A 65,694-nucleotide genomic window follows, 5' to 3' on the forward strand; every position below is an offset into this window, starting at 1 on the left:
CCAATCAATCAAATAAATCTTCTATGCTTTTTTTCGGCTAATTTCAGCTAACATGATCAAAGGAATAAATTCCTCCATACTACATAAAATGGGGCAACAAATGTGGCAATGATCGAAGAGGGAAGCAAAGGAGATTGTCTCCATTTTATTTTGGTAACAAATTGGCGAGGAAATCTAATTGTGAGGAAAAGAGCATACAGAGAAGGATATTCTCTTTGGAACATAATGGGAAAGGTTAGTCAATAGGGGAGCAATAAAAGTAAAATATGAATAGTAAGAAAGAGGGCGAGAGATTCAAGCACTAATGAGAGTGAAGCAAATCAGTGAGACTGTTCACGTCGCTCTCTTCTTCTTAATTTTTTGAAGAAATAAATAAATAAAGATATATAGTCGGTCCGATCTAATCGGTCCAATTCCTCCGTGTAATTGGGAACTGGATCAACTGGACATTGGATTCACTTTTAGGAACCACGAACTAGACCAACACTTTCGAAAACTAGATCAACCGACCGGTTCGGTCTGGTTCAGGCGGTTCCTAGTCTAGTCGGTCTGCCTTGCGCATCCCTACATAAATTTGTATCGTGTACTAGCAATGGCCATCACCATTTTCCATTTTTCCAAAAAATGAAAAAAATTAAATTTGTACTTAAAATCTTGTCTATGAACAATATGAAAACCTGACAAAAAAATAATATGAAAAGTAGAATTTGTTAAGCAAAGAAGAATAAGGACTAAATCCGGACGCTCATAAAAGTATGAGGATGAAAAATGTAATTTTTATCAAGAGGCATGTACAAATACGTGTCAAGTGTTGATAGCTAACGGTGATTCGATATGTCTTGGCAAAATTTGGATGAATATATGCTAGGTTTTAAATTATCTCTAGGGAACAATAAAAGATTTTAGATTTATTCTTCCTATTTTCTAGAAATTTCGTGTCTTTTATGAGATTGCTCTTGAAAATTTATGCCAAATCGAAAGAAATATTGCTCAAAAAACTGGTCGGAGAGATGAGATACGCACACTAAAAGTTTTCTCTTCTCAAATTTCTTGAAATACGGCAAATAACATGAGACATGCAAAGTGTAGGGATAAAGGGAAAATCCTCTCGCATTAATATGGGTGATCAATTTTGGGGTGAGCAAATTTTAAGCCAAGAATTTGGAACCCACCCTCGAAGTTCCCAATTATTGAAACTAGAAATTGAACCGGTTAATTCTGAAACCAGACTAACCAGTTATAGTTTGGTTCTGGGGTCGACTTGGGAACCGACTTACTTTTTTTTCCATTCCATCTTTCTTACGGCGAAAACATGACATTTTGATGTCTTTCACATATCTTGGAGACCTTAATGGAAAATGAGAAATTTGGTTATCAAACCGACTCATAATCAATCATACACGAAAACCGATTTGGAAACGGGCTGAGAATCGGTTCTACCCGAAAAATAGGCCTTATAAGGTCGAATTCGGGGTAGATCCGATCGGTTCATAGCATAGAACCGGAACAACGAACCGGTCAAGATCGGTTTTCCGAATTTTTTACTCGGGAGAGAACCGGTTTCTGTGTGAACCCGGTCCGAAACCGGTCGGGTAAGGGCAGTACCGTTATCGGGCCGGACCGGCCGGATTGCTCACCCCTAAAGACTAAGGTTGGTGCGGGCGAAATTACGAGCTTCTCCCCGCGCCACCGATTGCCAGAAAAGCGCCACCGCACCGCACGGCGAGCTCTCTGAACTTCGCCGCCGCCCGCTCTCCGATGCGACGCTGAAGCTCGAACATGGCGCATTCTCCTGTAAGCTGCCCTTCTTCTTCTTCTTCTTCGAGAATTTCGGTTAACACTTTGTTGTCTCCGATGTTGTCGTTCTCCCGCGACAGATTGGTCACTTGGTCCCGCTCTCCAAAACCCTCGAAGAGAACACGTCGACGCTCAGAATTCCTCTGTCCGAAGGCCCCAACGTCGTCGGCCGCAACGCCGTCTCTCTTCCGGACAAGCGGCTCAGCCGCAAGCACGTCACACTGACCGCCTCCGCCGACGGCTCCGCTTCACTGCTCGTGGTAATTTTCACTCTCCTTTCAGCTTCCCTTTCGCGGCGCCTGAAACGAAAACGTGGGTTGCTTTTGGAAAGTCCCAAGTGGGGAAAGGGCGATTGGTGAATCGGAGGATTTGGTTTTTTTTGGAATGGAAATGCGGCTGATATTTGAATTGGATGAATTCGTTGTAGGAGGGGACGAATCCTGTCGTTGTTAATGCTGGGAATGAGAGGGTGAGGGTGGGAAGTGGAGAGAAGGTGGACATTGGTCCTGGTTGTGTCATAGAGTTGATTCCTGGACATCACTTTTTCAAGTATGAAGTCTTGAGTGGTGATCCAAGTGGGTCTTCAGATGGTGGAAAGAATAATGATGTGCGTGCAAGTGAGGATCGCGGTCGAAAGAGGACGCGAAAAGATGTTCAAGATCAGTCTTTTATGCGGGACTCTCAATCTCAGGTGCGCGTTGTTTATTTCTGTTTGTGAAGGCATAAAAATCAAGACTTTCTAGCTAGGTACCGTCTCTGTGATGTTATTTCTCCCAAGTGCATGCGATGTCTTGCGTGTCCTTCCACAAGGAGTGGTTTTTTCATCATCAAAATGTCGTAGACATAGTTGTTTCTGGTTCGTGAAGGAGACATTACTGGGTTTATAAGCTTGAAGTGTTCTATATGTTGGCAGGCAAACAGGGGACACAGTGATGTGGAGGCGATTCGTAACTTTCGTGTTCCGGAAGAACTGTCGCCGTGCACCTTTCGGCTTCTACGTGTGCAAGGTCTCCCGGCATGGGCAAATACATCCTGTGTTTCCATAGAAGATGTAATAGAGGTAAATATTTTGACTGTAAACTCTCATTGTGCATAACACTCTTATTCTTCTCATGGTCATGTAAAGAGCCCCAGTTTCTGTTTGCATATAGATAAACATAAATTCAGGAATTATGTATCATCCATCTGATAATAATTGTGGATCAAGCTATCTTTTGTGATGAGGACTGTTTCATCATCGATTAAGAGCAAATTGCTGCTATGGCGATTAAGCTGGCAGTCTTGTCAGCTTTCCTCAACTATTTTTTGCTCCCCATAGCTTCATAATTCCTACATGCTGGTGTTATGTAGCATTTTACATAGCAGTCTTAGCTGTTGGACATAGTCTGATACCTTGCTTGATTAACCTTTTTGTACACAGGGTGACATTGTTGTTGCTATCCTTTCAAATTACATGGTGGACATTGATTGGTTGATTCCTGGTCAGTTCATTTTTATTATGAAAAAATATCCATCTGCAGTTGATATTTCTGTGTTACCTCTTTTAGTCGTCCATTATCTATTATTCAAGTTTTCAACGCTTGCAATGCATGGGGAAGGTGTTTCTGATGCATAATGAGCTGTGAATTGCATTTAGGTATTTAGACACAAAAGAACTTTGATATTTGTGCTAGCTTGAAATGATGGCATCTCTAAATTTTCTCTCATTGTTCTTTTCTGGATGTAGCTTGTCCAATACTGGCAAAAGTTCCTCGTGTGTTGGTTATCCATGGGGAGGGTGACGGTACATTGGATCATATGAAGGTAAGTCGGCTGTAAATATAATTGCTTTATTTTGTGTTTCAGTTCTTCCAAACTGGCACTCTCTTGATCTCATCATTTTTCTAGAGAAAGAAACCAGCAAATTGGGTTCTACACAAACCTGCACTTCCCATTTCTTATGGCACGCACCATTCTAAGGCCATGCTTCTTGTCTATCCTACGGGAGTGAGGATCATTGTACATACCGCCAATTTGATCTTTGTTGACTGGAACAATAAAAGCCAAGCATTGTGGATGCAAGACTTTCCTTGGAAGGACCCAAGTAATGCTGGCAATGGGTGTGGATTCGAAGATGATTTGGTGGATTATCTCAGTGCACTAAAGGTATGACAAATCACAATGGCAATCCATCTGACTTGTTTTCTTTTGATGGTGTGCCGTTCTCAACCTAAAGATTGACTCCAATATTGCAATGGTCAATTGGATTAACTGTAGGGAAAATTAAGTACACAACCCTAAAAAGTATTGTAATTTCAACTTGCAGGCTTGATGCTAAAGAAAGTTTCTATGACGTTGCAACATGAAAAATTGTTAGTTTTATCCATTCAAACACACGCGCAATGGTTTAAGTTTCTAGTCTACTTGACGAAAGAAATCTAACTTTAGGATGTTATTGTAGTCTAATAAGGAAATTTAGGAACACTGAAGAACTTTGAATGTTACCTTCTGGCGGGCAATATTCACTCGTTTCTCCTCAAGTTCCTTTGACTTGATTTGGCCTTATTATCGTTATAAATCAATTTGGGAGTGCTTCTCGTGGAGCATGTAGGAGATCTCGCACTCACCTATTCATTTCGATGATTCAATTGATTTCTTGCCTATTGTATTAGAAGTTCTAGATCTCGATTCTGTCATTTAAATTTTAGGGTTTAGTCAATATGATCTTGTTTCCTCTCCAAACCCATTTTCTCGTTTCCTTCGATTACAGTTACTCTCATTGCGGAATGCTGCAGATATCCTCTGCTTTCATTGGTGCAGTGCTGTTACTGCATATAATATTTACTGACACTTGCCTTTATCTTATTGCTTCGTGGGACTGATCACAGTGGCCTGACTTCAACATAAATGTACCAGCTGTTGGCAATTTCACCATTAATCCTTCTTTCTTCAGGAAGTTCGACTATAGAGATTCAGTGGTATGTTCTCTATTGTTTGCAGGCAGCCTTTATGCCATAGTTGAGGTTGTTTTTTCTTTTCTGCTACGGGGTTTTTTTTTTTTTTTTTTGGGGGGGGGGGGGGGGGGGGGAGGATTTCTTGCCAACTTGTCATCCATTTACTAATGAATGGGAGAGATGGATTATGAGTTCCAGGTTAGATTAATTGCATCAGTACCTGGATACCACACGGGTTCCAACCTGAAAAAATGGGGTCACATGAAGCTGCGCAGCATCCTGCAAGAGTGTACTTTTGACAAGGATTTTCAGAAGTCTCCTCTCGTTTATCAGGTAAGGTTTGATTTGTAGTTCTTGACTTGTGGAAGGTTCAAAAGTTATCTGCATTCTGCTACACATGCATGAGCGCACATCTCAAACAAACATGCGTTCATGCATACAAGAAAGATGTACATGCCCAATTGCGGATTAAGTGAATGCTACTATTGCGCCCCTCTGTTTACGTATTCTGCATCATCACATATAATGCGTTTATTAAGCTTATCCCAAATACTGTCCCACTATTTTTCTTTTTGGCTTATTCAGTTTTCCTCCCTTGGGTCTTTAGACGAAAAGTGGATGGCTGAGCTGGCATCTTCAATGTCATCAGGCTTCTCAGAAGATAAAGTGCCTCTTGGCTTAGGTGATCCACTGATCATATGGCCCACAGTGGAAGATGTTCGATGCTCCTTAGAGGTACTATCAAGTAGTACATTTCCTTGCTTAAATTATTACACTCATCTATTCTATGTTTATGGCATGGTGTTTAAGATATTTACTTTGCTATTGCTTTAGAAGTTTCATGACCTTCTCCACACAGTTGGATATAGTTTTATTTTTCCTTGAGGTCACTTAATATTTAACTAGAGTCCTCTATATTTAATGTTGGGATGAGCCTTTTTTATTAAAAGCATCCTATGTAGGCTACTGTGTGTAGTTTGATTGACATCAGAGATGGTTCATCATCATGATTTAGTACTGGACATTTAATCCAGCTCATAGTTCAAATGGTAAGATTTTTTTTTCCTTTTGTTTTCCGGTGAGTGAGGTTGGAGCTTGCCCTTTTCCCATCGAGTATGCTAAAGGCAATTAGGACCTTCTGTCTTCATTATATTTCTCTACCTATTGCTGACTCCCTCTGAGATACTATCTTATTTTGATTACCTTGTTTATTTTGACCTAGGGTTATGCAGCTGGAAATGCCATACCAAGCCCACTAAAGAATGTGGAGAAGGAATTTTTGAAGAAGTATTGGGCAAAATGGAAGGCTAGCCATACTGGTCGCTGGTAAGAATAAGATTCATTTTGTTGATTTGGTTGATTATTACTTAGCTTTCTTGCAACACCCTGTGTGAGATTTGCTTACATTACTTGTTTTAATTTGATATCTGTAGCCTATGTTATACTGTAAAATTGGAATTATGTGAATGCTCAGGTAAAAAGTGCCACTAATACTCCTATCTACTGAACCGCGAAATGGACTGCAGCTAGTCTATGGAGAGAGGGAGTCTTGTTTTTCTGTTTATTCTAAGAAAGGACTATTCGTTTCCTGCTAATACAATCTCTCATTTTTTCAGTCGTGCAATGCCACACATAAAGACATTTGCACGCTATAAGGGGCAGAAACTCGCGTAAGCATCGTTTCCTTTGTGAATACTTTATGTTCTTAATGCTTCTTTCTAAGGATGCTGCCAATACTTGCAAACTGAATTTCTGAACATTCTTAACTTGAGCAGTTGGTTGCTGTTAACTTCAGCAAATCTCAGCAAAGCAGCCTGGGGAGCACTTCAGAAAAAAAATTCTCAATTGATGATTCGGTCTTATGAGGTATATGATGATAAACTTCATTTGATGATAAATAATCCCAACAGTATAACGACACTTCTGTTTTCAACCTAGTGACATAAGTCAGATACTGAAAATCTCCTCAGAATATCCAATGCTCTGGCAGTGTGACACCCCATTTTATTTCGCTATTTATAGGTTGTTGGAGTTCAGGTAGCCATAAGTGTTTCTTTCACATCCTAATAGAGCAAAAGTTTCGTGTCTTATTTACAGTTGGGAGTGCTATTTTTACCATCTTCCATCAAAAGACGAGGTAGAAAATTTTCTTGCACAAACAATGGGGTTTCTTCAGAGGTAAAAGCTAAATCCTTCTCTTGTTTGTATAGTCTTTTTCTTTACACCCCCCTTTTTAGGGATTGTATTATCATAAGGGAGGATGCAGCAGAATGTAGTTCTTTGTATTTCTGACTTTTACTGAAGGGAAATGGAAACAGCTCTTTCATATATTCTCTTTTTTTCCCCAGTTTAAGGATGTAGCTGCATCATCTAAAAATTCTGAAGTACGTAGAGCCAAGCTGGTGACCCTGGCATGGCAGAGATCCCAGGATAAAGATTCCTCACGCGATATAATTTCTTTGCCCGTGCCTTACGAGCTTCCTCCTCAATCATATTCTCAAGAAGGTAGCACAATGAACTTAAATAGTCTCTTGGTTTTTTCCCTCCCAAGGTTGCCATTGTCTAAGTTCTTTGAACATTGGATGCAGATGTGCCATGGTCATGGGATCGGAGGTACACAAAAAAAGATGTGTACGGTCAAGTGTGGCCACGGCAAGTTCAGTTGTATGCTTTTCAAGAGTCTTGACTTTCATGGACATTTCTCTCAAACCTTTCCAAGATGCTATGTCTATTTTATGTGTCGAGTATGATTCCACTGCACCGCTTTCTGATTCTAACAATTTGAAGTACCGGTTGGACAAGCGCAGTGGTTGGTTTCACTGTCTAGGAACTAACCTGTGGTAATGAACTTGGGTGGAACTGGCCATCTTAAGAAATCGAACTGTAAATTGGATGATTTCACTTTGGAACTGCTCTTGAGGTAAACGGTAACGGTTTGATTTATTCAAGTTGGTTTTCAAGTTGAACTGGTTCAGTAGCCTTCAGGAGAAATGTTTGCCTTGGAATGTGCAAGAAAAGGAAATCAATAGGAGTATGGTAACATGTTCATATCTTATTATACCATTTAGAAACAGATACCAGAAAATGCATAATTATGTGGTTAAATGCTCCACTTTCATATTTCTCGTTTTGTTAGTCTAGTGTAAATGAGATAAAGTCGGTTCGACCCCAAAAATTTACCCGACTTGCCTGCTGTTCCACCCCATTCGGCGAACCCATCCCTATCTGAATTTGATTTGATGAGAAGTCGGGTACTATAAATTTAAATTGACTAGATTTCAAATTGATCAATCTTGGGATGGGATGGACGTGGTTATTGCAAATTTACACCCGATCCGAATTTGAACAAAAGTGGGCCTCAACGAGGCTGGGGTTTAGATGACTGATAAGGAAGAGAAGTGATTCCAGATATAGTAATTTCAATGAGGTAATAAAACTTATACAGGAGGAACCGAGGGGGCTATAACATTCTAGTAAATGTACTTAAATGATAGCATTTGAGCAAATGATAATAAGAGTACGTAAGCTTAAAGAATGAAGGCAATGACCCATTACATGAAGCCGCATCAACATGTATCTTACGTACAGTCGATCAAATGCAGCCTATATTTTCAATTTTGATTATTACTATTAGCCAAAGAAAAGATAAAAAGAAAATAAAAGAAACAACTTATACAAAAAAAATATATTCCGTCATTAGCATTCTAAAATTAACTCATGAAATGTGTCACGCTGGGCCGTTGGACATTGAAGAGATCCTTCATGAGATGGAAACATCTTCAACTACACAAATGGTGGTGCCTCATGCAAATGGCTCGGAGACACTAAGATCATGACTCATAGTTATCGGAATTTCTTTCCATAAATGAGTTCATTCCACTTCTATCTCATTAACTCAATCTTGCGACTATAATAAGCATTGAGAGTGAGCTTCATCACAGAACATTTTCCCGCCTTTTCACTCGAAAATGTATGTTTTCTTTGAGCCCCAGGAAGGAAGTCCTTTCTGCATTCAAATTGGTTTCCATGATACAGTCCTCGAGATCAAAGTGAAGATCAAAAAACACCAAGGAATCCCCGTCCATAGACAAACTTTGGTTTTCAATGATGAGGCCCTTGATGATGAGCTCGATGTCGAGGGCTGCAACATCCACGATTGCTCCCGCATTAGGCTCGTTGTCGAGCCAAAGCCACCGCCATTCACTAAAATTGAATTACGGATAGGAACGCTGCCATCCAATATGCGGCTTCCCATAGAAGTTAATGTGAACGACCCTGTGAAACGCTTGAGAGAGGTTGTCCGGTCCCTGGAAGATGTCCCTCTTGAGCGGGTGACGCTGTATTCAAATGGAACTGAACTTGAAGATGATTGCCGGATATGCGACTACGAGCTTCAGGACAATTCCAGTGTTGATGTGCGGATCAAGCCTCTGAAGTTCATGGTGATGGTGTTGCCATGGAAAGCCAACCTTAAAGTTGCGGTGGAAGTGGAACAGTGGGACAAAGTAAAGGTTCTGAGGAAAGAGCTTGAGAAGCTGCAGCCGAGCCTGAAGTTCGATCTTCCATCGGAGGGGTATTTTTTCATACATAACCAGAGTGGGATGGATGAAGATGAGTCGTTCAAATGGCATGGCGTCGAGATGGGCGATACTATTGAGGTTTTCAGGGGGACGATTTCACGATGAGGCCTGGTTTTCGCATCCAATTAGCTGTTTCACTGGGAGATCTAGGGCATGATGACAATAAAGTTCTTAGTGTGAGTACAGGTTATAGGTCTAGTGACATGCAATCCCCTTTTACCTTTTATGTTGGCATTATCAGGTTTTCTAGATTCCATTGTTCTTTCTCCCTTTCCGTCTTTGTTGTCGTTATATCTCTCTTCTTATACAACTGTCTTAGAAAATCATATAATCTTGGGGCGTGATATTCTTATCTCATTTCAATTCTGTCTGCGATGATAAATGCGTGGTGACTCACATCCGCAGGTCAAGTCAATAAATTTGTGTTGAGAAATGGTGGAATTAAATAGTTTTTGGATTTGGATTTCCTAGTTTGTACACACGTTGCCTTCTTAAGTACGTGGCCTGATTGACAAGTTTTCAGTCGATCTTTCACTAGTTCTCCTCAGCTTCTAAATCCTTTTGGCCAAATTATTGCACCAGCCAAAGAAGCTTCAGTCGTAAAATTCACCCAAATGCAACATCTTCTCTGTGATTATCTACCAAATGAGGAATCTGACGGAAAAGCTTTGAAGCAAGAAAGATAGTTGCTATCTAGCATGTTATCTTCTCCGTAAAATTGGACAATCGTGTCCCAGGAGGCACTTCTTTCTAGCAAAAGATGATCAGTCCAATCTGAATCGAAATGATCCTTAGCTGATTGACTACGTTCTTTCCTTCTGCAAAATCTGGTCGGTGCTACTACTCTATATGCTCCTCCATGACCATCTATCCTAGAAAGCAAGCCATACCAAATCAACTGGCCGGGAATCAGTTTAAACATAGATCGATCCGGATCGAAGGGACTTATGTTTGACATATTTATTCTTGATCTTACTCAGCAAGAATGCTTTAGGTACTGTGAAACTTTGTTACATGATCTTATTTATAAGAACCATCTTTGGCAAATAAGTTTCTTCGATATTTCAAAGGAATTCCAGTCGTGTATTCTGTCATCACTTTGGAACAAACTCCAGGCAACTCGATCCCTGAAATTATTACTACTAAACCAAAAATAGGATTTCTCTGAGGAATAAATATGATGCTGTTGTTCAATGGCAGTAGGATTTCATTTAGTGCATAGTGAGAGCTGCGAGTGATGCAACCAAATACATTGCACAGTTAACTGGCGCGATATCCACGTGAATCATACCTAAGCAACCATTTACTATGGCAATCACCGGTCACTTGCAACAGATGCTATTAATCACTGGACTAGTTCAGAAGCTGTTCCTTCTCTCCAGGGCATTACACGGCTTAGTAGGAGGACCTCTCTCGATTCCTGCGTGATAGAGCAAAGCCCACAAGTGAGTCACAAACTCGCCTCCTCTAGTCAAATGCTCCGCATGGGCTTTCGCATTGTCCGAAGGTGCAACATATAACACCATTTCCGCCCAAAAGTCAGCCAGAATCCTCCAAATCATGTCCTTGTTATTTATATCATTTGCAAGCTGATTCCCGAGCCGAGCACCCTGGTTGATAACAGTTTCTCCACGCGCAGAAAGACCACTGCTGTTCTCCTTCATCGCCTTAACCCAGTCCTCCATTCTCTTGCAATTCAGAAAGAAGTCCCTGGCTTCGATGATTGCCCGATCGAACACGTACTCCACAACGTATGGGTGATCCGGCAGTAGCCATGGAGCAAAAGCAACCAAGTAAGCCACATACTTGGACAAGCTAGTTGCCACTAGGAAACTCCTCCTTGTTGCAGGCGAGTCTGATCTTCCAAGTGGCAGTTGGTGCTCACAGAAGCTAGTGGCGATGTGCCACACTATTATGACCTGAGTCTGTGTCTCAAGCCGACATGCCCACGACAGCTTCTTGGACTCATTGTTCATTCTCAGTGAGGCCTGTCCATTCTCCAATTTAGCACTGTAATTCGCCTTTAGAGTATGAAACACCGCTTGCTTGACTTCTTCAGGCAATTTGATCGGGGTGCTCTGTCTCTGGCCATCCCTAGTCTGATCAATGTAGACCGCCATCATCTTGTTGTTCAATAACCTGGAAGGCTTATAAGAGCATGACTCGAGGAATGAGTACTGATGAAGCTTTTGCTCCCAAGGCCTCATCAATTTGACCCGACATATTGCTCTGATTATCCTCTCAATCCACACATTTTCTTGCCATGACTTCTTCTGCACATACTTGCAGATCCATATCACTTTAGCCCATTCCGAGAAACCCACGAAGAAGAACTGCATAAGCTCCACCATGATGAACGAGATTATCATCACGCTGGTCACGACTACTTCGATGCTCAACCCATTCGGCATAGTGCCCAGTTGATAGTTATTGTCATGTCTCTTGTAATACGTCAAGATTGATGTCGTAGACCAAATGCTGAGAGTGACATAAATAAACTCCAGCAATTTGAAGAGCAACCGGCCAGGCTGGAATATGATACTGTACTTGGTGTAGAAGAAATCGAAAAGGAATGTGAGCTCGTCCTCGACAACTCGAAATGCTCGCTTGTAGCCGTCTTCTTTCGAGAGTAATCCATGGCGAATCAAGTTCCATGTCTTCTTGTGGGCCTCTTGGGGCAATGAGTAGCCAGCATATCTCAAACGGAGGAGCTTGAAGAGTGCAAAAGAGAGGCATTTGTCCTTGAGCTTCTTGTGGGGGTCTCCTTCTGAGCTTAAGAGCGTCCCTTCACACATCCACACCTGCGTGAATAGTTGAGTTTGAATATAAGTTTATTGCCAAGTTTACTGTCTAAATATGTGGTTATAATGTATATCATTCCTCTACCTACTGGTTTAAGCATTTTGATTGGACATATTAACGTGGCATCGGAGCACAGGTCAAGGGATCATATGTCGGTACTTTTTTTCTCAAACTCATTGATCGTAGTGGGTTCACAAGGTTCCCTTAAAACAAGAGCCATTTCTATTTCACAAATGACTAAGCCGAGTTGTACATGTGTAAGAGGTTGGGCAAGGATCATTAATTGTAATCCCACATCGCTTAAAATTCGTAGTTATAACGTGCCTCATTTGCATGTAGTTTCCCTCTATCTCGTGGCTTAAGTTTTGCATTGAACTTACTAACATGCCAAATGAAATCAAATGACCTAAGTATGATAAACGAACGATGCGTGCTGAGATAAAAAATCCAAAAATAATATGAGTTGAATGTAATCAGGATTGATAGGAGGAGATCCTCTCTCATTTGTGTTCTTATTCAGTGCGTCACCAAGCCCAACTATAGATCCAATTGAAGGGGGTTAGTTTTGAAATCTATCACTCAACACATAAATTATTGGTGCCTCAGTAATCCTAAACATAGATCCATGTGAAAAAGGCTAGTTTTCAAATTTATCACTCAATGCATGGTTAAGATTTGTTATGATATCGTGCATACTAGAAGACCGCATTAATATATTTCAACTTTGGGTTAATACCGCGAAAAACCCCAAACTGGTATGCCTGTGATAATTTTACCCCAAACTAATTTTTGACCATCAAAAACCCCAAACTGGTACACCTGTGATAAATTTACCCTCAGTTTATTTCCGTTAAATTTTACTATCAAATTGCTTTGTTAAATGATACATGGAAATTGACGGATGTATCAATTTTATGTTTTACCCTCCGTTTGTCACAGGCGTACCGGTTTATGATTTTTTGTGATATTAATTCAATTTAATGGAAATTAATGGATGGTAAATTTGTCACAAATGTACTAGTTCAAGATTTTTGGTGGTCAAAAAATTAGTTTGGGATAAATTTATCACAGGTGTACCAGTTTGAGGTTTTTCATGGTCAAAAAATTAATTTTGGATAAAATTATCATATATATATCAGTTTGAGATTTTTCGTGGTATTAACCCTTCAACTTTTAAATATCACAAGATGTCCAATCATGTTCTATCCCATCATCAATAATGCATACTATCATCATTTCCATTACTAGTCAAGATGATTTGTAGTTACTTTTTTTTTTTTCGCAAGAAGAAGATCATTATTAAATCAAAGGCTAGAAAAAAAATGAGAAAATGGCACAAATACTCCCTGAATTTTGGCCAAATGTGCAGTGGGATCCCTAAATTTTTAGTTTGTTCAATATGATCCCCGAACTTTAACCCAATGTGTAATATGGTCGCTGAACTTTTAATTTGTTTAATATCATTTTTGAACTTGTAGTACATGATCAAATTAGTCCTTAAACTATATGAAAATGTGCAGTGTGGTCCCTGAACTTTTAGTTTGTCCAATATGATCCATGAACTTTAATCCAATATCCAATGTGATCGCTAAACTTTTAATTTGCTCAATGTCATTTCCGAACTTTTTGTGCATGATCAAATTAGTCCTTAAACCAGTACATTGAATATTTTCATATAGTTCAGAGACTACATTAAAAATGTACCAAAAATTCAGAGACCAAATTAAACGAACTAAAAATTTATTAGACCACATTGAACATTAAGCTAAATTTCAGGAACTACATTAAATAAATTAAAAATTCAAAGATCAAATTATATATTGAGCCAATATTAATTGACTGTTTGTATTTTTTTTTTTTTTTTTGATAACCCAGGGAATCCCCCGCACGCCGATAGGGAGGTAAACCCCGGGGGCGAGTTAGCCACCACACACATACACCGGTTAAGTTACTCGCTATGTCCGGAATTCGAACACCCAATCCTCGATGGAGGAAAAGTGCACTTTCAGCCGCCACCTGCAAAGCGGGTGGTGACTGCTTGTATTATTATCTCCAAAAAAATCGAAAAACTCAAACCGTTAAAGATGTACCTTTTCAATGGTGATTAATTCATCTACGTTGTCCAATGGGGTCCGATGGTGCCGTGCCAGCGCACCCTCCTCCTTCCCTAGACACCTCTTGATAAATTGCTTAGCACGAACGAAGGTATTCACCGGTCTCTCCTCTTCACCCCTCACCAAATACGTATACCCTCTCATGCGAACCGGATCGACTTCACCACTTTCGTGCTCCACGCTCATATAATCAGCAACCACTTTTGTATACCTCTCCAAAGACTGGCGGCTCGCCGCCATCAAGGCCCGAGCCCTCTCGTCGGCCTTCAAGGTCAAGACGACGAGGAGGTACGGGGTCCCAAACCCCGTGTTGGACGTGTCGCGGAAGTACCAGTCTATCAAAAATAACAACCAAATCAATTTGATCATGATCTGCCAATTGTAGCTCTTCCACTGCTCGTTGTCCTCGAGACTGTATGCGGAGATAGAATCGGCGCTCCCGAGGATGATCATCAGGAACACTGCCCAGACAGGGAATAACTCGTTGCGGAACGGAGCTTCCTGCATGAGGCCTAGAGCGTAGGTGAGTACGTAGGTTGAGAGAGTGTAGGCCGTGAAAATGACGAGCCGGAACACGCCGCCGCTACAGCGGCGCCGGCATGAGCCGAAGGCGACGAGGAAGAGGAGCAAGAAGGCGGTGAAGATGACTAGGAGCTCGATCATCGCGAGCTTCCCCTTGGCAGTTTTCAGGAGCTGCCCGATGCCGTCCGTTGCTGGCGCCATCGCCATCTTTTGGGTCGTTTCCATCAAATTCCTCATGTTTGGTACTGATTAAGCTGCTTTTTCAGCTCCTAATTGGAGAAAGAAATGATGGAATTTCTCAGGGAGAGAGGGAGAGAGAGAGAGAGAGACAGAGAGTTACAAAGTTTTGATTGTGCTAGAGTACTGAAACCGTCTTCATGGACGTACATTATTAGAGAATCAGTGGCTTTTGGGAGGTTCAATATTTTCTAGGAAAGGAGAGAAGGGAAAAAACAAAAAAGAAAGGAAGTCGAAAATATCTCTGTCCTGTTCTTTGTGAACTTTTTGCAAGCACTAAAAAAATTCCGAACAGTGTGCCCTACCTATATACTAGTCAAATCAATCAATGGGGTCTAGTGCAGTCCACTTGGCACCCGTCGAGTATGCGGTGCGAGAAGATATTTTCTCAAGAAATGATTAAAGTCACTATAAAAATAACAGTATCTCCGTAATCATAAAAATTAAATAATAAATATTTATAAATTATTATAAAATTTATTTTTTTAAAAATTTGTGGCTCACACCTTACTTTCTTTTTACAGTGACCTAAAAATTATTATGCTAATAAAGGGTGACGCTATTTTTTTATCATATAGTATGCTCGAAAGTATATTTCAAAGTCGAAAATGAAAATTCAATTTAATTATCTAGCAAATCTTTATCAATATGGAAAAGAAAAATTAATCAAAATATGAAAAGGTTAATTTGTTAGAAGCATGATCAAAATTATATTTAGATCATATCTAAATACTAGCAAAAGATAAGCACATAAAGGGAAAAAAAAGGAAACTTCTTGCTGTTCTAATCCTACAATGAAGAAAGTAATTAATATCGATGGTAGATTCAATCTCATATCAAGTGGATTAAAATTTTAAAATATGCTTAAAACTTTCTTTTGAAAAAATCTTATATGAGTTTGAAAGTGAAGAAGGTGTAAATAAATTGTCAACCATCATCTTGAAATTCTTATTAAAACGTAACAAGCTCAAAAGAAAGCACAAATCAGCGATGTTTAACTTAAAATTGCCTAGAGAATTAGATTGAATTTTAATTTTCAACTTTGAAGTAAAGTTTCCCTCAAACTATTTGATAAAATAAGGAAAGTAATCGTATGTTTATAAGCCGTCAAAACTAGAAATTTCTAACATTCTATGTAAATTTTGTGATTAAAAATAAGAGATAATAAATTAAAATAAACATAATTTCGATAATAGGATGTAGGATAACATAATTTCTTGTTAGGTGAAATTTGATATTTATATTGTGAAGTTGATGAGATAAGAGAGAGAATAGAAATAAAACACAGCTTTGTGAGATAGCTCGATAAAAAGAGAAATGGATTAGCCTAATAAAAGAAGAAACAATAAATTGAAGAGAAAGGGACAGATGAGGGCATTTCGGTAAGTTCATAGGAGAAAAGGAGTGTCTTAGGGTGCGCATGAATACCATTCTCGCGTGCTAGGGAACTATTTCACGAACGAAATGACTTTTTTTTAGTGCTGCCGGAAACAATTTCGAGTGGACTAGTCGGGTATCGCTGGCATTGGTTTGGCCTAGCTCGCCGGCCGCGCGGACACTTCGGTTATCAAAAAAAAAAAAAAAAATTTATGAGTATTTGAAGGCGTTTGATAAACCGACCAAAATTTCTATTCCTAAAGTAGAAAAGAGCAATAAATGCGTTTGGTAACTACACAAAATTTCTGTTCCCAAATAATATTTTGAATTGTTTAATTTTTTTTTCTACCCATTTTCTTCTTTGGCCATGGCGGTCCACGGCGAGCCACGGCCCAGGAGTGGCGCGAGGGCGTCACGGCCCTCGGCCGCCGTAGGAGGCGAGGGTCGCCACTCGCCGCCGGGCGAGGCCGCCTCGCCGAGATGCGGGCGAGGCCGAGCCTCGCCGTCTCTAGGCGAGGCCGACCTTGCGTCGCGATCGACGGCGAGGCTCGGCCTCGCCGTCTGGGAGAGGCCGCCTCGCCCGGGCGAGGGTCCGGCCCTCGCCACTCGCCGCGAGGGCGACCTCGCTCGCGGGCGGCACCGGCGAGGGCCGTGGACGCCGGCCGCCTGGGCCGTGGGGCCGTCGCCGGCCCTGCCAGGAAGAACAACACAAAAATAAGAAAAAAAAAAAAGAAAAAAGAAAAAAACTGATTCTCAAAATTGTGCCGAGAAACAAGAAGCAACTTTTTTACTTCTTATTTCTCTTCCAAAGCATTTCTCGGCACAAATTTTGCAAAAATGTGCCCGGGAACAAAAAGTTTACTAAACGCATTTACGTTCCAAACTATTTCAGAACAAAAGAGCAGAATCTTCACTATTTTGGCACGCTACCAAATGGCCCTTAGTCAAAATTGGGGTGGAAATAGCGTCACCCGCTAATAAAACTCTATTTTCTCGTACATGCTATAATTTCTCTCAAGAATAAGTACAATGACCGAATTCTAGGGGTTTTTAGATATAGGAGGGGATGTACCAAGGAACCAACCTTGAAGCGCAGTGGTTGGTTTCACTATCTAGGAAGTAACCTGTGGTTGTGAACTTGAGTGGAGCCTCGGACATTTTAAGAAATCGTGCTGCAAATCGGGTGGTTTCACTTTGGAACTGGACTTGAACTAAATGATTTTGATTCATCAAGTTGGTTTTCAAGTTGAACAGGCTCAACAGCCTTATGGAGAAACGTGTGCCTTCGAATGTTGCAAGAAAATGAAATATATAGGAGTGTGGTAATGCATTCATAGCTTATTATACCACTCAGAAACAAGTACTATAAAATAGCGGTGTGCATCGGTCCCCGTCCAACCCGATAACCAGACCGGATCATATCGAACCGGCTTGTTCTTGGTAGGTTTCACTGGAATCGATTTGGTTCCTAATTCCCAATTTTTAGAATCGAGAATAACCGAACGTGTTCCTGATTTTTAGGAAGGAATCAGATCGATCAGATCGAACCGGACCAAATCTGTGGAACTTGTTAAAAGTGTGTCTCTCGAGTTTGAGCCATCCACAATACCCTATCTAAATTCACGGAGGTCATCTTGCTAATTTTGACGATTCGGCTGCACACGTTTTCATGTAAAAGAGATTTGTTTTCTTCTGTTGAAGACAAATGAGACCTCAATTTACTCTTTGACCAACGGGCATACGAGTCCTCAATTTCCTTAACGTGCAGGACTCTCGCAAGCGGCACATTTAACGAGGACGACTCCAAACGTTTGGCATCAAAAGATGCCTTCATTTGCAGTCCTGCACGCGCAGCGAGAACTACTGAGGAGGGGCCACGAGCTGCACAAGTTGGGGGAGACTTCTCTTCTCCATCACCGTGAAAGGGTGAGAAGCACCTGCAGACGAGGCAACGGTGAAAACCAAAAGAAACAAAGGAAGAAGAGAGTCCCATTTTTACAAGTATTTTAAAATAACTGACACAAGGTTAGAATTCTAGCTCTTCGAGAGTGATATCTCACTTCATACCGAAAAAAGAAAAAGAAAAGAGTGATATCTCACTTATGGCTCACCCCCCCGGAAGAAGGCCTTCGCCTTCCACCTACGCTAAGGCCCAAAGCCAATCCCGGGGAAAATCGAAATTCTTAATCAACGGAGGAATAATATAACCATTTTTTTTCAATAAGATAAAACTCTATTTATTTCGCGAAAAATAGATAATTTGGAAAAATATTTTCATAAAAATAATTATTTATGTTGTTTGAAATAATTAGCCAATGAAAGATGTTTTCGTTATTAACAACAATTTATCACTAAATATTTTTGTAAACTATAAAATATTTTTCGTTCATTCATTTTTATAAGCGATATAATGGACTATTTTTAGGAAAATATTTTTTAAATTATTCATTTTTCGTGAAACAAATATAGCTGAAGTGGAGGGGTCCCTTTGTTTGTTTTCTTTAGAAAGTCTCTCTAAGTTTGGTCATAAAGGAGAGACCCGTAAACACGTGAGATTTGTGCAAAAATTATTAGGTGTTTACGTGAGACTAAACACGGTGGGTATTGGATTTAATTCTAGGGCTAGGAAAAGCTCGAGTGTGTAAGCGATTGAAATACTGTAATTCTCTGATTATTTAGTGAATTATTTGTTGGATCTATTCGTAGATATAGGTGTCGATATTTGGACCAAACCATGTAAATTTCTGGTATCCATTATTGTTCTTCGTTTTATTGTATCTGGTAATTTTTCGTGCCCAATATAATTCCAAAGATCCAATCCGGTTTCCCAGCAAATCGGCGTAGAGTGTATTATTATTTTTATTCATTAAGGGAAAAAAGTACATATTATTTGTGGGTGTAATCTCTTCTTTTATTAGTAAGATCCTTTTGATTATTAATTTCATCCTACACTAAAGAAACTTTCAATATATTTAGAAATTTTTGAGAAAGAAAATAAAACATTTAAGAAAAAATAGCACCGTTGGTCCGGTCTAGTAATGTTCCAGGATGGATAGGGATGGTTTCCAGTTCCACATACTAGGAATTGACCCTGTCTAGTTCGATTTTTCAATTGTAGGATGGGAACTAACCCACCTAAAAATCGATTACCCCTACCAAATAATGCATTGTTTTGATATTATAAAATTTATTGTTGGATTTGAGCACGTTGGCTGTTGAGCTCTAGATTTGGCTGGAAGTCTTGAATTATGGCGGATGTCGGAAGAAGATTGAAGACAAAAGGAAATCAGCATGATTTATGGTGGGCTATCTTTGGGTATACCCTCCATCATTAAATGCTTTAAGGAAAAGAGGAGCTCTTGTTTGGGATTTTGTCGGAGAGCGTGAAGTTCTAACATTGTTAGAACGAGCAAAGACTTCATGGTCTTTGGCTTATTTAATGTTTGTGTTGGTTTTGTTGTTAATATTTTGTCCTTGGATAATAAGAGTGCGTTTGATAATCATTACGTTATCGAAAATAATTTTTGCTCAGAAATAATTTTTTTTATTATGTTCCCGGAAACAATTTCTAAGCATTTGAAGGCGTCTGATGACGGTCCAAAATTTCTATTCCTAAAATAGAAAAAGAACAAAAATGCGTTTGGTAACTACATAAATTTTTTTTATTAATAATATTTTTAAATATTTTAATATTTCTTTTTTCTTTTTTTCTTCTTCTCCTTCTTGGCCATGGCCGGTGAGGGCGAGGGCGGCCACCGCCTAGGCCAAGGTCGGCGAGGGCGTCGCGGCCCTCATCGGCGAGGGCGGCCCTCGCCCAAGCTGCGAACCTCGAGGGCGGCCCTCGTCGGCTCGGGCGAGGGTTGGAAATGGCCGGAGAGGGTCTAGCCCTCGCCCTCGTCGGCCCTGGCCTGTGGCTAGCCGCCGATCGCTGGCAACCCGGCCATGGCCAAGAAGAAGAATAGGAAAGAAGAAAAAGAAAAAAAAAATCTTTTTTATTTCTCATTCTTGTTTCCAGAATTAAAAACCAACTTTTTTTTGTTTCTTGATTCTATTCCAAAATTGATTTTGGGAACAAATTTGTGCAAATTTGTGCCCGAGAACAAAATATTTACTAAACGGATTTCTGTTCCAAAACTGATTCTGGAACAAAAGAATACAATTAGTTACTATTTGACCAGTTACCAAATGCACCCTAAGCGTGCGGGATGTTTTTCTTCATCGTGAGGTGAGTGTTGTATAGCAATTGAACCCATCAGAAAGCATTCAAAGAACAATTTGTCCCTCCAAATTGCGCACTCGTTTTAAATTTCCAAAAGTTGTCATTATCCTTTTTGGTTCCAACATGCATACTTTTGCGGTTAAATGCTCCACTTTCATATCTCTCATTTTGTTAGTCCAATGTAAGTGAGATAAGGTTGATTCGACTCAAAAAATTTGCTTGACTTGCCTATCGTTCCACCCCATTCGACAAATGCATCCCTGTTTGAATTTTATTCGATGAGGAGTCGGACACTATAAATTTGAACTAATTATGTCACATCCCGAAACCTACGAGGATGGGGGATGACACGGCTGTCATTCCACCCAAAGGACGCAGTTTCAAACCATTCAAAAGTCCCCACGACATCGCTCTCACTCTCATGGCTACTAACCAAAGAACCTGAAAAGATTGGAGAAAGAGAGGGGTGAGCAACTATAGCTTAGTAAGTAATGCGTATCTCTTCTAAGTAAATCAAGCAACCACTATGCATGTATACATAAAACCATACCAAAATTCCAAAAGTCAAACTCAAGATATAAAATACATATTGAGTCACATAAGAGTTGTTTCATTTTTGGACTGAAAAAATGTTTTTAGTAAATAACATATACAAACTATATATTATATTATTTTTTATATTTTTATCCGAAAATATAATCAATTTGTGGACCTAGGGGGTGAGGCCACCCCTAGTCCCCTTTTAGGTTTGTCACCATGTACGCAACCATCTTATCTAAAAGCCTAAACTATCACGTGGGAGGCGACTTCATGCATATTAGGCCAATTGAAAACCTGTAAATTAGTAACGTGGGATATTTTAATACCACATCTAGCATGAAAATCAGATAAAAAACGACACGTGAGATTGATGAAATGGGGGATACGATTAACGAAATGCACAAGAAACATGAATTTTTAAATCTGATCAAAACTTGACTCTGATATTATGTTGAAAATTCCAACTAATAAGCTTAATTTATCAGAGTATGATAGGAACTATATTTTAAATCTTAACTTATCGCGTCTCATTTAATGTATAGATGATGTGCATAAATGTCGTGATGGTCTAGAGTTCTTTTTTTATATCGAATTGCTTCTCACATTGGGATTTCTTTCTGTCTATGTTTTGAATCTATATTTTGTGTACTTTTGCCGTTTGCCATATGGAAAAAAGAGTAAGATTTGACCAAATGTTTCTATATTCGGACTGGTCGAAGAACTGGCTTAGCCTCCGGCTTTTGGGTCAGCCAACTCAACCGATACGACCGCCAAGTCAATAAATTGAACATTTAACAAACAAAATGTGTAACCTATGTTAAGTATGCTTATTTATTCAGTTAGATAGGAATGACCACTAAGCTGATTGGATAAATCTCTCTTCTACCTCAAAGAGATCATGGGGTAAATCTTCCTGTGCCTCACTCCTTAAATTTTTTACACATAAGTCTGAGCCATAGTCAAAGATCCGGTCAAATCGGTGACGGGTCCACCGGGGTGACTGGTTTCACCGGATTTGATCGGTTCTTGACCATCCAGGCCATTGACAAAACCGGACTAGACCACGGTCTAGTTCCTAGTCCATTCAATTAAACCGACTAGTTCGGTTCGGATTTGACTACACTAGATTTAACTAAAGCTGGGTGAAAGCATTACTACGGATGCCAATTCAGTCATAAACCTTTTAATTTGATCAATTTAGTTTTAAATTTAATAATTTGCCAATTTAGTCTTTTCGATCAATTTTGACCAGAAACCACTAACGTGGACACTGGTCGTCTTTCATGGCACAGCCGGCACTGACGTAGATGATAGTCGTCCTACGTGGCACGGATGCAGATGTGCCATGGTCATGGGCCGGAGGTACACAAAGAAAGATGTGTATGGTCAAGTGTGGCCGCAGCAAGTTCAATTGTATGCTTGTCAATAGTGCTGACTTTCATGTACATGTCTCTTGACCTTTCTTTTAACTTTTTATTTTTCCAATATAGGATACCGTGTCTATTTTATGTGCCGATTATGATTCCACCTCACTGCATTCTGATTCGAATGATTTGAAGTGCCGGTTAGGCAAGCGCAGTGGTTGGTTTCACTGTTTAGGAACTAACCTGTGGCTATGAACTTGAGTTGAGCCGGCTGTCTTAAGCAATTGTACTGTAAATCGAAATGTTTCACTTTGGAACTGATCTTGGAACTTTCACGGTTTGATTCGTTCAAGTTGGTTTTCAAGGTGAACTGGTTCAGTAGCCTACAGGAGAAATGGGTGCCTTCGTATGTGCAAGAAAAGGAAATCAACAAAGAGTAAGCTAACTTGTTCATAGCTTATTATACCATTTAGAAGCAGATACAAGAAAATGCATAATTATGTGGTCAAATGCTCCACTTTCATATTTCTCATTTTGTTAGTTCAGTGTAAATGAGGTATAGTTGATTCAACCCGAAAAATTTACTCGACTTGCCTACCGTTCCACCCTATTTGACGAACCCATCCCTATCCGAATTTGATTTGATGAGAAGTTGGCTACCATAAACTTGAATTGACTAGGTTTCAAATTGATCAATCTTAGGATGGACATTGTTATTGCAAATTTACACCCGATCCGAATTTGAAGAAAGTTGAGCCTCAACGAGGCTGGGTTTACTGTGACCGATAAGGAGGTGACGCGATTCCAGATATAGTAATTTCAATCATGTAATAAAACTTACATAGGATGGAACCGAAAGAAAAGGTCAAATCATTTGAGTAAATTATAATAAGATTTCGTATCTTAATTCCAAACAGATCTCAAGCTTAAAGAATGAAGGCACTGACCCATTACATGAAGTCGCATCAACATGTATCTTATATCCGGTCATTCAAATGCAGCCTATATTTTCAATTTTGATTATTACTATTAGCCAAAGAAAAGATAAAAAGAAAATAAAAGAAACAATTTATACAAAAAAAATATATTCCATCGTTAGCATTCTATGTTTAACTCATGAAATGTATCACACTGGGCCGTTGGACAATGAAGAGATCCTTCATGAGATGGAAACATCTTCAACTACACAAATGGTGGTGCCTCATGCAAATGGCTCGGAGACACTAAGATCATGACTCATAGTTATCGGATTTTCTTTCCATATATGAGTTCATTCCACTTCTATCTCATTAACTCAATCTTGCGACCATAATAAGCATTGAGAGTGAGCTTTCATCACAGAACATTTTCCCGCCTTTACTCTCGAAAATGGATGTTTTCTTTGAGCCCCTGGAAGGAAGTCCTTTCTGCATTCAAATTGGTTTCCATGATACAGTCCTGGAGATCAAAGTGAAGATCGAAAAACACCAAGGAATCCCCGTCTATAGACAAACTTTGGTTTTCAACGATGAGACCCTTGATGATGAGCTCGATGTCGAGGGCTGCAACATCCACGATCACTCCCGCATTAGGCTCGTTGTCGAGCCAGAGCCACTGCCGTTCACTAAAATTGAATTATGCATAGGAATGCTGCCATCCAATATGCGGCTCCCCATAGAAGTTAATGTGAACGACCCTGTGAAACGCTTGAGAGAGGTTGTCCGGTCCCTGGAAGATGTCCCTCTTGAGCGGGTGACGCTGTATGCAAATGGAACTGAACTTGAAGATGATTGCCGGATATGTGACTATGAGCTTCCCGACAATTCCAGTGTTGATGTGCGGATCAAGCCTCTGAAGTTCATGGTGATGGTGTTGCCATGGAAAGCCAACCTTAAAGTTGCGGTGGAAGTGGAACAGTGGGACAAAGTAAAGGTTCTGAGGAAAGAGCTTGAGAAGCTGCAGCCGAGCCTGAAGTTCGATCTTCCATCGGAGGGGTATTTTTGCATACATAACCAGAGTGGGATGGATGAAGATGAGTCGTTCAAATGGCACGGCGTCGAGATGGGCGATACTATTGAGGTTTTCAGGGGGACGATTTCACGATGAGGCCTTGTTTTCTCATCCAATTAGCTGTTTCACTGGGAGATCTAGGGCATGATGACAATAAAGTTCTTAGTGTGAGTACAGGTTATAGGTCGAGTGACATGCAATCCCCTTTTACCTTTTATGTTGGCATTATCAGGTTTTCTAGATTCCATTGTTCTTTCTCCCTTTTCCGTCTTTGTCGTCATTATCTCTCTCTTCTTATGTAAGTGTCGTTAGGAACACCATTATATCTTGGGCCATGATATTCTTATCTCATTTCAATTCTGTCAGTAATGATAAATGCATGGTGAAGCACATCCGCGGGTCAAGTCAATAAATTTGTGTTGAGAAATGGTGGAATTAAATCGTTTTTGGATTTGGATTTCCTAGTTTGTACACGCGTTGCCTCCTTCAGTACGTGCCCTGATTGACAAGTTTTCAGTCGATCTATCCTTTTGGCCAAACTATTGCACCAGCCAAAGAAGCTTCAGTTGTAAAAGTCACCCAAATGCAACATCTAGTCTGTGATTATCTACCGTATGAGCAATCTCGCGGAAAAGCTCTGACGCAAGAAAGATTGTTGCTATCTCCCATGTTATCTTCTCCGTAAAATTGGACAATCGTGTCCCAGGAGGCACTTCTTTCTTGCAGAAGATGATCAATCCAACCTGAATTGCTATGATTCTTAGAAATGATTGACTACGTTCTTTCCTTCTGCAAAATCTGGTCGGTGCTACTACTCTATATGCTCCTCCATGACCATCTATCCTAGAAAGCAAGCCATACCAAATCAACTGGCCGGGAATCAGTTTAAACATAGATCGATCCAGATCCAAGGGAATTGCTGTTTAACATAACTGTTCTCGATTTTAGTCACGGCAAGAATGCTATAAGTACTGTGAAACTTGGTTAATCTTGACTACAAGAACCATCTTCAGCAACGAAGTCTTTGATATTCCCAATGAATTCCAGTCATGCGTATATTGTCACCAATTTATAAAAAACTCTAGGTGAATCCATCCGTAGAATTATATTACTAGACCAAAGGCAGAATGTCTCTGAGGAATACACATGATGTAGATGTTCACTAGCAGTAGGATTACACTTGATGCATAGTGAGAGCTGCAAGCGATGTAATCAAATTCATTGCACATTGACTGGCTCGAGATCCGCCTGAATTGTTCATTAGCAACATTTATATCGAAATCACCGTTCACTTGCAACTGATGCTAGCATACACTGGATTAGTTCACAAGCTTTTGCTTCTCTCCAGTGCATTGCGCGGCTTAGTAGGATGATCTCTCTCGATCCCTGCGTGAGAGAGCAAGGCCCACAAGTGAGTTACAAACTCACCTCCTCTAGTCAAATGCTCTGCATGCGCTTTCACATCGTCTGAAGGGGCCACATACAACACCAGTTCCACCCAAAAGTCGGCCAGAATCCTCCAAATCATGTCCTCGCGTTCTATATCATTCACGAGCTGAATCCCGAGCCGAGCACCCCTGTTGATAACAGTTTCTTCATGCGCAGAACTACCTCTGCCCTTCCTCTCCATCTCCCTAACCCGGTCCTCCGTTTTGTTGCATCTCCCAAAGAACTCCCTGGCTTCGACAATCGCCTGATCGAACACGGACTCTGCAACGCAAGGGTGATCTGGCAGTAGCCGTGGAGCGAAAGCAACCAAGTAAGCCAAATACTTGGACAAGCTAGTTGCCACTAGGAAATTCCTCCTCGTTCCGGGCGAGTTTGATCTTACCGGCTGTTGGTGCTCACAGAAGCTAGTGGCGATGTGCCACACCATTATGACCTGAGTCTCTGTCTCAAGCTGACATGCCCATGACAGTTTCCCGAACACTTTTTTCACTCTCAGTGAGGCCTGTCCATTCTCCAATTTAGTACCGTAATTCAACTTCAAAGCATCAAACACCGCTTGCTTCACATCTTCAGGCAATTTAATCGGCGAGCTCTGTCTCTGGCCATCCCTAGTTTGATCGATGTAGACCGCCATCAACTTGTTGTTCAATAACCTGCAAGGCTTATAAGAGTACGACTTGAGGAATGAATACTGACGAAGCTTTTGCTCCCAAGGCTTCAGCAACTGGACCCAACATATCGCTCTGATCATCCTCTCAATCCACACATTTCCTTGCCATGATTTCTTCTGCACATACTTGCAGATCCATATAACTTTAGCCCATTCCGAGAACCATATGAAGAAGAACTGCATGAGCTCCACTATGATGAACAAGATTATCATCACCCTGGTCATAAGTATGTCGATTACCAACCCATTCGGCAAAGTGGCCGGTTTATTAATATCGCAGTGTTTCCTGTAATTCTTCAAGATTGATGTTGTGTACCAAATGCCGAGAGTGACATACACGAACTCCGCCAATTTGAGCAGCAACCGGCCGGGCTGGAATATGATACTGTACTTGGTGTACAAGAAATCGAAAAGGAACGTGAGCTCAACCTCGACAACTCGAAACGCTCGCTTGTAACCGTCTTCTTGCGAGAGCAATCCATCCCGAATCAACTTCCATGTATTATCGTGAGCCTTTTGGGGCAATGAGTAGCCAGCATATCTCAAACGGAGGAGCTTGAAAAGTGCAAAAGAGAGGCACGTGTCTTTGAGCTTGTCGTGGGGGTCTCCTCCTTGGCTTAAGAGCCTCCCTTCACACTTCCACACCTGAGTGAAGAGTGGAGCTTGCATATAAGTTTATGGCCAAGTTAAACTGTTTAAGTACGGGGTCCAGCACATGTCAAGAGTTTAGATCCCGGTATTTTCCTCTCAAAATCATCGCTCGTGATAGGTTCACAACAACAGGGTCACACAAAATAGGAGCCTTGTCCATTTCATAAATAAGTAAGTCGAGTGGTACGCATGTAAGGGGTCTGCTTACACTAGAAGAGGAGCGTGAATCGTGATCCCACATCCCTTAAATGTGTGGTTATAATATGCCTTATATGCATGTAGCGTCTCTCAATCTAATAGCATACGCTTTTGCGTTGAACTTACTAACATGCCAAATGAAATTAAATCACTTAGGTTACGTTTGGTGCCTCCTCAAGATAGGATAAAATGAGATATAGGATAGATATAGCCCAAATAAAATTATCTTATGGGGAAGGTGGGATAAAGGTGAATAGGATTTATAATATTCATAATATTAAAGTTATTTTTCTTGAATAACAAAATTATTAAATTAATAAAATTAAAATGAGATTTGAATATAAATAATATTTGAATTTTACTATAAAAAATTCAAAATAACAAAAAAATAACATTAATTTCGTTTTTACTTATTCTTATTTTTATTCATATATTCAAATTTCTTTCTATCTTATGATATAAATTTCATATATAAAAAAATACATTTAGTATTTATATTTGTTACATTTTAGGTATATTAGTGTAGTTTACTATTTAATAAAATTTTATTAGAGAACGATGGAAGGTGAAAAAAGAAATAAAAAAGAAAAGAATTAAAAAGAGAGAAAATAATAAAAAAATAAGCAAATAAAAATGAAGTAGGTAAGATTGTGGTGAGAGATTTTTATTATCTTCGTTTGTGCAGTTTTTAGGTTTATTTATATTGATATGATGTTCATAGTGAATAATAAATATGGTAAGATGTGAAAATATCCGGTTTTATCAGTGCAATTCACTAAACAATAAATAGGATATAGCAAATTCCTTGGATTTCGTACCATATCTTATCTAGTCTTATCCTAGCTAGAAATCCAGAGGACCAAACGCAGCCTAAGTGTAATTGAACGAAGCATGCGAAGATAAAGAACCCAAAAGTAATACGAGTCAAGAGTGATAAGGAATTGATAGAAAAAAATCCTTTGCGATCTATTTGTGTTTACTGCCTCAGTAATCCCAACCATAGATTCATGTGAAAGACGTTGGTTTTGAAATCTATCACTCAGCACAATAATGAAATTCGCCGCGACACTATGCATGCCAGATGATCTTCCTCCGATATTAATATATTTCAACTTGTAAACATCGCATGGTGTCTGATCTTAGTCTATCTTATGGTATCACATCATTAATCATGCATATTGCTATCATTTCTGTCGTACTTTGTCACAACTAATCGAAATGATTTTGTTTTTCTTTTGCGTCTTAGAAGAAGATGCTTATTAAATCGAAGTTTAGAGAATTTAAAACAAAAAATCGAACGATGAAAGATATACCTTCTCAACAGTGATTAATTCATCTTCTTTTTCCAATGGCATCCGGTAATGCGGTGCCGGTGGCAGCCCTGCTGCCGGCGCCGGCTCCTTCTTCCCTAGACACCACTTGATAAATCGCATAAGAACAAGGTTCTTCGCCCATCTCTCCTCTTCGCCCCTCACCACATATCTATACCCTCTCATGCTAACCGGATCAACTTCACCACGTGAAACACCCCCATTTTCGTGCTCCCTGCTCATGTAATCAGCAACTACTTTGGTGCTCCTCTCCAAAGACTGCCGGCTTGCCGCCATCAAGGCCCGAGACCTCTCGTCACACTTCAAGGCCCAGATGAAGAAGAGGCAAGCGAACAGGATAATCTTGTTGGATATGTCGTTGTTGTGCAAGCCTATCAACAAGCCCAACCAGATCGATTTGATCCCGAGCTGCCAATTATAGCTCTTCCACTTCTCGGTGTCCTCCAGACTGTATGCGGAGAGAGAATCTGCGCTCCCGAGGGCGATCATCAGGAACATTGCCCAGATGGGGAATAGTGGGTTGTGGAACGGAATACTGTACATGAGGCCTAGAGCGTAGGCGAGTACGTAGGACGAGAGAGTGTAGGCCGCGAAAATGACGAGCCGGAACTTGTCGCTGTTGCAACGGCGTCGGCATGAGCCGAAGATGACGAGGAAGAGGAGCAAGAAGGCGGTGGAGATGACCAGGAGCTCGATCTGCAAGAGCATCTGGAAGGGACTTGGCGGGGGCTTCATTTTGCCCCTCCTGGCCTTGCAGTTTGCGGTCGTCGCCGTCGTTTGCTTCGTTTCGATCAAATTCCTCATGTTTGCTACTGAATAGTTCGCTGGTTATTCAGCCTCCAATTGAAAAAAGAAACGATAGAACTTCCGAGAGAGAGAGACAAAGACAGACAGACAGACAGACAGACAGTTTGGGGACTAAATCTTAGTTCTTATAGAGCAGGGAGTTCGGGAACTATAATGAGAATGTCAATTTTTTCTTTTAATGATACTGGGCATTTGAATTTATCTCGAATAATCTTTACAATCGCATATATTAAATTATTCGATCCAATTGCATCAAGTAAGGTCCGATATCGCAAGGTTACTCCATTGGAAGATGCTATAACTTGAATGTATAATGTCCTGCCTCTAAACCAAGTACTTATTCAAATAGCTAAAAGTGGAGGTATTATCACTAAGGGGAGAATATTAAAATTAGATAGTCTATGAGGATTTAAAGTGCTCTCGTAGAAACAAAAGGATAATAAAATGGCGATCCCTGAACTTTTCTTTAATATTTAATATAATCTCATAATTTTATTGTTGTTCAATCTTGGTCTTGAACTTTCAAAGATGAAAAATCAATTTAATCCTTTCGTGAAAACTTATAAAAACATTAACTGACGTGGCAATAATGTATTTTTCATGCTAGCATCCACGTGACTTACATGTGGCTTCCACATGCATAATATATATATATAGTGATATAATCAAAAGTGATTTTCTTATTTAAAACTTGGGTTTCAATCCCTTCACCTGTGACTGTGAAAGGTCGTAATGAGTTAAAAAAACTGGTGTTCCTATAAAACATCCTTGCTTTTAGTCAAGGATATAAGACAAAACGTGATTGTTTAAACCTTCTTTTGTGAGGAGCTTAATTCTTACTCGAACTAACCATACATATATATTTATATAATGATTCTGGCCCAAAAAGAAAGGGAAAAAAGATTTGCTGACTTGAGAAAACAACGTGACAACACACACCATTATTTAGCCCAATAAAGACTAACATGGCAGTCCATGTAGAAAAAGACGTGAGGTGACGATTCATTTAACGAAAAGGCTAGAAAAGAGAGAAAGCAAAAACAAAACAAAACACACACACACACAAAAGGCCGCTTTACAAAGAGAGAAAGCAAAAAGTAAAACCTCCGTACTTCTTTATTTTCTCCCTTGTCGGAACAGAGAATATATGCAGCCTTTTGCTTTAGTTCGCTTTCTATAAGTAGGCAACGCTAAGATTATACTTATTCTACTGTTGGGTTAACACGGCAAGAAAACCCTAAATGGATATATTTATGATAAATTTATTTTTTTTTAATTTTCATTAAATTTAATTAATATCACGAAAAATTACAAACCGATACACTTATCAATTATCACGTGCCATCCGATTCAGTAAAATGATGGTAAAATTTAACGGAAACTAATAAAGGGCAAATTTGTTACAGGTGTACCAATTTGAAATTTTTTGTAGTCAAAAAATTAGTTTGAAGTAAATTTATCATAGGTGTACTAGTTTGGAGTTTTCCGAGATGGCAACCCTATATTGTTTGAATATGCTTCGAAGTTGAGCCTGAAGGGGAAAAATCTGAATTTCGAAAATAGATAAAATAAAAATAAAAGGGGCACGCAATATTTTTTTTTTGGGGGATATTAAGTCAGCAAAGGAAAGAGAAGAACTTTTACACTTATATTCCTATTTTGGTGTTGGACTCCGTGCTTGAGAAGGACTCGTACGAGGAATATCCTTTGATTTAAGAAAAAAAGGAATCCACAAAAAAAACCAAGAATTAAAAAAAATTAAAAAAAATATACCCCCCCCCCCCCCCCCCCCCCCCCCCCCCCTCCCCCCCCCCCGCCCCCGCCCCCCCCCCCCCCCCCCCCCCCCCCCCCCCCCCCCCCCCCCCCCCCCCCCCCCCCCCCCCCCCCCCCCCCCCCCCGGGGGGGGGGGGGGGGGGGGGGGGGGGGGGGGGGGGGGGGGGGGGGGGGGGGGGGGGGGGGGGGGGGGGGGGGGGGGGGGGGGGGTTGGGGGGGGGGGGGGGGGGGGGGGGGGAAAAAAAAAAAAAAAAAAAAAAAAAAAAAAAAAAAAAAAAAAAAAAAAAAAAAAAAAAAAAAAAAAAAAAAAAAAAAAAAAAAAAAAAAAAAAAAAAAAAAAAAAAAAAAAAAAAAAAAAAAAAAAAAAAAAAAAAAAAAAAAAAAAAAAAAAAAAAAAAAAAAAAAAAAAAAAAAAAAAAAAAAAAAAAAAAAAAAAAAAAAAAAAAAAAAAAAAAAAAAAAAAAAAAAAAAAAAAAAAAAAAAAATTATAAAAAAAAAAAAAAAAAAAAAAAAAAAAAAAAAAAAAAAAAAAAAAAAAAAAAAAAAAAAAAAAAAAAAAAAAAAAAAAAAAAAAAAAAAAAAAAAAAAAAAAAAAAAAAAAAAAAAAAAAAAAAAAAAAAAAAAAAAAAAAAAAAAAAAAACAAAAAAAAAAAAAATTTTTTTGTAACTCAATAAAAAAAAAAAAAAAAAAAAAAAAAAAAAAAAAAAAAAAAAAAAAAAGACCAGGATATTTTACATGTATATAAGTGTCTCCTCTTCGTTGGAGTCCAATGGTTGTCGCAGCGAGGCCGTTCATGTACAGAGAAAGAGAAAACCCCCGTTGTGACCGAGTGCTTAGTGTATTTTTCTTTGTGAAATTACATCATTAATTTTAGTGTTGAAGCCGATTAAATCTTGTAGTAAGATTTGTTAATTCCTTTGCGAGATTAATCCACCGGAAGAGCAACAAAGAATTTCCCTATAAATCAAGCAATATAACGGAAATTATAACCACACTCGAATTACTCAAACACTCTTAGTAATTTTTAGCCTCAATTACATTGAATAACTCATACAGTGTTTAGCCTCACAATTACGACCGAAATTATACTTCACGTTCTGTCTATTTTATTGTTCGAGCGCTTGCTTATGCAAAACTTAGATTGTTCTATATATTGGTATAAATGTGAATTTTTGTAAGAGAAATAAAATTCAGAAGATTATAACAAAATAATATTCACATCAATCATATTTGCGCTAAAGTCTGCATGAACTTATATTTGAAGTGAATCCGAACCCCTTCATGCATATTTGTCCTCCGATTAAAAGAATAAATGAGACATAAGATTTCATCATCTATTGAATCATGATATAAGTACATGAAATACTCCGAGCATGTAAAATAATATGAATTTGTAAGAAACATGAAAGCATAAAAATAGCTTTCCTCAATCTATTGATATCTTCATTTTGTACTATCGTCGTAGCGTTGAAAATGCTAGCAAGTTAATTGTCTAAAATCTTCTTAATAGTAAAATCGTTTCTGCTCCGCTCTATCTATAGAGAATTAGAATTGATTTCCTTCAAGATCAAATTGATTTCCTTTAAGATCATCTTCCAATTCCATATATTTAAGTTTACTTTTTTTTATTTATGGAAATTCTCCCTTTTTCTTGTTGTTAACTATTTTATGTCTATCTTTTCGTTTTAACAATAGTTGATGGATATCTTCTCATTCGTGACAATGCATCACAAAGAGAGTTGTTGTATATCTTGCAAATTTTGCAATATTCAATTTGTATCTTGCAAATAAAAATATACTATGATTTTTTTAATGATGTGTTCTTTTTTATTTAGTAAAAATTATTTTATTTGTTTTGTAATATTCATTATTTGTAAGAGAGGACCTATGATTCTTTAGCGATCCACTTTTTTTTTATTGATAGTCTAATGTCATTTATTTATCAAATAGAGGGTATCATATTACATAAATTTTTCATTGATCCTCTAACATCATATAATTATGAAATATGCACTATCATGTCATAGAGTACTTTTAAAGTAATTGCTTTCTTCAATAAATCTTTGTGTTAATTAGAAATTTACTTATAGATTTTTAATCTTCATTTGTACGTAAAATATGTGTTATCATCTTACTTAGATCATGTTAACATCATTTGTTTGTTAAATATGGACCATCCTATCATGTAATATTTTATCGATATATTAATATCAGTTTTTTCGAATTCGGCATAATGGTTTGTCAATTGTGTTTCCATAACGTTGTTTGACTTACTTTGTTCTTATCAATTGTCAAGTGGTATAGATGATACAAAATACTGAGGTTTGTTCTCATCAACTAAGAGCAGTTGATAATTACAGAATTAATCATATTTATTTGCTTGTTAAATATGCACAACCGTGTAATATAACCCTCTAAAATTGTATTATTCACGTTCTATAGACTTTTTGTAATAATGAATAACTTTTTTCTATTAATTTGCAATTAGTTGTTTTTATTTTTTAATATTTAATTGTTTGTAAAGCATGTAATATTATTTTTCTTACATGATGATGGATAATTCTTTTAGCCCTCTAATTCTATTTATTTGTCAAATATAGACTATCATGTCGTAAAAGATATTTCTATGCTGTTCAACTCTTGATAAGTTTCATTAAGCACAAATATGATTAATATTTATATCATTGATATGTTAAATATGGGATAGCAGGACATATAATCTTTTTTTATCTGATTATTTACCCATAATGGGTATCCATCGAGCTTTTAGCATGCATTTGAACATAATATAGACAACTAAATATTCTAAGGACAGAATAATCGCTATCATTCTGACGACACTTGACATCACAATCTATGGAGATTTTTTTTACTAGGTAACTCGTCATACAAAGCGCATTTGGTAGAAATCTCAGTTATACCAACACTAAAGAGCATTTTATGAGCATATTCCAATAATATTTTGATCATCAACTCTGCACTTGTTGAGGTTTAATAGCACTAGTACGGTGTTTCACTATGCTTTCTTCTATGCAAAAAATCATTAAAAAGCTCCAAACAAAACTCAATGTCAATGTCGCTTTGCACATGCTTGATCTTTGTTTATTTATTATTTTCATTTGTTCCGGGGGAAGTGAATGATTCTGAAAATATTTTCCTAAAAATAATCGTTTGTATAACTTATATAAATGAAAGAACAAAAAATATTTTCACCGTTCACGAAAATTATTAGACATAAATTATTGACGGTAACGAAAATAATTTTTAATTGATTAATTGTTCTTAACGTTGCAAAGGATGATTTTTAGGCTTCGTATCAAGAAACGCACACATCTAGACACGTCATTTCAAAATTGATGTTCATGTCCAAGCAAGCACTTAATAGAACTGAAATTAATACACAAGAAAAATATAGGGAGGTGTTAACTTGAATTACTTGAAAAGAGAAAATTGCAAATAGTAATTAGTAAAACAAATATATAATCTCTTTTTGTGTTTGACAAGGGAGTTTCCACACACTCGTGCGACGCGTGAGTGTTCTTCAATGGGCGGAGGGCGACACCTGTAGGCCACGAAAATGGCGCGCCCAGGATCACCATAATCAGAAACCGAAACACGATAATGGAGAAATTGTCGGTTCGCGTACCTGGTTTGGAATCCATCGGACTTGACGCGGAATTGGCGGCGGTTTACAAACACGAACTCAAGATCTTCTCCCCTATACCCTTCGTTAGAACACTGGCCTAATGAGATTGCCACTCACGAGAAGAAAGTTCTCTCTAGATCCGTATGTGAGTCAAATTGTGCATCATCAGGTTAGGGGAGGGACTTGAGCGCTATTTATAGAGTCTTCGACCACGGGCCCTCTCATTACGGGCCGGGCCATACTCGGCCCACACCCAACCCCATATTAGATCGATTAAGAATCCATATATCTTACCTTTATTAGACCAAACTAATTCAGTTAATTTCAATTAATGAAGCCCACATTAGGAAATTCTTACATTCTCCCACTTGGGCGATATTAATTGAAACAGAACTGTGTGCGCACCCTTATATTGGTCTAGAGATTATTCTTAATAGTCAATCCGATCCCATAAAGTCTCGAACACCGAATCATGGTGGTAACTGCATGTACTCACGCAGAGCCTTCCATGGTCACGAGTGCTTTCAACTTTACTGATATGGATTCAATATGGTAGTGTGTCAAATGGACAATACCTCAAAATGAGTGATACTTCATGTGTTATCCATTTTGTTAGTCCAAATTCTCTCTCCTTAAGTGTCACAAAACCTAGTGTGTCACCAGAGAATATCCTTTATGGTTCCAACGAACCTGCATATGTCTTACCTTGATAATTAACTATACTTTATGTGTAACAAGACATATCCTTAAGGCTAATACCAAGAATGCCCCATAGCCTGTACTCAAGGTTTACACAATGCCTCGAGATTTTCATCAAATATGTGTACTCAACTTGATAAATCTACATTCACAAATACCTCATTGAATCCAAAAGAGTTGATACATATTCAAATATTACAAAATGTAACAAAATCAGATACAAACTTCATAAGAGCAACATAAAACTAAACAGCTCACACTAATTAACAGTATCCCATGATACTCCTAAGCCCATGTTCATGACATGTCAATCAAATACACAAGGGCGAAGGCCTTTAGTTAGCGGATCTGCAATCATATCATCTGTTGAAATGTGCTCTACTGCAATGTCACCATTCTGAACTTTTTCCTTTATAGTCAAGTACTTGACCTCCATATGCTTAGACCCCTTGAGACCTCTATTGTTGTTAACAAACAACACTGCAGAGTTATTGTCACAATACAGCTGTATGGGCCTATCCACAAAATCAAATACGGTCAACTCCTTAATGAGGTTCCGGAGCCAAATTGCCTGAGTAGCGGCCGAAAAGCATGCTACAAACTCCGCTTGCATGGTAGAGGATGTCATTGATTTCTGTTTCTCACTTTTCCATGATACTCGCACCTCCCGCTAACTTAAAGATGTAACCTGTTGTCGACTTCTTTTCATCCTGACAGCCAGCAAAGTCTGAATCCGAATACCCAACTAGCTGTAAGTCCTGAACATGTTTGTAAATCAGCATATAATCTTTTGTCCTCTTTAAGTACCTCAAAACCTTCTTGGCAGCAACCCAATGATCGTGTCCTGGATTTGACTGATATCTGCCTAGAAGTCCTGTTGCAAAAGCAATATCTGGTCTAGTACATACTTGAGCATACATAATACTCCCAAGTGCATTAACATAAGGTACATTCTTCATTTGGGCTTTCTCAAAATCTGAATGAGGACATTGTGACAGACTCAACTTATCACCCTTACTGACAGGAGCAATTCCTGGCTTGCATTGTTGCATGTTGAATCTTTCTAAGATACGATCAACATATGCCTTCTGAGATAAGCCCAATAGTCGGCGAGAACGATTCCTATGAATCTCAATGCCAAGGACAAAAGACGCCTCACCAAGGTCTTTCATATCAAAGTTCTTTGATAACATCCGCTTTGTCTCATGCAGTAAACCAAGGTCACTGCTTGCAAGCAGAATATCATTAACATAGAGTATAAGGAAAATGAATTTCCTCCCACTGACCTTGCAGTATATACACTGATCTACTCTGTTCTCAACAAAACCAAATGAAGCGACAATACTATGAAACTTCAAGTACCATTGTCTAGAAGCTTGCTTGAGACCATAAATAGACTTTTTCAGTCTACATACAAGCGTACCTGAATCATCTGCCGCAAAACCTTCAGATTGCATCATATAGCTTCTTCATTAAGGTCTCCATTGAGAAAGGCAGTTTTAACATCCATCTGGTGTAACTCCATATCGAAATGAGCTACCAATGCCATGATCACTCTGAAAGAATCTTTCGAAGAGACTGGAGAAAAAGTTGCTTCATAGTCTACTCCTTCTCTCTGAGTGAAACCCTTGGCTACCAGTCTGGCTTTAAACTTCTCAATCTTTCCTTTGGAGTCCCTTTTAGTCTTATACACCCATTTGCAGCCAATGGGTCTATGACCTTCAGGTAATTCAACAAGTTCCCAAACTCCATTATGCTTCATAGACTGCATTTCATCTCTCATTGCATCCAACCACAGTTCCGACTGAGGACAAGAAACAGCTTCCGTATAAGTCACTGGATCAGCTACAGAACCAATATCGTAGTCTTGCTCTCCTATATAGACTAAATAGTCTGGTGGTATAGCTGATCGTCTCTCCCTAATGGATCTCCTTACTGGAGCAACAATAGCCTCATCCCGCACCTGAGAGCCTTGAGGAACTTCATTAGGAGCTGCCTCGACAACAGGGTCCTGAGCCTCAACAAGTTCAGTCTGTGGTGTGAGAGTCTCCACAATTATCTGTATGGGAGGAGATAAAGATACAACATTGCCCACCGTACTATTATCCTCGATAGTCTGTGAGCAGCTACTTTCTTCGGTCACATCAAACTCCAGAAACTTGGCTGTCTGTGATTCCACAATTCTTGTGCATCTATTGGGATTATAGAACCGATATCCCTTCGAATGATCAGGGCAAGATACAAAGTAACACCGAGTGGTTCTGGAGTCCAACTTACTTAATGTTGGATTGTATAACTTCACTTCTGCAGGACATCCCAAAACCTTAAGATGGTTTAAGCTAGGCTTACGTCCAGTCCATAACTCAAAAGGAGTCAATGGAACAGCTTTAATAAGTACACGATTCAAAATGTACAAAGCTGTTTTCAAAGCTTCACCCCACAGAAAACCAGGTAAATTTGTCCTACTAATCATACTCCTCACCATTTCCATAAGGGTGCGATTGCGCCTTTCGGCTACACCATTTTGCTCAGGACTCCCAGGCATAGTGAACTGAGCCACTATCCCAGAATCCTCTAAGTATTTGGCAAATGGCCCCTTAAACTGTCCGGCATCGCCATGCTTGCCATAATACTCTTCACCTCGGTCAGATCTAACAACCTTTGTGACCTTTCCCAACTGTTTCTCAACTTCAGTCCGAAAAATCTTGAACTTGTCAAGAGACTCAGACTTTTCTTTAATCAAGTACAGATAGCCATATCGAGAATAGTCATCAATAAATGTAATAAAATAAAAATTTCTACACAAGGTTGCCGTATAGGGTCCACTTATATCGGTGTGAATGACCTCCAACAGGTCAGAACTTCGGACTGCAGTTTTCTTCCTTATCTTGGTCATTTTACCTCTACAACAGTCTACGCATGTCTCTAAGTCATCTTTAAGAGCAGGCAGGATGTTAGTCTTTATCAGCCTTTCTACTCTATCTTTAGAGATATGACCAAGCCGTTTATGCCACAATGCATAAGACTGTTCCTTAAGTAGTGATCTCTTAGAAACAACCTTTTCAGCCGTATAAGCGACGTATATGTCATTGGGAGACAAACACAATCTGTACAATCCATTGGACATATAACAGCACCCAACCTTATTTGAATTAAGAAACAAAGAAATAACATTGTTCTTGATTTCAAAAGAGTAGCCATACATGTCCAAACACGATACGGAAACTAAGTTCCATCTAAAAGAAGGTACATAAAAAGTGTCTTTCAACATTAATCTAAAACCAGAGTCTAGAATCAAGATTACATCTCCCACAAACACAACATCAGCTTTCTCGTTATTTCCCACAGTGAGTTTTGACTCATCCTGATTTGGCTTCCTCCGGTTTATGAATCCCTGTATGGTAAACGCAACATGATTAGTTGCACCGCTATCGAGCCACCAAGAACTGGATGGTGCTTCTGATAAGTTGGATTCACAAACAAGTGCCAAAGAATCATTACCTGTAGGCTCACGTTTGGACAACCAAGTTTTAAACTTTCCACAGTCCTTCTTTATGTGACCTTTCTTCTTACAAAAGAAGCAGTGGCCACCATTCCTTTTGAAGGATGTTTTCTTTGGACCCATATTGTCAGATTGACCGGTAGTGTCATGAGTACCTTTATGAGTACGATTTCTGAACTTCTTATCCTTCCTTTTGTGGGAACTAGAAACATATAAGGCTAGATGCCCTTTTTCCTTCTTAAGTTTCTCTTCCTCTGCCACCACCCTTGCTATCAAGTCATTCACTGACCAAGTCTCATCTTGGGAATTGTAATTTGTCTTTATAATCCTAAAATTAGGTGGAAGGGTGTTCAGGGCTTGATGCACAATACAGGCATCAGGAATGGAAACATTAAGAGCTTGAAGCTTCGTCTTTAGGTCTACCATCCTAAGGACATAATCTCTAACCCCAGCAGTACCATCATACTTCATATTGAAGAGCTTTTGAAGAAGTGTACCAACCTCAGCATTAGATGAAATGCGGTTTCTAGCCTCTAAGGCTGTCATCATTTCCTTAGCAGTACAGTCAGCTGGCAAACCACTTTTTAAGTGTTCTTGAATGGATTTCTTCATCGTCAATAAGCAAATCCGATTGCTCTTTTCCCAGGCAGCATAGTCTGTTTTCTCAGCTTCAGTACTGGTGGCCATGATATCTGCCGGCTTATCCTTTGTAAGAGCAATGTGAACATCCGCCAGCTCCATTCCAAATAGAAAATCCTCTTTCCATTTCTTAAAGTTCAAACCAGTAAGGACCTCAATGAAAATGGAATTGCCGTTTACGGAAAAGGTGACTGGAAAACAAACAAACAATACAATCAGCATCATGTGAGTACTTATACAGAGAGTTACATATATCATCACATAATCACCTTTGGACAGAAAATATGACATGCAGTTGTACACTCTCCACATGACAGCGGCCATGAGAACTTATTCTAATCTTTCGTGAAATCACCACCTTTGGGTGTATGAACCACTAAGATCAGTCATTTCTCAAGCACATGCTATACATGTACCCCTCCATGAACTAATACAAGATCACCTCCTTTGGGAGTATAATCACGTAATAGATTAGGAGACATCCCACCACAATATGAGACCGATATTTCTCAAACCCAGTCAAGTATACCACTTTGGCGGTCACAACCCAACTGAATCCTTGAAAATCTCTCATACTAGGGATATGAGCTTTATGTATCACATTTACTATATGCATGTAATGCTAGACGTAAAGACAGGGGCGTATGTCTCTGAAATTACATGCCATGCTAATTATATTGTTCCATTCATTGATAGACAATGAATTACACCCTACACAGTCCTTATGTGGTGATATACATGTGAGCTACCATATGTATTTCCGAAACCATAGAGAAATACAAGAAAATACGCAAAAATACCCTAAAAATACGCGTATATAGGGTTTTATACGTATTTTCACATCTTTAAAAGCTTCAAACATGCAAAATAAATACACCACAATGTAGAGCATCTCGATACGAGCGCGTCGGTACCAAGATTGTCCAAAACGGACATCGAACGCGCCCGCACGCAACGCCGGAAGGAGCGGCGCGTGCGCTCGTGTTCAGCCGGTCAAACCGGTCTGAACAGACGGTCCGACCGGTTGACCGGTCCAACCGGTCAACGGTCCGACCGGTTGACCGGTCCAACCGGTCAACGGTCAACGAACCGGTCCAACTCGGTTGACCGGTCGGGTCGAAAACTAGGGTCGGGTCAGTATCCGGGTCGGGCCAGGATCCGGGCCGGGGTCAACGGCCGGGTCGGGACAGGATCCGGGTCGGGTCAACGGTCGGGTCGGGACCCGGGTCAAGCCGGATCCGCGCCTCGCTGACGTCATGCTGACGTCAGCATACGGTTACCGGCGGAAAGACGCGCCGAATGGGCACGGCCGCGCGTGACGGCGCATCCAGCCTCCTCCGGCGACGTGCCGCCCACCATTTTTTTTGGTCTCGACGAGTAGATTCTAAATATGTAATAAAATTTAACTTTCATCCGACAAAAAATTTCGAAACTGGGCAAAAACCTCTCGGACAAAACGAAAACGGTCCTAATCCGCATGTTTCAGTTCTAATCTATGGCAGGCTCTGATACCACATGTAGGCCACGAAAATGGTGCGCCCAGGATCACCATAATCAGAAACCGAAACACGATAATGGAGAAATTGTCGGTTCGCGTACCTAGTTTGGAATCCATCGGACTTGATGCGGAATTGGCGGCGGTTTACAAACACGAACTCAAGATCTTCTCCCCTATACCCTTCGTTAGAACACTGGCCTAATGAGATTGCCACTCACGAAAAGAAAGTTCTCTCTAGATCCGTATGTGAGTCAAATTGTACATCATCAGGTTAGGGGAGGAACTTGAGCGCTATTTATAGAGTCTTCGACCACGGGCCCTCTCATACGGGCCGGGCCATACTCGGCCCACACCAGCCAGTCCCATATTAGACTGATTAAGAATCCATATATCTTACCTTTATTAGACCAAACTAATTCAGTTAATTTCAATTAATGAAGCCCACATTAGGAAATTCTTACAACACCGCCCAAAATGAAGAAAGCAAGCCATATCAAATCAAGTGGCCTAGGAATCAGTTTAAACAGAGATCCATCCGGATAGAAGGGAAAAATAGTTTGACATATTTATTCCCAATCTTACTCGCAGCAAAATGTTATAAGTACTGTGAAATTTTGTGACATAATCTTATTTACAAGAACCATCTTCGGCAAAGAAGTTTCTTTGATATTTCAAGGAGTTCTAACATGTGTATTCTGCAATCACTTTTGAATAATCTCTAGGTGAATCCATCCCAGGGATTATTATTACCAAACCAAAAACATGATGTCTCTGAGAAATACATATGATGCAGCTGTTCAGTAGCAGTAGGATTACATTTAATGCATAGTGAGAGTCGCAAGTGATGCAACCAAATACATTGCACAATCAACTGGCGCGAGATCCACATGAATCATGCATAAGCAACCATTTATTATCGCAATCACCGGAAACTTGCAACTGATGCTATCAAACACCGGGATGATCTCTCTCGATCCCTGCGTGAGAGAGCAAAGCCCACAAGTGAGTTACAAACTCGCCTCCTTTAGTCAAATGCTCCGCATGTGCTTTCACATCGTTTGAAGGCGCCACATACAATACCAGTTCCACCCAAAAGTCGGCCAGAATCCTCCAAATCGTTTCCTCGCGTTCTATATCATTCACGAGCTGATACCCAAGCCGAGCACCCCTGTTGATAACAGTCTCTTCACGTGCAGAACTACCTCTGCCCTTCCTCTCCATCTTCGTAACCCTGTCATCCAAGCTGTTGCATCCTTGAAAGAAGTCCCTGGCTTCAATGATTGCCTGATCAAACACACACTCCGCAACGCAATGGTGATCAGGCAATAGCCGTGGAGTAAAAGCAACCAAGTAAGCCAGATACTTGGACAAGCTAGTTGCCACTAGGAAACTACTCCTCGTTGCATCTGAGTCTGATCTTCCTACCGGCAGTTGGTACTCACAGAAGCTCGTGGCGATGTGCCACACCATTATGACCTGAGTCTGCGTCTCAAGCTGACACGCCCACGACAGCTTTTGGGACTCATTGTTCAGTCTCAGTGAGGCCTGTCCATTCTTCAATTTAGTACCGCAATTCGACTTCAGAGCATCAAACACCGCTTGCTTCACTTTTTTGTGCAATCGGATTGGCTTGCTCTTTGTCTGGCCATCCCTAGTTTGATCAATGTAGCCCGCCATAAACGCGTTGTTCAATAAACTGAAAGGTTTATAGAAGTACCCCTCGAGGAATGAGTACTGATGAAGCATTCGCTTCCAAGGCCTCGGCAATGGGACCCCACATATCGTTCTGATCAGTTTCTCAAACCGCACATTCTCTTGCCATGACTTGTTCTGCACATACAGGCAGATCAATATCACTTGAGCCCATTCCGAGAAACTCACTAAGTAGAACTGTATGAGCTTCACAATGATGAATGAGATTATCATCAGGCTGGTCACGAGCATCTCGACACTCAACCCATTTGGCATAGTGGCGAGTCGACAGTTAATGTTAGTTCTCTTGTAATGCTTCAAGAACGATTTCGTATCCCAGATGCCTATGACGACAGACACTAACTCCGTCAATTTTTTCAGCAACCAGACAGGTCGTAATTTGATACTGTACCTGGTGTAGAAAAAATCGAAAAGGAACGTGAGCTCAACCTCGATGACTCGAAAGGCTCGCTTGTAACCGTTGTCTTGTGAGAGCAATATATGGCGAATCAACTTCCATGTATCCTCGTGAGCCTTTTGGGGCAATGAGTAGCCAGCACATCTCAAACGGAGGAGCTTGAAGAGTGCAAAAGAGAGGCATTTGTCTTTGAGCTTGTTGTTGGGGTCTCCTGGAGAGCGTAAGAGCCTCCCTTCACACTCCCACACCTGAGTAAAGAGTTGAGCTTGCATATAAGTTTATGGCCAAGTTAACTGTTCGAATACTTGGTTTTAATGTGTCTTATGATGTCCTGTCTTCCTCTACATAATGATTTAAACCTTTTGGTTGGACATACTAAAGTTCTATTAGCGCACAAGTCATGAGTTCAGAACCCGGCACTTCCTTCTTAAACTTATTACTCATCATGAATTTACTACAACTAGCTCACACAAATTAGGAGGTATGTCCATTTCACAAATAACCGAGTTGGGTCATACACTTGGAAGAGGTCCGCTTACACAGAAGGGGGAGCAGTAATTGTAATCCCACATCGCTTAAGTATGTGATTATAATGGGTCTCATACGAATTTAATCTCCGTCTATCTAATAGCTTAATCTTTTGCGTTGGACTTAGAAAATGCCAAATGAAATCAAATCACCTAAGTATAATGAATGAAGCATGCTGAGATAAAGAACCCAAAAAGTAATATGAATCAATAGTAATTGGGAGTTGACAGAAGGAGATCCTCTACCATCGTTTGTGTTCTTATTCAGTGCTTCAGTAATCCCAACTATAGATTCATGTGAAAGAGGTTACTTTTGAAATCTATCACTCAACCCATCAATAATTGAGATTCGTTGAGATATTTTTTAAAAGGCAGAGGATCTCCACAGAGGATGAAAGTCTTATCTCGATCTGTTGGCTGTTTGTTTGTAAACCAAATAAAATAATGCTTTTTCTTATCCCACATAGGAAAGTTTTGATTGTGTGGACTACTATATTAGTGTGAATGTCTTCCAATTTATTCAATTGAAGACGATGGACTGTGGACTAGATCTCATGATACCCGCGTGAGGGTGCTCTAATTTGGCGTCGCGCAGCACGTTTGTGCGCTTGCGGATGATAATTTGTACTAGTACTCATTTATTTTTTTTAATTTTGAATTTATTATTATAAAATAATGATTTTATCCTATTGAAATAGTATGACTGTTCGCAATAGAATTGCGGTTATTTTTTTATTAAATAATTTCGAAATTTATTATTTTGCCTAACGATTATTAGGCGTTCTTGCAACATTTGGAAGAATTGTGTTCCTTCGGACAAAACTACTTAACTTTTGGAAGGTTACGTCTTTTCGGACATAACTTCTTCATCTTTTGAAAGGTTGTATTTATTCAAAGATTATTTTTTCAGAATTTATAAAATTCGAAAAAAATTCGGAATAATAAATAATAATAATAAATATTTTATTTTATTTTATTATTATTTTAATCCGAATTTTATTTTTTAATATGTCTTTTGAGAAGGCATCTTTTGACAATGCAATTTTTCTCGAAAGGTTGTATTCGGTTCAAAAAGACTGCAGTATATATTCATATTTTTCAGTCTGTTTTCACTCACTTTCGATACTTTTTTCTTAAAACAATACAAACATCTTTTCCTATTATTTCCCTTGAGAGACCCTAGCGAAATACCAGAATTGCTATTTGGTATTCTCATTCGAGACTTTGTTGTATCCTTGAGGAATTTTGCCAGTAACCATTAATAATGTTGTGGGGTAAATAATTCATTAAAGATTGTGCTATCATGCTTCAAAATCTGATTCCATTTACTTCTCGTTCCGATTCACGTGTACATTTTCTCCGCCATGATCTATCGTGTGGTATCATGTCTTGTCTTGATCTCCCCATTTGAAACGCCTCCACTTCCGTGCTCCGCGCTCATATAATCAGCAACCACTTTTGCATTCCTCTCCAAAGAATGCAGGCTCGCCGCCATCATGGCCTGAGCTCTCTCCTCGTACTTCGCGGACAAGATGAGCCCGATGCACACGGTTGCGGTCACCGCGCTGGAACTATTGCGGACATAAAAGACTATCAACACGAGCATCCAAGCCGATTTGGTCCCGAACTGCCACCTATAGCTCTTCCAATGCTCGTTGTCCTCGAGACTGTGCGCAGAGACATCAGCGTCCCCGAGGATGAGCATCAGGAACATTGCCCAGATGGGGAATAATTAAGTCGTTGCGGAATGGAGCATCGTGCATGAAGCCTACAGCATAGGTGAGTAAGTAGGTTGAGACAGTCTCGGCTGCGAAAACGACATGCCGGAACTTGTCGTTGTTGCAGCTACGCCGCAACGAGCTGGAGAGGGTGAGGAAGACGAGCAAGAAGGTGGTGAAGATGACTAGGAACTCCATCATCAAGAGCGTCCCCATGGGAGTTTCCAGGAACTTCATATTGCCCATCGTGAAGCTGCAGTCTTCGATCGTTGCCGGCGCCATCGCCATCTTTGGGGGGTTCGTTTCCATCAAATTCCTCATGTTTGGCACTGATAACTTCGCTGGTTATTCAGCTTCTAATTGGAGAAATAAATGATAAAATTTCTGAGAGAGAGAGAGAGACAGATAGTTTTGGGACTAGATCTTAGTTCCTAGAGAGCAGGGATGCCAGGGACTAAAATGAGAACATCGATTTCTCCTTTTAATAACACGGGCATCTGAATTTGTCTCAGATAATTTTTCCAATTGACTCGGTCCATGTGCATCAAGTAAGGTCGACGGCAAACGTCTCTCATAAATAATATGGGTGATTCGTGAACTTTTCTTCAATGTTTAACGTGATCTCTTGCCTCTCTTTTTTTCACTTGAGGTCTTGAATTTATAAAAATCCAATCACTATGGTCTTTCCGTTAAAACTTGTAACACCGTTAGTTAATGTTGGTAATAATAGATTTTTCATGCCACCATCCACGTGGCTTACATGTGTCTTCCACGCACGTGCGTGTGTCTCGTTATTTTGGCCCAAAAAGAAAGGAGAAAATGATTTGCTGAGTTGAGAAAACGACATGACCGTACACATGAACATTTTAACCAATCTGTCCACATAAAAAAGTAAACAAAAAGAATATTTATGAATAAAAAAAATATTTATGGATGATACTGTACATTGAAAAAAGTTCATGATCCCACGTCGTTGCCTTAAAAGACAAAGCGAACAATATATTAAGATACTTACTCTACATCTAGGGAAAAGTGTCACAAAAGTTTTAAACTTATTATATTTGTGCTAATTTAGTCATAAACCTTTTAATTGTACCTATTTAGTCATTAATCTTTTGACCTAGAGCAAATTCAGTCATTCCAGTTAACTTTGACGGGATATTGCTGACGTGGATGCCTGCTGGTCTATGTGGCGTAGCCGATGCTGACGTGAATATTTTAATAACTTTCGAATTTTTTTCTTTTTTATTTTTTTCTTTCGTTTTTTCCTTTCTTTTTTTTCCTCCTCTTTTCGGTGGCCAACAAGGGTCATCCTCGCTGGGGGAGGGTGAACGCCGGCAAGACTGCCCTTGCCAGATCTGGCGTCGCCCGGCAAGGGTTAGCCTTGTCGAGCCTTGCCTAGGCTTGGGCAACCTCATCGGTCGTCGCCTGGGCAAGGGTTGGCCTCGCCAAACTCGCCTAGGCGATGCTCGGCCTTGCTCGATCTAGTAAAGGTGGCCTTGCCAGTGCTCGCCCTCGCACCCATGAGGCCGATCCTTGCTAGCCACCGGAGGAAAGAGGAGGGAAAAAAGAGAGAAAAAAAAAGAAAAATTTTAAAATATTATTAAAAAATTATCCACGTTAGTGCCAATTGTATCACATAGGCTGATCGACGTCCACATCAGTAATATTAGGTCAAAATTAGTTGGAAGGACTGAATTGGCTCTAAGTTAAAAGGTTTATTATTAAATTAGCATAATTAAAATGTTTAGGACTAAATTGATATCGATATAATAGATTTAAGACTTTCCTATCACTTTTCCCCTGCATCTAATGAAACATGGATAACACGTTGCTGGACACAGTAGAAAGCGAGGGAGCTCAAGAACTTTTTTCTCTGCTAAGAAAAGAATTTCCCTTTAAATTTGCTCACTTCGTCTCCCTAGAGATGAAAAAACACGAACGAGGCCGCTTACAAAGAAAGAAAGCAAAAACCTCCGTACTTATATTTGTCCCTTTGTCGGAGCAGAATATTTGCAGGCATTTTGCTTTAGTTTGCTTTCTAAGAAGACTAGCAACGGTAAGCTTATATTTCTTGTATTGTTCTAAATAGTGGTATCAATGTGACTTTTTGTAAGAGAAATAATATACAGAAAATTACAACAAAATAATATTTGCATCAATAAAATCTGTGCTGAAGTTTACATGAGCTTATATTTGAAGTGATTGCAAACCCTGCCATGCAGATTTATCCTCCGATTGAAAGAATAAATGAGATATAAGCTTGCAATATCTATTGAATCATGATACGAGAACATGAAACATTCCAAGCATGTAAAATAATATGAATTAGTAAGAAACATGAAAGCATAAATAAAAGCTTTCCTCAATTTATCGAAATCTTCATTTCGTGCGATCGTCTTGGTGTTGAAAAAGTTAACAAGTTAATTTGTCTATAATCTTCTTAAGAGTAAATCGCTTTAGCTCCTCGCTCCATATATAGAAAACTACAATTGATTTCTTGCAAGATCAAATTAATTTCCTTTAAGCTCATCTTCCAATTCCATATATTTCAATTTACTTTTTTTTATGGAAATTCTCCCTTTTCCTTATTGGTAACCATTTAATGTCTATCTTTTTGTTTCGTCAAGAGCTGATGGATATCTATCATTTGCGACAATGTATTGCAAAGAGAATTGTTGTTTATCATGCAAAAATTTGCAATATTTAATTTGTATTTAAAGAAATTCGCAATATTCCTTTTTAAAGATTGGGATTATTTGGACTAACATGCAAGTTTCCCATTAAAAGCTATCGCTCGAGGAAGTGGAAACAAAGTTATCTTATCTCATCTTTAGATTTTTCGAAGTGTAAACTTGATGAAGATGATGACCAATGATTATTTCGTTTCTTCGCCAATGATGTTTATCCATTGTTGAAAACATGACCAAACTCACATTATGGTCATTTATAAGACCTCTTGAATTTGTCACTGTGTACATATTGCAGATGATTCCAAAACATTCGACACTGGTAGTGCAGAGTATGATGAGTGGTCAAATTCATTTCTCAACTTAATGGATGGGATCAAAAGCCTTTTATTGAGAGTACGTGAGAAGCCATTTTTAATTACGGGGCACTCATTTGGCATACTTAACAAACCATTTCCGACGTTAAATATCATTTTGACAATGACTTTTTTCTTAGAGGAATTTGATTATTGATGTTGTTTACCGAGCTGCATGTCAATTTGATGATATTGAATGGTAGTGGATGTTTTCTAAATAAATGAATTTGGCTTGATTTGCTCGTGCAATTAATGCTTTCTCTATAATGATACTCTTTTGATATTGTCTCTTATGACATTTATTCAAATGACGATGATCCCGGTCAGTATGATCACGCTACTAATGCACTTAGTTTTGATATATTCCGCTAGTGATTGCAGATTGTAGCTTTAGAGCCCCATCTTCATAAGCGATCGCAACTTGTAGCCTTGGAATCTCCTTTGAAATGGTGAGTTTATGAATCTTTGTCTCCGCAAGTGGTCGCAACCTATGATCTCGAAGCCTGAAGCACTCCCGCACGGCGAGCTTTCATAGCTCAAAGCATCTTTACATGGTGAGCTTTAGTAGCCCAAAGTGACTCATTTCCATCAAGTTTGCGAATGCAACCACGGAATCTTCTCTGCACGGTGAACACAGCCCGGAGCACTTCATTGACGTGTCGAGCTTTCACAGCCCAAAGTCTTCTCCTTCACACGATGAGCTTTAGTAGCTCAAAGTGACCCAATTATGTTAGGTTTTCAAATGTAACCACAGGATTTTCTTTGCACGAAGAGCTTACGTAGCCGGAGCACTTCATCAACCTGGCAATTTTCAAAGCTCAGAGTCTTCTCCTTTACATAGCGAGCTCTAGTAGCCCAGAGTGATCCATTTCCCATACATTTTTAGCAAAGTAGCAGAATTATTTGAGTCTTTCCAATTGCCGACAATTCTAAAGATTTATCAATATTTATTTTGGTATGTTAGTAGTGTGTTAAAATGACTATTCAGTGATTTACCAACATCATATTGACTCAATTATACCATTGTATTAAACTTATCAAGTAGTTATATGAAGCCAATATGCTCAATTCACCAAGAATGATACTTACAAAACGAGGACACGGCAGAATGGAGGAAAGAAGAGAAAAGGGAAAGGAGAAGTAAAAGATACAGCATAAAGGAAAGGCATATTATAGAAGTTTTCTTTGCCAATAAAAGAATATTTCTTTTTAATTCGCTTTCACTTTGGTTTGTGTTGTCTCCAATTTTGAAATTTGAACTCAAACGAGTCAGCCAACATCCGAACACGAATTTAGTTCAATGGATAACTTTTCCAAATGAAGTCAAAGAGCACAATTTAATGCCCATTAAGCCAAATTAATTCAATTTCAATATCAATTTGGGCACAATTACGATAATTGAATAAATGAAGCTTAAAACGACGAGTTGGGACCGAAGGAGTCGGGCAGGTCAACCCGGTTGACCTGACTTGGTTCGGCCCAATGGGCCGAAGCCCAATTGAGAAGAAATAAGACAATTGAGAAGTCTAGGTCAACCCGTTTTGATCCTGTCACCTGGTTTGATCAAAGTTGACCCTAGTCAAACCAATCAACCCAAAAGTCAGCAAATTATAGCCCATAGGCCACATAGCCAGTCCCGTCTCTCCTTAATTACAAAAATGTCATATTCTCTCAATTACCAAAATTAAATTCCATGTCATCAATCATTAAGAATATCATTCTTAGCCATTCATTTCTTCTCTAATCAAGACCTTAGGATATGCCAGGTCACCTATCCATAATCCATGTGACTTAATTTGAGCCAATCATAATATTTCTTACTCATTAAGCAAAGAAATTCAACCATAGGATCATAAGGTGAGTTGTAGGGCTAGGATTAGTCCCAAAGGTCTGAATTTTGACTCTAATTCGGCCATCCTTATGAAAATATTCAGATTGAGAAAGCTCTCTAGAAAAATACACAAAAAAACTCTCTCTCTCTGCGGCCTCAATCAAATATGCACTCAAGTTCACTTCAACTTATATTTTAAGTGAATCCGAAACCATGTCATGTAGATTTATCCTCCGATTAAAAGAATAAATGAGATATAAGATTGCAATTTCCATTGAATCATGATACGAGAACATGAAATATTCCGGGCATATAAAATAATATGAACCAGTAAGAAACATGAAAGCACAAATAATAGCTTTCCTCAATTTATTGAAATCTTCATTTTGTGTGATCGTCTTGGTGTTGAAAAAGCTAGCAAGTTAATTTGTCTAGAATCTTCTTAAGAGTATAATTGGTTTCCCTCCTCTCTATATATAGAAAATTAGAATTAATTTCTTGCAAGATCGAATTAATTTCTTTTATGTTCATCTTCCAATTCCATATATTTCAATTTACTTTTTTATGGAAATTCTCCCTTTCCCTTATGGTAGCCATTTAATGTCTATCTTTTTCTGTTTTGACAAGAGTTGATGGATATCTCAAAATTTATGACAATGCATCACAAAGAGAATTGTTGTATATCTTGCAAAAATTTGCAAAATTTAATTTGTACTTTAAAGAAAGTCACAATATTTCTTTCCCAAGATTGGGATTGTTTGGACTAACATGCGAGTTTCACACTGAAAACCATCGCTCGAGGAAGTGAAAACGAAGTTACTTATCTCATCTTTAGGCTTCTTGACTTGTAGACTTGGTAAAGATGATGACCGATGATTATTTCGTTTCTTAGCCAATAATGCTTATCCATTGTTGAAACCATGACCAAACTCGCATTACAATCTTTTATAGGACCTCTTGGATTGGTCAATATGTACCTATTGTGAATGATCTCAAAACCTTCGACACTGATAGTGCGAAGTATGACGAGTGGTCAAATTCATTTCCAATGGATTGGATCAAAAGCCTTTTATTGAGATTATGGGAGAATCCCTTTTTCACTAAGGTGCTCTCGTCTGGCATATGTAATAAACCATTTTCACGAGTTTATCATTTTGACGATGACTTTGTTTTAGGGGATTTTGATGATTGATGATCTCAACCAAGCTAGATGTCAATTTCATGATATTTAATGGTAATTGATGTTTTCTAAGAAAATGAATTTGGGTTGATTTGCTCATGCAATCAATGCTTTTTCTATGATGATACTGTTTTGATATTGTATCTTTTGGCATTTATTCAAATGAAATGATCCCGCCCGGTATGCTCATGCTACTAGTGCACTTACTTTGATATATTCCACCGGAGATCGCAAATTGTAACTTGAGAGCCCCATCTCCGTAAGTGATCGCAACTTGTAGCATTGGAATCTCTTTCAAAATGGTGAGTTTATGAAATCCGAAACATCTTCATCTCCGCAAGCGATCACAACCTATATCCTCAAAGCCTGAATCATTCCCGTACGGCGAGCTTTCATAGCTCGGAGCATCTTCACATGGCGAGCTTTAGTAGCTTGGAGTGCCTCATTTCCGTCAAGTTTATGAACGCGAACGTGGAATCTTCTCTGCACGGTAAACTTATGCAGCGCAGAGCACTTCATCAACCTGTGGAGCTTTCACAACACAGGGTCTTCTCCTTCACAAATGACCTAAGTAGCTTGGAGTGGCCCATTTTCGTTAGGTTTGCGAACGCAATCGCGGAATCTTTTTTGCCTGGTGAGCTTACGGAACCCGATTATTTCATCAACCTGGCAAGTTTTCGCAGCTTAGAGTCTACTCCTTCACATAGCGAGCTTTTGTAGCCTAGAGTGATCCATTTCCCTGACATTTTTAGAAAAGTAGCACTATTATTTTATTCTTTCCAATAACGAACAATTCTAAAGATTTATCAATGATTATTTTGGTATGTTATTAGTGTGTTAAAATGACTAATATTTCTTTGAAGCTACCAACTTCTATTTGAGTCTTCCAATTTAGCGACTATTCTGTGATTTACCAACATCGTATTGACTCAATTATACCAACGTATTAAACTTATCAAATTAGTTTATATGAACCCAATATGCACGATTCACCAAAAACGATACTTACAAAACGAGGACATAGCTAAATGGACGATAAAAGAGAAAAAGGGAAAGAAAAAGTAAAAGACGCAGCATAAAGGAATGGCATATTAAAGAAGTTTTCTTTGCCAAGAAAAGAATATTTCTTTTTAATTCGCTTGTACTTTGGTTGTGTTGTCTCCAAGTACTTATGGACACCTAAATTTTTGCTGAGATGTCTAAAAAGACCTTTGATCCAGGGACCATAACAATTCAAGATTTCAATCCCAATTTCGAGATTTTGAGCTCAAATGGGTCGGCCAACGTCCGAACACGAATTTAGGGCTATGGATAACTTTTTACAATGAAGTCAAAGAGCACAATTAAAAGCCCATTAGGCCAAATTAATTCAATTTCAATATCAATTTGGGCACAATTACGATAATTGAAGAAATTGAGCTTAAAATGACAAATTGGGATCAATGGGGTCGAGCAGGTCAACCTGATCGACCTGACCTGGTTCGGCCCAATGGGCGGAACATATGGTAATAGCCAAGCTTATAAGGTAGTTTGAAAAGAAATTGGACAATTGGAAAGTCTCAGGTCAACCCGGTTTGATCAAGGTTGAACTAAGTCAGTCAAGTCAACCCCAAAGTCAACAAATTACAGCACATAGACCACATAGTCGGCCCCTTCCATCCTTAATTACAAAAATGACATATACTCTCAATTACCAACATTAAATTTCATGTCATCAATCCTTAAGAACATCAATTTTAACCAGTTATCTCCCCTCTAATCAAGACCTTAGGGTATGTCGTGTCTCCTATCCATGATCTATGTGAATTAATTTGAGCCAATCATATCATTTCTTACACATTAAGGAAAGAACTTCAACAATAGGGTCATAGGGTGAGTTTTTGGGTTAGGATTAGTCCCAAATTTGATTTTTTCCCTCCTAACCCCAAGGTCTGAATTTGGACTCTAATTCAACCATTCCTATAAAAAAAAATTCAAATTAAGAAACCTCTGTAGAAAAGTACACAAAAAACTCTCTCTCTCTCTCTCTCTCTCTCTCTCTCTCTCTCTCTCTCTCTCTCTCTCTCTCTCTCTCTCTCCGGTGTCTTCTCTCCGGCTCTCTCTCTCCAGTGTCTTTTCTCCGGCAAGATTATGGTTAGTTTTTTACCCAATTCCGACGACGACATGCCGGATTCTTCTTACAACTAGCTTCCTTGGCTCGTCCTTGACCTTGCCGTAATGGTTTCCATTTCCAATAGTCATCGGAATTAGCTCAATTCAGCCAATTCTCTTGAGCGCTTGGTGGTGATTCTAATTGAAGGTAGGAGCTCTAGTCTTACAACAATTGCAACGAATTATCTGAGGATACTTAAGTTGATCATAGTGTAAAATTGAAGTGTTATCTTCAATCTATGATCAATCCTAAGTTAAGATATGATGGAATTCGGTAAGATTAACAAGAAAATTGCTTATAGACTTAGGATCGTTTAGTAAAATCGAAAGTTGATTCTATGTTTAGATGACTCTAAAGCTTCAATTCCTTGCTATCATGACCTCCTCAAGTTGAATTTGACGTGATTCTAATTGATTGATTAATGATTCAAGTTAGATCTTCCCTGTTTAGGTGTTTTTGGTTCAATCATCCTTAGAAATTACGCCTAATTCAAGCTAATTGATCTTGAATAGCATCAATTCCTTTGTTGCCTCTAGTTAGCCAAAATTCTTTGATGTGGGTTAAATGATGATTTAAATGTCAATTAATCTAAAGTTGATGTACATTGCATACATATTGATATAGGAGCAATTTTTTTATAGTTTCATGATGATCCTTTGAGGTTTGTGATTCAATTGTGTGATGGACGTTCAAATTTGATTTTTGGATGCTTGAAAATGTGCTTGAATGTTCATACGGCTTTATTGAAGGTGTTCTAGGCTTGGATGAATGCATAGGATCATGAGTGGAACGTTTGAGTGATTTCTTAAAATTTGTAGTTCTGACCTTTAACTGTTCAATGATTTTTACGGAAAAATCAGTTTAGAATCTGGAAAAATTATCTTCTAATAAATTGTAGTTGAGATTCATAACTTTTTTTTTGGTCAAAAAGGTGAATATTATTGGAATTCAAGAGTTCTTAAACAAAAACCCCATAGAATGGGCATCTAAGCATAGCTAGTCCCAAAGAGGTTGGGGCTGGGCTATCTAGGATGGAGATAAAATATTCACGTGTTGGGCCTTAGCTAACCAATCCACAACTTGGTTAGCATCTCTTCCGTAATGGCCCAAAGAGATATTTTTAAACTGGGCCAACCGAGTCCGAACATCCATAATAAGCACTCGTACTTCCCGCGATACGTGAGCATCGATCTGCAAAGCTTCAATCAATACTGAACAATCTGACTTGACGATCACATGTTCTTCACTTCGTGACCCAAAGTACAACAAGGTTCAATCAAGGCAAGGGTTTCCACTTAAATTGATGAAGACGCTTTTTTGGCGAATCCATCCAACAGAACTCCTAATGCATCTCAAAGAACCCTAGAGATTGCTCCAGCAATGAACTACTCATCAATGTTGAATTTGAAGGAGCGACTCTTCGGTGGAAGCCAATATTGAGGTAAGTAAGTATTTTCAGTGTCAAATTTCAAACTTTGATGGTTCCACTTGTTGAAACTACTAATCATGGTTTGCGTTAAAGCAATTAGAGATTTTAGGTTTGGGGGCTGGCGTCAAAATACATAGTTGTTCGTGGCTTTCTAGACGAGCCAGAGAAAGGCTGCAATACTATCAAAGGTAAGTGTGTTACCTGGCTGTCTATGTAAGTTTTGTAGCCATTCCTTAATTCGCGTAAGGTTTTGAAATGATATTTAATATGAATTGCAAGATCTGTCTAGACAGAGTTAGTTCAAGGGAAGAGGAAAAAGAAATGTTCCGCCGTTTCTGCTTCTTGATTACAAAAGGGGCATCCTGGCTGAGGTAAAATCTTTCGCCTGTAAAGGTTCTCTCTGGTAGGGAGTGTCTTTTGCCACATGCTACATAAATCCGGTACCAATTTGTAAGATGGCTGAAAAGATGATGAAGCTTGCAAAGTGTTCTATCAATTTTCATTCTGTCAAACCAGGTTATGGGCCCCTTTCACAGAGTAAACTCCTGACTTGGTATCAGTCCACACTAATTTATCTTGTGTGGTGCGAGTCCTCAAAGGCATAGCTAAAATTTCACTTACTGTTTACTCATCAAAAAGCTTTCTAAGTGTTTGATCATCCCATCTTCCCTCCCCTCGTAAAATCAAGTTAGCAACTTTAGTTGGTTTTCTAAAGTTAGCTAGTCCTCCGATAATACCTCTCTTGAGCCATCTGTCCTCACGAATACTAATACTCCCTCCTATACCAACTGACCACATAACTGACTTTGAGATTGTTTCTCTACCCATCAAAATGCTTTGCCATCCTCAAGAGGGGCAAGGCCCCTTGTCAGTTTGCCAAAAAGATCTATTAGGAAAATAGATTCATTTCAGAATCTAGCGTCGTAAAGATGATTGGTTTTGAGATAATCTTCATGTTTGTTTACCAAGCATGGCTCTATTAAACGATAGCAAGTCTCTTAAACCCATTCCCCCTTTTATCTTTTCTGGTTTTAAGCACATCCAATCTTTTCCAATGAAAACCAGTTCTTGATTCACTGTTTTCTACCAAAAGCCAGCAATTTTCTTATTTATAAAACGACAAATCGAAACTGGAATTTTAAATATGGACATGGTGTATTAAGGAAGTGTTTGTACCACAGTTTTAATCAAAACTTCCTTTCCAACCTTCAATATTAGGTTTTCTTTCCACCCCCTCTGACTTCCTATTCGCCCTTGCTAAAAGCCACGTGAACATTTGTTTAAATTGATATAAAGTTCATAAAATTTTTAAGAACATTAAGGCCGGAAGTTTGAGTTCATAGAAACCGAAGATAACTAGAGTTAGATAGGAAAATTTTGTCTCCACGTCAACTGAATTTTTTTTGCAAATAATCAATAGTTGGAGTACTAGTTTACAAAAGTTCAAAACATGAAAGTTGTAGGAGAGGTCCTGAATTGCAAATTCCCAAAATTTCATTAATTTCTATCAATGATAAGTTGGTCGATTTGAATGAATAAAGTCAAATTCGGAATTTGGCCTACAAAACTAAAACAGATCGAGTCATAGTTAAATGCCTACAAAAGTACAAAAAATGGAAGTTGTTGAGCACATCTTGAGCTAGCTGTCTGTCAATTTTGGCACCATTTGACAGTCGTTTAATACTTTTTAGAATATTGAAAGAATCGGGTCGGAACATGGCATAATCCAAAGTAGTCGAGTTTAATTGATTTTTCTGTATTAATTGCGCAATAGTTACGAAAAATGATCTAAATCAAAGTTGAAGTAGACATCTTGACCTTTAATTGGCAGTTGGAATTATTAAATTTGGAACTCATTTAGGCTTTCAATTGGATTAAATCTTAGAGGGTCAGAAGCAGGGGTAAAACAGAAAAATTGATCTTTTTGTCAACTAATTGATTCCGTAGTTTATAAGACTAATTAGCCCAAATGCATGCTTAATTGACCTTGTTTGCATTTGAATTGATGATTGATTGCTCTTAATATTGATTAGTGATGCACGAACCTTTGGCAGGTAGCTTAGAAATGCGGATTAGACTTTAATTAGGCACTTCGTAACTTAGCCCACTGCTTGAGGAAATTGTAAGTAGAGATTAATAATCACTTAGCATTAATTTATTAACCCCTAGTTGATTATGAGATTGATGGGTAATCGAATTATATGATTGACATCAAATCCCCAAATTAAGCTCTATACTCTTGATAAATGGTGGATTGGGTGAACTTGCTAATGTTTGGATTAAGTGATTGCATAATGAATGGTATGATTAACATTGAAGACCGGCGGCCGCGAGCTCTAAATGGCGATCCATGGTGGTGGTCCAAGGTGGTGATTAGATTTAGGTTTGCTAGCTTAGCTCAGGGAACAATTAGGCTAGTGTAGTTAATAAACATAGGAATTAATAATTAAAATAGTCTAGATTTTAGTTAATGTAGCCTAGTTATACAATTAAAAGAATCAAATTAGACTAAGAATCACTTTCTCAATTAATTATTTGTTTAGCTTAAAATAGTACCATGATTCCTAATAAAATGACTAGAATTTAGGCTCGCTTTAATCTGGAATTAGGCTTAGTTTCTAGCATCAAGCTCATGTCCCAATGCTTATAACAAGGCGATGTAATAGTCTTTACCCAACTTGGTATTAGGTCAAACTCATGGGGGATCATGTTCCGGGGCTTAGAACAAAACCGTGTATATTCTTTCCCAACAAATATCAGGTTTTATTTTTCGTATTTTGCTTTAGGAGTTTTCAATACTTTGTGTTTACTTTCCGCACTGTCAATATATTGATTGTTCTTTTCCTTTTTAGCATAGTTAGGATGAGCCTTAAGATCATAATAAACTCCTAAAAAAGTTGCACGAACTCTTAGCGATATCAAATGACCTTTAGGAATCATAATTGGAAAATACCGTTTGATCACTTAGATGAATAATCTTGGCAAGTTAGAGGAACCGAAAGGGCACAAATAGAAATTGTTAGTGTAATTAAGTCGGGCGAGGTAAGGACTTGGGAGAGCCCGCACCTAATTGAAGGCCATTAGCCCGCTTTATGGGCATTATATTACCTGATCGTCCTTTTCCACGCCGACCGCGTCGGAAAAGAGGGTCGTGACAGTACTTGTATGATATTAATTTGATAAACCTGACTGTAATACTATGTTCAAAACCCCATCTACAAAGCCTACTTTATCAAAGTATGACGCAAAATATATTATAAGGCTCCGTTTGTTTCGCGAAAAATGTGATATTTCTAGAAAATATTTTTCACGAAGTCATTTTTCAGTAAAATGACAATATTTTTTGGTATTTGGCGAAGACCTGAAAATAAACTGGAAGTTTTTTTCCGTTATTTGGTAAGGAATTAGATTTTCCTAAATAAACATACATTATTTGGGCTCTAGTGACTTACGCATGGGTAACCAAGGAACCCTGCATGGGCACCGGGATCTCAAGCCTAGACCCCCAACTCCCGAGCACAAACCTGCATTGGTCTTGGGTCTATCGGAACTGAACTCGAGAACTCAGCGCCCGTGCCCAGCTCCCTCACACCCCGATCCTGGTCTACAGAGGACAGGATCAGGTCTTTGGCGCCCCGGCCTAGGTCCATCAAGGTCAAGTCCCAAACCCCAGCGCCTAGGATTGGGAACCCAACGCCCGGGCCTAGGTTAATCGAGGCCAGGCCTAAGACTCCAGTACCTGTGACCGCATCCGTGTCCATTGAGGCCAAGCCTCGAACCTCATGCTCGGGACCCGGTCCCCTACGCCGGAACCCGGGTCCATTGAGGTCAAGCCGGGGACCTTGGCGCCCTCGCCCGAGTCCATCGAGTATAGGCCCCGGGCCCGGCATCGATGGATCGAGGAGCAAGCGTAAGGGACTCGACCACGGTCACATGAGTCCTGGACCCGGTCTCGAAAGTTGAGGATCCGGGTATGGGCGCGGGGGTCTAGGGCTCGACCTTGACAGACGTGAGCATGGCCCCTAGGACTTGAGCTTGGCCTCAATAAATCTAGGCTTAGTGTCCTGGGCATGGGCACAAGCACCAATGCCCTGGGCTAGACCTTGATGGACCCAGGTGCGGCGGCCAAGGTCTCGAGTGCGACCTAGTCTCGAGCGCGACCTTGATGGACCTAGGCCGAGGTGCCGGGGTCCCTGGCCCAGCCTCGATGGTCTCGGGCTCAAGAACGAGCGTTAGGGTTCCCATGCCTAAATGTAGAGTTTCTGGTTCAAGTGTCAATATCTAATTATATTTTGAAAAATAATTTTTTATTTTTTAAAGAGAAGATCATTTTCCTAATTTTAAGTTTTGATAGGAAAACATTTTACGTTGACTCATTTTCCTAAGCGATCCAAACGCCGGAAAATAAGGAATACCTTTCAAGAAACAAACGGAGCCTAGAGATATAGCATCTCCTTTAATGTATAGAAAATTGACATATGATGATTGTAGAGTTCTTTTCTATATCAAATTCTTTTTTACTTTGGGATTTTCTCCATTTTGTGTTTTTAAATCTAAATCTTTACACTTTTCCGTTTGTCATGGAAAAAAAAGGGTAAGGTTTGACCAATCTTTTTATACTTGGACTGGTAAAAAAACTGGGGAAAATTTCAATTAAGGACCCCAAGTGGGGTCAAATTCTCAAAAGAAGGCCCAAAGTGAACATAGTGTTAAATAAAGCGCGAAGTACTAATCGTCTCAATAAGGACAAGTGCCCAAAAGTCTCAAATAAGGGCACTGGGTGCCGGTGACAAAATACCCCGCCACGGCGAGAATTTTTCTAGACCGAACGAGTAAAATTTTTGTTTTTCCTTTACTTTTTCTTTTCAGTTTTTTTCTTTTCCTTTTCCTTTTCTTTTTTTTTTCTTCTCTTCCTCCGCCGGCCATAGCCGGGGCGTGAGAGTCGCCGGCTCAGCCGAGGCCGCCTCGCCGGCGTCGGGCGAGACCGGCCTTGCTCGACGCGGCGAGGCTCGACCTTGCCGGCGTCGGGCGAGGCCGGCCTTGCCGTTGGGGCGAGACTCGCTCGGCGCCGGCGAGGCCGAGCCTCGCCGAGATCTGGCGAGGCTCGACCTCATCGGCGTCGGCGAGGCCGGCCTTTGGTGTGCGGCGAGCCGGCCTCGCCCGACGCCGGCAAGGTCGAGCCTCCGGGCCGGCGGGGCCGAGCCCTCGCCAGATCGGCGAGGCTTGACCTCGCCTCGGCAACGCGGAGGCGACCTCGCCCGGCCCGGGCGAGGCGGCCTCACCGAGGCCGGCGACCTCCGCGGCCCGGCTATGGCCGGCGGAGGAAGAGAAGAAAAAAGAAAAGGAAAAGGAAAAGAAAAAAAAACATCCTCCGGTTTTTGGGTTAAATAATTCAACCGGTCCTACCGCGAAGCCAATAAAATAAACATTTTAGAAACAAATTATGATATGGATTGAATAGTCCCGTCTACTGAGTTTGATAGATATAACCTCTTAGGTGCGTTTGGTCGTCAGTATTTGGTCATGATAGGATTGGATAGGATAGGATAGGAAATCTAGGGATTTTGACCATATCCTATTTGTTTGGTGAAATACGGATTTAAAGTCGAATATTCTCATATCCTATCTTATCCTGCGTTTGGTAGAAAGCTGCATATCAATATAAAGGACATATATACCCCTACGTGATGCTCATGAAATATTTCGATCTTATTACTATAAATATAACATTCTCATACACAAATAAACTTGAAAATATGACATTTTATTAGATTTTCAAATTTCTTTGCAAAAAAAATGAAAATAGAAACAAATGAGACAAGAAAATTGTCATATTCGCTTTCTTGAGCTTTTTGCAAACAAATCATTCCTTCTTCTTAGGCGGAGGCTTCACGCACCCGCACCCTTCTTCTTCTTATTAACACTAGGTGCAAAGCATCAAATACCGGGTTTACACATAACAACGTCGGAAGAACATCTTAAATGGGATAACAAAGATGGAACTCGAATATGAAATAAAAAAGCCATCTTTCGACATCAACGAAGCCGCAAGAGCGGAGAGACAAGCTCAAGTTACCAAACCTCAACTCCACCGAACCATAGCATCGCAAGCACAAAACAAACAATCGGAACGAGATGGTGGGTTCCTTCATCGTCCGCAATCGCGTTGTTTTTGAAATAGACAAAACCGAATCAATTGCAAGGAAGAAAGGCCACCGATTCCTTGCTCCACGAACTAGATACCATTCACGAACACGATGAACGCCATTGCCGTGACGGAGGGACAATACGAAGAGGGAGCAGCGCGCTAGAAGAAGAAGAAGAAGAAGCGACGAAGAGGTCGGAGCTTCTCGATGTCGTCGCAAGCTTCAACGATACAACCACCGATCTCCTCCTCGCGGTCCTTCCTCGATCTCGACCACCGCTGGGTGAAGAGTGCATGAATGAAGGGTAGGGTTTCTAAAATTTGCTTTTATACGACGGATAGGAGAAATCCTATCCGACTTATCCTACCCCTCCTCGGATTTTTATGTTATATCCGTCCATATCCGAATTATAGGCCCATCTACCAAACTCGGGTTAGATAACTTATCGATTTTATACGGGACCAAATCTTAGCTGATTGGATAAGCTTCTCTTCTACCTTTCAGGTCATGGGGTCGATCCTCCTGTCCTTAACCCCTAAATTTGTTACACCAAGTTTAAGCTATAGTCAAATATCTGGTTAAACCAATAATGGGTCGATCAGTTTGACTGGTTTCTCTGGATTTGACTAGGGGTGAGCAACACGGACCGATCAAACCAAGAATCACCCGTACCGAACTTAACCGACCGGTTATGGGCGATTTTCGGGGGCATAGGTCTAGTTCCTGGTTTCATAAAATTGGAATTGGTGATTTTCGATTGGGTTCCCAGTTCTTGTCGGAACTAGACTGCCCGGACCACACCGATTATTTTTTAATTATTTATATTTATTTCTCACGCATTCTCTCATCTTTCCCTGTTTGCCTCTCACGAGTCAATTCACGCCATGATGTGATGAAAAAAGTGCTGAATATATTTATTTTTTATCAAATCCTCGTTCACATGTTCCATACTAATGTTTGTTGCCATGGAAATCTAGTGCCACTTTTCTTCCAATGCAGAACTCTCCCAGGAAGTTTACCAAGTAGAGGACGAAGCACGTATATAGGAATGCTAACCAAAGCGCAGATTCCATGGTAAAAAAGGGTCAATCACCATCGAAAAACTTTCATGTCGGCGCCGATGCATAATTAAGTCAAGTTTTACTTGATGAAAAATGACAACACTTGTTCCATTGGATTGCCTAGGAGCTGGACTGAACCGGCCGATCAGGTCCTGTCCTTGTTCCAAAAACTGAGAACTGGTCCTTCTAATCCAGTTCTCGATTCCTGGTTGATATTGGACCAGACCGGGAACTGATCACCCCTAGATTTGACTAGAATTTGTTTTACCATCTAAGATATTAACAAGATCGGATCATACAACGGTCTTTCCCAATCCAACATGTTAAACTAATCAGTCTGATCTAGTTTGAAAATACTGAATTTAACTACAGGTAGGTGGGAAGTATTAGCACTACTTTTAGAGGTGGCAAAATGATTTCAGAACATATGTTTTGACTTGTATATTACTGTATTTGATTGAATTTTGTCATTTAGATTTTGTTTATGAAATAGGTTAAAATGGGTCTAACAATAAGGCCCAATTAGAATATGATCTCAACGGATTAATTGCGGGCCCCACAACTTTCCAAATGAAAGGTGACGGGGATATTAGTTAATTACCTGCGTACTTATCTTGAAGAATATTTTTTTTCCTGCAATAGTAAATGTAATTAAATAAAGTTTGAAAGTACGTTTCTTCTTGCTTGTCCCCACATCACCACCTTCGTCGATGCAGACATTAGGGCGCGAATAATAACAATTCTATTTTCCTTTTTTTCTATATTTTTATTCTCATAAACATATTTGAAACAGAAATCTATTTAGTAAAATAATTTCATTTTTTTATTTCTGGAATAAATTTAAGCCTGGAAATAGATTTAAAACAGAAATGAGAAGTTAAAATTTTTTACTTTTCTATTTCTGTTTCAGAAATAGAAATTACAATTCTTTTTTATTGCTCACCCTTGTTGCCCATTGCCGCCCACTGCCGCCCACTCGCCGCTGGCCGCACGCCGTCCTCCGCCGCCGCTTGCCGGCCATCCACCACCACCGCTCGCCACCACCGCTTGCCGCCCGCCCGCTACTGCCACTTGTCGACCGCCCACTGTTGCCGCTTGCTAGCCATCCACCGCCGCCGCCACTTGTCGGCTGCCTGCCATTGCCTGTCGCCACCGCCGCTCGCCAGCCGTTCGCCATTACCGCTGCTCATCGGTCAACGGGAATAGAAATTTTGCGTCGTTATCAAACGAATTTCTATTCCGAGAACATAAATTTTGTATCGTTATCAAACACTACTTTTTCTCAGAAACTCGTTCGAGAAAGAGAAATAGATTTTTTAATTTCTAGCCAGAAATAGGGCTGGGGAAGAGAAATGTTGTCATTCGTGTCCTAAAATTACCATACAAGAAATTTTCAGTCGAGGTGTACCATTTTGTCCCTCTCTCTCTCCACCTCCATTTTGGTCTTCGTATTGATATATAGCTGTTCTTTATTCAAATGGTTGAAAAAATTATCATCAGCATGCACTCCTTAGATGTTTACAATGGAAAGTGTATATTGTTTCACTTGAATGAAATAACCCACAAATTGGACCCGCTAGTGTAAGACTAGAGTGAGATCTACAAAAATTATCATTGTAGGTTGTGATTGTCACTGGCGCCATCGCCATCGCCGTCTTTTGGTTTGTTTCCATCAAATTCCTCGTGTTTGGTACTGATTAGTTCATCTGGTTATTCAGCTTCTAATCGGAGAAAGAAATGATGGAATTTTTCACTAACAGAGAGAAAGAGATGGAGTTTCAAAGTGTTGACTATGCTAGAGTATTAAAAACGTCTTCATGGATATAAACTATTAGAGAATCGGTGGCTTTTGGGATATTATGATTCAACTTCGCTGCGTTCTGATTCCACTTCGTATTTTTCCTGTTCTTTTTTAACTTTTTGTGAGTGCTACCGAAGAATAAGTACAAAGGACCGGGTTGTAGGGGTTTTGAATGATAATGAATTCTTCTAATTTACTGTTGGCTCAACAATAAAATAAGTCGAATAAGAGATTTTTTCCATTTTGCTTCCGGTTGGTATCTGAAATGGATAAACATTATACAGTGTGCGGACTGGTGCGTCGTTGAACAGCTTGTCACCGAACCGCCGTGTTCTTCTCGCTCTCGTCAGGGTCGAATCCTTTCCGACAATTCATGCAGCAGATACCAAATTGCAAATAGGATTCTATGTCAAAATATTTCCTTATTTCTCGAACATGCTCAAAAAATATGTGCCTTAAATTTGTGTCTCTTTGTTTTTAAGATTATTATTTGTTTCCATGAACTTCCGCTCCATCCTCGCACACCTTTACGCTATGTTTTCTTTTTCACGTACAATCAAACGGCTCAGTAAAGTTTCAAATGCGAAAAATATTGTCCATCCTCGCGCGACTTTACTGAGGAACCAACCTTGAAGCGCTGTGGTTGGTTTCACTTTCTAGGAACTAACCTGTAGCTATGAATTTGGGTTTAGCCATCCGTCTTAAAAAATCGTACCGTGAATCGGGTGTTTTCACTTGGGAACAGCTCTTGAACTGAACGGTTTGATTCATTCAAGTCGGTTTTCAAGTTGAGCTGCTTTAGTAGCCTTCAGGAGAAACGTGTGCCTTCGAATGTGCAAGAAAAGGTAATCCATAGGAGTATCGTGGCCTGTTCATAACTTATTATACCATTTAGAAACAAATACCGGAAAGTGCATGATTATATGATTTAATGCTCCACTTTCATGTTTCTCATTTGGTTAGTCCAGTGTAAGTGAGATAAAGTTGATTCGACTCGAAAAATTTGCTCGACTTGCCTACTGTCCCACATCATTCGACAAACCCATCCTATTCTAATTTGATTGGATGAGAAGTCAGCTAGTATAAACTTGAATTGACTAGATCTCAAATTGATCAATCTTAGGATGGACATGGTTATTGCTAATTTAGACCAGATCCAAATTTGAAGATATTTGAACCTCAACGAGGTTGGGTTTAAGATGACTGATAAGGAAGAGACGTGATTCCAGATATAGTAATTTCAATCGTGTAATAAAACTTACATAGGAGGGAACCGAAAGAAAAAGGTTATAACATTTGAGTAAATGATAATTAGAGTTCGTATCTTAATTCCAAATAGATCTCGAGCTTAACGA

At 39.4% G+C, this 65,694-nt stretch overlaps 5 protein-coding genes and 1 pseudogene across 6 annotated transcripts; 3 read left to right on the forward strand and 3 right to left on the reverse strand.

Annotated features, from left to right (window-relative positions):
- The first annotated feature begins 1,633 nt into the window (after positions 1-1,633).
- LOC115668736 (tyrosyl-DNA phosphodiesterase 1) lies at positions 1,634-7,678 on the forward strand. Of its 2 annotated transcripts, none has more exons than XM_056303927.1 (16): positions 1,634-1,794; positions 1,878-2,057; positions 2,225-2,488; positions 2,711-2,857; positions 3,218-3,278; positions 3,524-3,600; positions 3,685-3,942; positions 4,665-4,754; positions 4,929-5,063; positions 5,316-5,465; positions 5,953-6,056; positions 6,347-6,400; positions 6,506-6,596; positions 6,828-6,908; positions 7,079-7,235; positions 7,319-7,678. In XM_056303927.1, exons 1-16 carry the CDS (start codon positions 1,780-1,782, stop codon positions 7,414-7,416), a joined length of 1,962 nt encoding a protein of 653 aa, XP_056159902.1. In that variant the 5' UTR covers positions 1,634-1,779; the 3' UTR covers positions 7,417-7,678. The 2 variants fall into 2 exon arrangements, with proteins under 2 accessions (XP_056159902.1, XP_056159903.1); XM_056303928.1 differs by having other exon boundaries at positions 7,085-7,235.
- A 1,020-nt stretch (positions 7,679-8,698) lies between these two features.
- Positions 8,699-9,415, forward strand: LOC130135200 (ubiquitin domain-containing protein 7SL RNA1-like). The gene has a single exon (XM_056303751.1). The coding sequence runs from the start codon at positions 8,699-8,701 to the stop codon at positions 9,413-9,415; it is 717 nt and encodes a 238-aa protein (XP_056159726.1).
- Positions 9,416-10,420: 1,005 nt separating this feature from the next.
- Positions 10,421-15,163, reverse strand: LOC115671845 (uncharacterized). The gene is made up of 2 exons (XM_056303784.1): positions 14,203-15,163; positions 10,421-12,111 (listed from the first exon to the last, which is right to left on the reverse strand). The coding sequence occupies exons 1-2, from the start codon at positions 14,983-14,985 to the stop codon at positions 10,669-10,671; spliced, it is 2,226 nt and encodes a 741-aa protein (XP_056159759.1). The 5' UTR covers positions 14,986-15,163; the 3' UTR covers positions 10,421-10,668.
- Positions 15,164-23,766: 8,603 nt separating this feature from the next.
- LOC130135219 (ubiquitin domain-containing protein 7SL RNA1-like) lies at positions 23,767-25,013 on the forward strand. The gene has a single exon (XM_056303788.1). It carries the CDS (start codon positions 23,854-23,856, stop codon positions 24,568-24,570), a length of 717 nt encoding a protein of 238 aa, XP_056159763.1. The 5' UTR covers positions 23,767-23,853; the 3' UTR covers positions 24,571-25,013.
- A 670-nt stretch (positions 25,014-25,683) lies between these two features.
- Positions 25,684-29,636, reverse strand: LOC115677933 (uncharacterized). The gene is made up of 2 exons (XM_030601175.2): positions 28,756-29,636; positions 25,684-27,238 (listed from the first exon to the last, which is right to left on the reverse strand). Exons 1-2 carry the CDS (start codon positions 29,575-29,577, stop codon positions 25,799-25,801), a joined length of 2,262 nt encoding a protein of 753 aa, XP_030457035.2. The 5' UTR covers positions 29,578-29,636; the 3' UTR covers positions 25,684-25,798.
- Positions 29,637-42,115: 12,479 nt separating this feature from the next.
- On the reverse strand, positions 42,116-46,153 carry LOC115677946 (uncharacterized; annotated as a pseudogene).
- Between the last annotated feature and the right edge of the window lie 19,541 nt (positions 46,154-65,694).

Source organism: Syzygium oleosum, unplaced genomic scaffold (genome assembly GCF_021117445.2).
Source record: "Syzygium oleosum isolate NSW1041296 unplaced genomic scaffold, Sole_v2.1 Sole_v2.29, whole genome shotgun sequence".
NCBI classification, from domain to species: Eukaryota; Viridiplantae; Streptophyta; class Magnoliopsida; order Myrtales; family Myrtaceae; genus Syzygium; species Syzygium oleosum.

What these genes read in the sequence shown, in the direction of transcription:
- LOC115671845 (XM_056303784.1), bottom strand. Translation starts at nt 14,985, where the DNA reads ATGAGGAATTTGATGGAAACGACCCAAAAGATGGCGATGGCGCCAGCA. An exon ending in AATTAATCACCATTGAAAAG is followed by an intron (nt 12,112 to 14,202) that starts GTACATCTTTAA and finishes CTATTCACGCAG; the next exon opens with GTGTGGATGTGTGAAGGGAC.
- LOC115677933 (XM_030601175.2), bottom strand. Translation starts at nt 29,577, where the DNA reads ATGAGGAATTTGATCGAAACGAAGCAAACGACGGCGACGACCGCAAAC. An exon ending in AATTAATCACTGTTGAGAAG is followed by an intron (nt 27,239 to 28,755) that starts GTATATCTTTCA and finishes CTCTTCACTCAG; the next exon opens with GTGTGGAAGTGTGAAGGGAG.
- LOC130135219 (XM_056303788.1), top strand. Translation starts at nt 23,854, where the DNA reads ATGGATGTTTTCTTTGAGCCCCTGGAAGGAAGTCCTTTCTGCATTCAA.
- LOC115668736 (XM_056303927.1), top strand. An exon ending in CATTGATTGGTTGATTCCTG is followed by an intron (nt 3,279 to 3,523) that starts GTCAGTTCATTT and finishes TTCTGGATGTAG; the next exon opens with CTTGTCCAATACTGGCAAAA. An exon ending in TCGACTATAGAGATTCAGTG is followed by an intron (nt 4,755 to 4,928) that starts GTATGTTCTCTA and finishes TATGAGTTCCAG; the next exon opens with GTTAGATTAATTGCATCAGT.
- LOC130135200 (XM_056303751.1), top strand. Translation starts at nt 8,699, where the DNA reads ATGTATGTTTTCTTTGAGCCCCAGGAAGGAAGTCCTTTCTGCATTCAA.